A 72,089-nucleotide genomic window follows, 5' to 3' on the forward strand; every position below is an offset into this window, starting at 1 on the left:
CAATAAAAGTTTGTTCTTACAAGTCACCCAGTTTGTGGTATTTTGTTATGGCAACCCTAGGAAACTAAGACGGGGGGAAAGCGTATTTGGAGTACATTTAAATATGTTTGTTACTAACAAACTGAATAGATCTTCTAAATATAAAATAAGTAAAATTTAGAATATGCAGTTGGCCAGAAGTCCTCTTTCTTGACTTGGTAATGGTGAATGTATGTTGGAGGGAGAAATAGGTGAGTGAAGAAAATAGTATTTCCACTAGAAGAATTTTGAATTTAAACTGTCAGAACAGATTCTACTTCTTGTCGCTATCAGTTACGCTTCATACAGACAAGGAACGATTGTATGGAAGTACGTTTGTGCCGATGTTTGCCATCAAGTGGATTCTGACTCATACCAACTCTATATGACAGAGTAGGACTGTCCACTAGAGTTTCCTAGGCTATAATCTTTATGGGAGCAGATTGCCAGGTCTTTTCTCCTGCAGAGCCACTGATGGGTTCAAAACGCTGACCTTTCAGTTAGCAGCCAAGCACTTAACCACTATGCCACCAGGGCTCCTTAAGTCTAAACTAGATGTTTAAAATAGTTGAGTTTCGTTGATTGGAACAAAATGACAAAAACTGGAAGAAAACAACTCTCTCCCATCAAGTGCAAAATGGATTGAGGCAGCACTAAATTTAGTCCAAGTCTGAAACAAAGTCTGCTTCACAAACCTTTCTAGTAGACAGAGAGATGGCATTATCAAAAACTGTGTGGTTGGAAAGCCTACTTGGAAGTTTTGCCTTTAAATTTTTTCTTAACATGGGGAGGAAATAGGCTCTTCAGTGACTCTTTGCCCTGGAAGCATGAGGAAGGGTAGGGCACTGTGTCTCAGCTGGAGGAGCCAAGGGTTATCCAGTGCCTTTTATTTCAACATTAAAACACCATAGAGAAAAGGGTCTGACTTTCCACCTTTTAATATTGCTCAATCATTTCTTTTTACTTCTTGCTTCAGTGAGCACAGTATGTGGTTTTGCTAGGGAATCTATTAAAGAGAAAACCCTTCATTGTTTTAAGGATGAATTTTGGAGATCTGCAGTCAATGCATGTTTCTCAATTCCTTCAAACATGCTCTAATTCTAATTCTTGGGGAGGGCCTGCCAAAAAATTGGATCCTAATTTATAATTTAACAAGTGACAGAATATTTTGACATTAGCAAGTGAAGGGAAAATTTTCATATGGCTACAACCTTTATGTACACTTTGATCAGTTGTACATAGAGATTGTCACAATAAAAAATAGCAGGACTGTGAAACGTAGGCCTATCTTTTTTTTCATTGTACTTTAGATGAAGGGTTACAGAATAAATTAGCTTCACATTAAACAATTTGTACGCATATTGTTTTGTGACATTGGTTGCCAACCACAGAACATGTCAACATTCACCCCTTCTCGACCTTGGGTTCCCCATTACCAGTTTTTCTGTCCCATCTTTCCTTCTCGTCCTTGCCTTTGGGCTGGAGTGCCCATTTAGTCTTGTTTTGTTTTATGGGCCTGTTTACTCTTTGGCTGAGGGGTGAACCTCAACAGTGTCATAAGTCCTGAGTTAAAAGGGTGTTAGGGGACCATACTTTCGGGGTTTCTCCAGTCTCTGCCAGACCGGTAAGTCTGGTCTTTTTTTGTGAGTTAAAATTTTGCTCTGCATTTTTCTCCCGCTCTGTCTGGCACCCTCTATTGTGATCCCTGTCAGAACAGTTGGTGGTGGTTACTGGGCACCATCTAGTTGTGCTAGACTCAGTCTGGTGGAGGCTGTAGTGTGGTCAATTAGTCTTTTCGACTAATCTTCCTCTTGTGTTTTTGGTTTTCTTCATTCTCCCTTGCTCCAGGCGGGGTGGGACAAGTGGAGTGTCTTAGATGTTCGCTCACAAGCTTTTAAGAACCCAGATGCTTGCTACTCACTAAAGTAGGATGTAGAATATTTTCTTTATAACCTGTGTTATGCCAATTGAGCTAGATGTCCCCTGAGACCATGGTCCCCAACCCTCAGCCCAGTAATTTGATCCCTCAGGGAATTTGGATATGTCTATGGAGCTTCCATGATCTTGCCTATGTCAAGATGTGCTGACTACCCCAGTATTGTGTACTGTCTTACCCTTCACCAAAGTTACCACTTATCCATTAACTAGTTAGTGTTTTTCTGAAACCTATGCCTATCTTGTTGAATCTTTCTAGTGACTGAGACCATTTGAACATAGCCCATATTTACATTAGAGTGGTTATCTGGATTCTGTGTTAAGAATGCTCCCTGTCTTAATTAACTAGTGCTGCTGTAACACAAATACTACAAGTGGGTGATTTTAAAAAACAGAAATTAATTTTCTCAAGGTTCTGGAGGCTAAACGTCTAAATTAGGGTCTTGATCAATTAGATTCCATCTTTGTCAAGCCCCAGGCATGCCTTGGTTCTTGGCGATCCTCATATGGCATCTGCGTTCCCCAGTGTTATGGATTGAAAATGCATTTCAAATTGGTAGATCATGATTCCCAGTATTATGTGATTGTCCACCGTTTTGTCACCTGGTGTGATTTTCTTATGTGTTGTAAATCTTACCTCTATAATGTTAATGAGGCAAGATTAGAGGCAGTTATGTTGATGAGGCAGGACTCAATCTACAAAAGATTAGGTTATATTCGGAGTTAATCTCTTTTGAGATATAAAAGAGAGAGGAAAGCAGAGACAGGGGGACCTCATACCACCAAAAAACAAGAGCCAGGAGAATAACATGTGCTTTGGACCCAGGGTCCCTGTGTTGAGAAGCTCCTCGACCAGGGAAGACTGATGACAAGGGCCTTCTCCCAGAGCCAACACAGAGAGGAAGACTTCCCTGGAGCTGGCACCCTGAATTGGGACTTCTGGCCTCCTAGGCTGTGAAAGAATAAATTTCTTTTTGTTAAAGCCATCCACTTGTGGTGTTTCTGTTATGGTGGTACTAGATGACTAAGACATCCAGTATGTGCTTGAATCTTTGTGCCTATTCTGTTCTTTATGTAACTCAGTAGTATTAAGTTTAAGATCCACCCTATACTAGTATAACCTGAATTGACTGATTACATTAGGTTGCATTATGGAAAGTGATTACATTACATTTGATTAGATTACACCCACAGGTATAGGGGTTAGAATTCCAACACATATTTTCTGGGTACACAATTCAAACCATAACACCCTCTTTTTTGTCCAAAGTTACACAAACTTTTTTTGCATACTTTGTAGTCTATATTCATTTCTGGGTTTTAACTTCTTGCTTTCCTTTTCTTAAGGGCCACTCTTAGTATTTCAGCAACATCGCCTAAATCATAGTGAGTAAAGGAGGGCAGGAAACAAGTAAGAGAAGCAGTTGGATCGGGCCAAGGTCCAGCATAGAGAATACTGTCCTATGTGAAAGGCCACTTTCCTGCTGATTGCTTTTATCACCCACTGGATTCTCTCTCATACAGATTCTGATATAGGGAATATTGTGTCATCACTCAGCTAGCTTACAAAAGGATTGTTGTTTTTGTCGTGTGTGCCATCGAGTCAATTCCAACTCATAGCGATCCTATGTGGTAGTGTAGAACTGCCCCATAGGGTTTCCTAGCTATAATCTTTATGGGGAGCAGCCCAGAGCAGCTGTTGGGTTCGAAAAACTGACTTTCTGATTAGTAGCTGAGCCCTTAACCATTGTACCATCTTTGAGAAATCCTTGAAAATAAATTTATATTAATTCAAGTACTTCTCTAGATCAGAAACTTAAAATCATCCAAGAGGTACATGTAACAAACATAAACAAGCAAAGCATGGAGTGTATTGGAACTACTACTATTATTGCCTTTAAATCACCATGTTAGCATAAAATACACAAATAAGGCCTATTTACTGGCCGGGTATGAGTCTTGTTTTACACTCATTTTGTTTTCTTGCAGTATGAATGCTTAAGTGGATGATACGGCTCTCTCCCGCCTGGTCCCTGAGAAACCAACCCTTTAGCTGCAGGTCTCATTTTTAGCTAAGGACAAATCCCATCTTATTTAACCAATCTTTCAGTAAGTGGGCAAATTGAGGAAGTTATTGCTTTCTGTGGTCCTGGTAGCCTAAGAGAAAGTCATCTAACCTAAATCCTAGGATCCCTGTGGGAAAATCCCAGTTGGTTATGTGCTTGCAGACTAGCTAAAGTGCCGAACGCCAGTCTCCTCCTCAGAAGCAGAACTAGTTTTATGAAGCTCTTCACTCACACTACCTCAATTAAACTTGAAATTATCCTGTTTGTTTATAGCAAGAAAGGCAACTCAATTCTCCTATTTCTAAATATTATTAGAAGGCGTTTGCTCTTGCATACAATTTAATTCCTCGATAGGACTGTTGCTAAGAGATCTGACTGAATATGTTCTAAACATATACTGACCTAAGCATATATTGTGAAAACACGATTTATTTGCAAAAGAAGTTCTGAGATTCCGCGGTATCACTCATGTATTTTTTCTTTCATAAAATTAAAAATCTGTAAATTATTCTTCTTGCCAATCTAATCAAATATTTAAGAGGACTGCACAATAACTATCCTCTTTAAGCACAGGATTTAATATATAACTGCATGTTCAGCAAAATTAAGTAATTGGCGGCTTCTTCAATTCAGGCATGGACAGTTGTCCAAGGGACCTGCAAAGGCTCCATGTTTGCAAAATTATTTAAGTACATAATGATTATACCTTTCACTTGTGTAGGAGATTTTACAGACAACCTACAATTAGTAGGCATTTAAGGCAATTATATGTACACCCTGCTTTTATAGTTATAAATAACCCTCCCCATTTCCCACATAAGAGCTTATTATTATCCACTCTTTGTGGAAAAGTAAATGGAGGCAAAGATTGAGCATTACTCATAATTCTGTTGCCTACCTGAGCTGATTAGTACGTGGTTAAGAGATTAATATCTATCTAAGAGATTAAAGTCACAATTTTTATATTTATGACTAATCTGCAATAATGCTGAATTCTTTACCATATCAGCAAAATGGAATTGTATTTGCAGTCAAAAGATACCCTCTCTGGTGGCTTTAAAATATGGTGAACCAATTATCTGATATTCCTTTATTAAGAAGTGGAAGCTTTTCCCTGTTTCTTTGAATTAGGTATCTGTGACTGCTCAACCAATAGAATATGGTGGAAGTGACCCTGTGCTGGTTTCTGGTTCAGGCTTAAGAAGCTGATAGCTTCTACTTCCCGTTTATTGCAATGCTAGCTTTTGGAACTCCACCACCTTGCCATGAGGAAGCCTAAGTAGCCACTGCAGTGACCCTCATGGAGGCATTTAGCATCCAGGTCTAGCTGAACTTCCAAATGATAGCCACCTTCAACTTGCCAGCCATATGAACGAGCTATCTTGAAAGCGGGTTCTCTTACAACTAAGTTGCCCTACATAATACTGGGTGGTGCACAGATAGCTATCCCTGTTGATCGCTGCTCGAACTGCAGATTCATAAGCACAGTAAATGATAATTGCTGTTTTTAAGCCACTAAGTTTTGGGGTGGTTTGTTTTCAGCAATAAATAACTGGAACATGCATTAAGGAAATGAGACTGTTTCCAGCTTCCTTCTCTTCAGTGCAGCAAAAGCTAGGTGCTACTCTAAAACTCAACCTTTGATGCTGCCAGTGTGGAAAGAAAAAAAAGCGAACACTGGTTTTCCAGGGAGGCTCCCAGCTGTCACTATGCATTGGTGAACTGTACTCACTCTAGGATGAAGCTTCACAATCTAACCTATTTATTGATTATCTCCTAGGTGCAGAGCACAATTGCAGCTTTAATGGAGGCGGCTTTGCTGTTTTTAGTGCTGCCTGAGCTTCTAACTCACCATGTGATACGTGACAAATTATTCTGCTAATGAATCCCTTTTCCTTGTCTTTGAAATGAGAGGGCTTGAATAAATGTTCTCTCAGGTACTTCAAGCTTTAACACTGTATTATTTGTGACTCTAAAATTTAGCTGCTCCATTTGAAAATCTAAAATTTCATTGCCCAGAGAAAGGACTCCTCCCTTCATTATCTGAAAGTTCTTCCCTTAGTAGAGAGTATTTTATTCCTAAGAAGGGTTGAAAGTAAAGTTGATCTGGTTTTAATCTAATGCTTTCCAAATGACAATTCCCCAACCTTAATTTAAAAACACAACTAAAAAGCCCAAGAAGCTGGGTTGAGGAAACTCTGATGGGGAAGTCAAAATGGAGGCACTAGGATTTATTTCACAGGATTGTTAAGGATTTTAAGACAAGGTCATAAAAGACATTGTGGCTTCCTCCTTTGTCTGTCTTGGATCACTCATTCTATAGTAAGTCAGGAAGGCACCATGTCATGAAGACACTGAAGCAAAGTGGAGAAAGGAACTGAGATTTCCTGATAGCAGCCAGCACCAACTTGTCAGCCATGAGTGAGCCAATGGAAGCAAATCTCCTAGCCCCAATCAAGCCTCAAGATGACTGCAGCCTGGGCCGGCACCTTGACTGCAACCTCAGGAGAGACCCCAACCTAGAAATATCCAACTAAAACCCACAACCAAACCCATTGTCAAATCAATTCTGACTAATAGTGACATCCAATTAAGCCACACCCAAATTTCTGGCCCAAAGAAACTCAGTGAGATCATAAGTATTTACTATTGTTTTAAACACTTAGCAGGCACTCAACGAATGTTCTTTTTTTTGTTTTGTTTTTGAGAAACAACCTAGACTAATTGTTTGAACCATAAAATTTTGGTCATGAAGTGACATAAAATATTTTCTTGATTCTACACCAGTTTCTGTAGTCTTAAATGATTAAAAGACACTAAAAATTTGTTGTTTAATATATTGTACCTCTTTTGACTACCTTTTTTGAAAATATTGGCTGCCTCGTTTCTGATTTGCCTAAATTTGACTTTTTTTTTTTTAAATATGAATTTGTTCTCAAAAAGTGCAAGACAGGGTATATGTGATGGATAATTCTAGTCTAAGAAAATACCTGAAGATATGAACTGTGACCTGACATTTTATAAAATTTATAAAATGAATTTGCAGTCTTCTTTTATTAGACAAATCTTTGTAAGAATATACTGTGGTTCCTTCGGTGTATTAGTTAACCTATTACTGTGTAACGAGTTATCCCAAATTTAGTGTTTAAAACAACAATAAATATTTATTATCTCACTTAGTTTCTTTGGGCCAGAAATTTGGGTGTGGCTTAATTGGATGTCACTATTAGTCAGAATTGATTTGACAACTGGTTTGGTTGTGGGTTTTAGTTGGATATTTCTAGGTTGGGGTCTCTTCTGAGATTTCAGTCAAGGTGCCGGCCCAGGCTGCAGTCATCTTGAGGCTTGATTGGGGCTAGGAGATTTGCTTCCATTGGCTCACTCATGGCTGACAAGTTGGTGCTGGCTGCTATCAGGAAATCTCAGTTCCTTTCTCCACTTTGCTTCAGTGTCTTCATGACATGGTGCCTTCCTGACTTACTATAGAATGAGTGATCCAAGACAGACCAAAGAGGAAGCCACAATGTCTTTTATGACCTGGTCTTAGAAGTCATACTCTACAATATCTTATTAGTTATACAGATCAGCCCTATTCACTATGGGAGGGGCCTACTCAAGGGCTTGAATACCAGGAAGTCAGAATCACTGTGGCCCATCTTGGTTGATGGCTGCCGTGTCAGGTTTCTGGCTAAGGCTCTTTTATCACTGTACTCATTATCCACAAACAAACCTATCTGTGTCCATGAATTCACATACCATCTTTATGCCTATTACTCCTAAATATTTTAATCAGCCCATTATTTTCAGATCTTTCTCATCTGTTCTTTGGACTCTACTGCATAATACCTACTGGACATTTATTTTATCCATTAGCCCAACTGGTATTTACTGAGTAGCCAATAGGAACTATACATTAAACTAGTTCTGAATAAACAAGAGAGTTTAGTGCTCTGCTGGAGATTATGGTTTAGTGAAGCAGGAAGAGAGTAAGGACGTAAATTAAGAAACAAAACTTGTAATAAGTAGAATCTCACACCCACAACTTAAATCGTCTTTCCACCAAAATAGCTTGAAGTTTAGTCTGGATTGCCGCTAGTTTAGTCTTCTTGCAAGACAGCAAATTGAAGGTCTAGGAGGGAAAGAATTCAGAAGCTAGATTGGAAAATGGAAGTTGGCCTTTCACGGCAACCCTAGGGAAAATTGTGAAATAGAGGAAGCTTGTTTTTGATCCACATCTTTCTGGACTTCTTTTCCCATTGTGTGGATTCCCTTGTTTTTCTCCACTTTGCACCCTGAACTTACTTTTTTTTTTAGTTCTCAGTTAAAATCTGCTTTTAGGAAAAGATTTGATTTCAATTGCTTGTATCTTAGTTGAGAATGTAATTTAATGTGCCGTCATTCGTAAGCGTATGTACACTTAAGCATTATCACTACCTGTGGGTTGAAAGGGTTCTTTTTCTCTGGTGTGGAAGGAATTTTAAGCTTCAAAGACCAGGTGAGAGAGATTTTGGAGTGCTGGACAAGGGATTTATGTTGGTTTGCCTAAAATCATACAAATATTTTGGCTACCTGTTTTCTCACAAATTCCCCTTAGCATTCTATTTCCCTAAATAAACAAATTCTGTAATTCATCCTACCTAAGGATACTTCTCAAACTTTACAGTGTAGCCCTGATATCAAAAGAGTGAATGCATACAGTCCTGGGATCTGAGGGTGTGATTTTGAGAGTAGTGTTCAGGGTGAGCCTGATTTCCTTGGGAAATTTTTTTTTTGCTTTCTCTTGTAGACTAAAGATCAATTTAATCCTAAAGACCAATGAAAATGGAAAATCACTGGGAAAGTCTTATCCATACAGGGCAGTAATGATAGCATAGCACTAATGTAAAGAATTACTAATCTCTTTTGATGAATGACAAGCAACAAATGCGTTCCAAACAGACCTTCTCATGCACCACATGCTTATCTTCTGTTGTTTCAGGGTCACTTCAATACTGAAGCATTTTATAAATGAGACTGTCCTGTACAATATAGACTCTCATGGAAAGAGGGACAGTCACTCTAAATTCATCATCAAAATCAACCAAAGAGAATATCCTTCTGAACTAGGCATTCTGTGAATACACCAGTTAATATTTCATTTTGATATACAGTCAGGGACAGAGATGAACATAATTTCTATAAAGTCACCTTCATGTAAACTGCAATTTTGGATAACAGTGGGAACGCCTATTTCTTAATCATAGTTTCTTCATTTTTCGTTGTAGTCCTAGTAGTTTTGACACAAGATGTTGGTAGTAAAAAATAATATTGGGTGATAATAAATAAGTTCGTGTGAAGTATGATTTCCTTTGCAACTGCTTTTCTAGCTTTTTGTAGTTGTGACTGCAAAGCTACCCCTAAAGCTATTTCAGTCTGTATCTTCTATGCATATAGGTTGGTACGATGCTGTTTTATTGAACCTACCCAAGTTATGACAACTTTTTAAAAGGTTTTAACTGTTATGAAAGTACATCTTAATAATATAATGTACAAGTAATTGCTGGAGAGACGAGTGCCTTCAATCTTTTACTAATACTTTTATATTGAGAATCTACATTGGGCAGCTTACTTAAACACTTAGTAATCACTTTAACGTGAAACTTTAAAAAATACAATTGAAAGTCCAGGTGATTAAATGTGTGCCTACATTAAAAGTGCCCAAATGAAAATATCTTATATTTGCGAACTAAAACCTGCGTTAGCGTTTCCATGACCTGTATGATGAGGATTACCAACCATTTAATGAATCAGCAACTTGTTAGCAAATACCTACAATCTGCAAGGTAACGTAGAAATGCAGATTTGGAGAGGTACTGGTGGCTGGAATCAACATTTGGAAAGTTAGATATATTATTTTCATTTCACAGATAAACTAAAGTGTCAAAGGGATTAAGCAATTTTCCTGTAGTCACACTACTAGGAAGTGGCAGATCTAACCCCAAAGGTCAAAATATTTATACTGCACCACACTTTTCAGGGTAGAATTATGGGATAATGGCAAGAGCCCTTCCCGAATAACAAGAAACCAAGACTCTACTAGTCTTAGGGAAAGCACCAAGTCCTTTACTTTAGGAGGGGCATGTAGACTAAAGTCTCTGTTGGGGTCATAATTCCCTCTTCAGGTCTCCTGTTTCTCTGATTAGTAGGCTGTGCATGCAGTTTACATTTACTGAGTATTACTCTGAGCAAGATTGTCCACAGTAAACGTTAGCTGAGGGCCCCTAATTTCTTTCAGAAGCAGTGCTATTACTTTCTAATATAATGGGAATGTAAAGAAACCATTGACTCTCAATTCTCAAAAGATGTATATAATTTTGGAGTCATAGACTATGAGTAATCAGATGTTCAGAAACGCTTAAAGAAGCTTCAGGGATAACGTCAGCTTCTATTCTATATTAAAAAAAAAAGAGGTAGCTAGTGTTCTCTCCCCCGCAGAACAAGATGAGCAGTGAGTGAGCTTTTCTGGGTAATTTAGGCAGAAATTGTGGGCTTTTTAAATATGCCTGAATTTCATGGATCATTACACAAACTCCATTTCACTTGAGACTTATAGAACAACCCCATAGTCATAGACTAACTATGACTAACAAACTTTTAGAAGAATGAATCCATCCATATAAATGAGGACATGGTGTAAATAAAGTTTCCTTTGAGTCATGATTTACCTTTTCTGTCTTCCTCTATTATTTGTATAATTTTTGTTTTATGACGCATCATATAATCACAGCAAGGAATGTATTACAAAATCACCAGTGCCCGCAAGTCTTATTTTTGATACACTACAACCAGGCCGTTTCGTGGGCCTCAGTTTTGCCTATCATTTCCTACAAAGACAAGTAGCAGGTTTTTTCAGGTAATATCTCTCTTCTACACAAGAGTAGAAAGACCTCTATATGTTGCCAAGAAAATCTTGATGCCTTAGAATTGTGTCTGAAAAACTTTCTTTGGCTTCCTTTAAGTTTTGGTGTGACAAATCAGAAGACTTTATTTCTTAGCTGAAAACTCCCTTTTTTTCCCTTTAAATTTCTCATATGCTGTGCAAAATTGGTATTTAAGTACTAGCAAAAGGGTTAATCATGCAAATTTTTAAAGAAAACATCTACCTGTGCAATAAGATTCCTGAGATTTAAATTTTATATTTACCCTTTGCTCACTAGAAATTCTATTCTCTTTCTTTTGTGTTTAATGTATGGTCTCTCTAAGCATTTCCTTTCAGTTTGTGGTTAGAGAAATGGTAACACATTAAACTGCCACTAGCTTTGACGTTCATTGGGAATTAACTTATCAGATGATTTTCAGTCATGCTGTTTCCACTTTGAGGAAATCCCCATTCTGGAAACAAGGAGAAAAACACTTACCTCGCATCCACTGTAAGCCAGGAACTGTGGTAGGTGTCTTGAATATATTATCACTTCTTAATGCCATAGCAGTTTAGATGCCAAGGCTTGGCCAGTATGTGATTTTCCCGTATTCATAGGGTGCTAAAATTTATACCTACCTTGCCTGACTCCAAAGTCTATGCTCATCCTACAGCACCATGCTAGTAGGAGATGTTCTAAAGGAAAGCACAGTGTTTCCAAGCTAATTCCATGGCTGAGGAGCAATGAATCTCTGAGGACTTGAAGGCCAAGAAGGGGAGAGTGGAGAAAAGGAACCAAGGTGGGGATGATGAATGGGCAGGGGAATAAGTGTGGTGGGAGGAGATGATAAAGTCATGAAGATTTTTATTTTTATTTTTGGCTGTACTGTAATTTTTCCCAGGACAAGTCTTAACTATAAGAAAAAATTTAACAGCAACTTTCAACTTTATAATATATTTGTTTGTATGGTGAGAGTTTTTGTTTATGATTACGAGGTATATTTTTAAGGAAATACTCTTATAAAACTTAAGCCATAGGTATCTCAATAGTCTTTGATATTCTACAATTTTTCCTTTGGAATCTCCCCTTTCCTTGCACTGGCAATTTCCACTCCTGCTCTCCAAGAGGAAACATGCTCCACTGAACCAAAAGGTTGGAGATTTGAGTCCGCCCAGAGATGCCTCAAAAGAAAGCCTTGGCCATCTACTTCTGAAAAATCAGCGACTGAATACCCTGTGGAGCACAGTTCTACTCTGACACAGTGGCTTTTGGTGGCTATGAGTTGGAGTTGACTGGATAGCAAGTGGTTACCCTCCAAGAAATGTCACCAACCTTGTTGAGCATCTACCATGACAACAGCACTTTTGGCCTTGGGCTCCCTGGGTTGCCCTTCCCATGACTCTCCTCTTTGTTGATAAGTGTCTGTGGTTTCAGACTTTCCATTTATTGACTTTCCATCAAAATTTACCAGTCAGATGTTCCATTTCCTTAGGGCCCTAAAGAAATCCATACCAATATTCTGCTTGTGTTAGTGGTTAATGTTTTATTCTGTGTGGATAACAGCTGTGCTTGGCCAGGAGCCTTCTAGGTAAAATTTCTTTGAGTTTAATGAAAATAACTGATGACCTACTGGAGTTATAGCATTTTAGTGCTGAAAGCAAACTTAGAAGAGTTCCTGGTACAATTTCATCAGTTTTCAAATGGTAAAATGAGGCCAAGAGGAATTCTTAGAGTTTAATTCTCAAATCACACTTTGAAGATAGTGAGATGACAATTATTGCTTCAGAAATGGGAAACAGAGGTAGAGGGGGAAATGATTTGGCTGAAGTTATATAAAGGATGAAAAGCACAACTGGAGTGGATCTCCTCTCATCCATCTTCTTTCTGATTTTGAAAGTGGTGTTTATAATGTTCATGAGATCCTTTTACCCAAAGATAACAAAATTTCAGTTGCAGCATTTCTTAATTTATTTATAAAACTTTTCTATGCCTTTTCAAACCTTGTTAAACTAATTTCAAAACTAGCAGTGATTGACCAGAAGGGTGAGTAGAGCTAGAGAGAACTCACTCTTAGATTTTAGTTGCCCTTCTTTAGAAGTCACTCTTTCCTCTAAATAGGGTCACTCTGAGTTGAAATTGACTCGACTGCAGTGGGTGCCTTCCACTTTTTGGCATTATGCAGTGATGTGACTGGACTAATGAAAAGAAAATTAAGAACCAACTACTGACAGTGCTAAATTAGTCACTTTTGTAAATAAGACAAGCTTTTCAATCAGGAGCTTGACAGGTTGTCTGGATTTTATTGTTTGCTTAAACAAAAGTAAATATTAACTACTGTAGACCAATCAATTCTAAATTAGCTGTAGTAATAAAATATGTTACTCATAACGCATTTCATTTGCTAGCAGGATGAGATGTTTAAGCATATCTGATGTTTTTGCTTTTTCTATACTGACTAAAAACCTTGAGGTCTAAAAGAATTTGTGATCAATCATAGACAGCAGATAAAGGGATTCGTGTGAGTAGTGATCTGATGGGATTTAGATTGGGATTCAACCTTTATTCTTAAGCAAAAGTACATATTCTTACTATGACTTCAGTTGGTTGATTTTCTTTTCTTCTAGTCCAGCCCCAAGTACTATCTTTCACCAGTTGCTATAGATGAAATTCTACCATTCTTACTACTTGTAGTCTAGAGATATGAGTGTATTTTATGATGTACAATACAAAAGTGGTAACTGTGTCATAGGAATTTTTTATATTTATGGATCTCAAAGTTAAAAATTCACTACTTTATTACTTTTTTAAATAAAATAATTACAGCTGATGCGGAACATTTGCTATTTGCCAGGTGCTGTGCCCAAAGCCTTATATATGTGATTATCTATTTAATTTTCACACAAACCAAAAAGGTAGATGGTATCTAACTCCTAATTAAAGATGAGAAAACTGAGATTCTGAAGGGCTAGGTAACATGGTCACACAGCTATCAAGGAGGAGCTGAAACTCAAATCCAGGTTTGCCTGATTTCAAAGCCTGTGCTCTAATCCACTGTGCTACACTGTAAGAAAACTGATGGAGAAACTAGGTAAGGACTAATATATTAAAGTCAGGCAGAAAGGAAATTGGAAGTAACATCTAATTCTCGCTTTTATTATCAGTCCTAGCTCAAGAGAGGACCCTTTGCTTTGTTGCAAATATTCTTACTTGATAAAGAGTGGATAAACACACAATTGGTTGGAAGTAAAAGGAAAGATGTCTCTCATGGGTATTATTGACAAGTTCTGTTGATGCTTTCTCCTCAGCTTTTCTGAAATCCTTTCTTTTCTTTCATCATCACTGCCACTATCCTAGTTTAAAAGTTCCTCTTTAGGTCTACTGTAGTATCCTCTTACTAATATCTTTGCTTGCCCACTCTCCCTACCCATTCTACAACATTCTTTCAGAAGGAAGGGTTAACTAGACACAATTTGTCACTAAGGAGCTTATGGACTTGCCTGAGAGACAGACATGTAAATAAGCAATTTCAAAACGTGTGGCAAATCCTCGATCTCTTTGATGCTGTAGGAGCATAGAGAGGTCAAGATTTCAGGGAAAGCCAAGGCAAAAGGTAACATTTAATGGAAGTGTGCTTTACTTATATTGGAAAAAAGAAAATAAAACATTCTGTCAATGTTTTACTACTTCTTATTGCTATTGGGAGCCCCAGTGTCGCAGTGTCAGCTGCTAACCAAAAGGTCAGCAGTTTGTATCCACCAGCTGCTCCTTGGAAACCCTGTGGGGCAGTTCTGCTCTGCCCTCTAGAGTCTCTATGAGTTGAAATGGACTCAGTGGCAATGGGTTTGTTTTTTAAATTGTTATTGAGCTATTCCTTTGTGCCAGGTGCTGTTTTAAAGTCCTTTACAAACCCTGTTTCATTTAATCCTTAGAACAACACTCTTTAGTAGGCACTATTATTTTTCCCTCTTTACATGGAGGAAACCAAGGCTTAGAGAGTTTAACCTACATAAGGTTATATAGCTAGGAAGGGTGGAACTAGGATTTTAACCAAGACAGTCTGAATTTTCTTTAGGGGGAAGGAGGGCTGGGTTTTATACATATTACATTTGAGGAATCAGAGTTGTTCCAACGGCAGGGGTAGCCAGATCTCAGGTTTAGGAGACACAAAGTTGGGAATCATTAGCCTATAGACGGTCTTTACAAGTGAGGATGGTGAGACTTCATCTCACATACTTTGGACTTGTTATCAGAAGGGATCAGTCTCTGGAGAAGGACATCATGTTTGGTAAAGTAGAGGGTCAGTGAAAAATAGGAAGACCTTCAATGAGATGGATTGACACAGTGGCTGCAACAGTGGGCCTCAAACATAGCAACGATTCTGAAGATGGCATAGGACGAGGCAGTGTTTCATTCTGTTGTACATAGGGTTGCATTGAGTCAGAACTGACTCGACAGCATCTAACAACAACAGCCTATAGAAGTTATTGGAAGCTAAGAATGTTGATGAAAATGTACCTGAAGAATGCGAGTTAGAAGAGAGGAGGTCCAAGGATAGAACTTTGGAGGCTACCACTGTGTGAAGGAAATGTAAAGGTGAAAGCATTAGCAAAAAACATATTAAAGGACTAAAAATGAGGACCTCAGTTTGAAAGAAGACACAGCTTCACTGGTTTGGGACACAGGAGTTAAAAAATTATTGTCCCAAAGATTCTGCCTTACCTGTTTTTTTTGTGCAGAGAAGCTTACTTTTCCTTTTAAGTCTGCATCACAGCTATTGGCTAGCGTCCTCCATAACTCAGCTTCTGTCACCATCTGGAGCAGCGTTGGCAAACTTTTTCTGCAAAGGGCCAGATAGTATTTTTAGCTTTTTGGGCCATATGGTCCCTGTTGCAATGACTCAACTCTGCCGTCTGTTGTACTGTGAAAGCAGCCATAAACAATACATAAACAAGTGGACTTGGCTGTGCTTCAATAAAACTTTATTTGCAAAAACAGAGGATGGGTTGGATTTAACCCATGGGCTGTAGTTTATTGACACTTGAACTGGAGTTACCACTCTGGGTTTGGTGTCCTTTCAAAACTCTTTCCCAGCTCTAATCTTTTCTTCATTAAATACTTAGTTCCACACATTTGGATGCTCTTGTACATCTTTATTCTCCTCTTTACGGTACATTCTCTGGTAAAATTATCTGGACAAGGAGCTCCATCAAAAACAAACAAACAAACCTGTTGCCACTGTCGATTCTGACTCATATCAACCCTATAGGATGGAATAGAACAGCCCCATAGGGTTTCCAAGGACTGCCTGGTGGATTCAAATTTTTGGCCTTTAACGGTTAGCAGCCATATCTCTTAACCACTATGCCACCAGAGTTTCCAGGAGCTCTATAAGAAGGCTAAAGTGGAAGCTAGCAGTTAATTAAAATACATCTGTGAAATCCATAGTGTTTTGGCGTCTGTGATCCATTACTACTCTAATTTCTTAAATGGCAACCCTCCTAAAAAAATCAAAATGATTTATTACAAAGTGAGCTTGATCTGTATTTTAAACTATGGTGGACTTGCACTTAATAATATGACAAATTAGGCTTCATTTGGGAAGCAAGGAGTAATTTTGATGCCTATGCAGCAGAACTCTTTTGGTGTGTTTTGCTTCTTTGGGCGCTTGGTAATTTTGTGAAATATAAAAGGATGCCTAGCATTTCTTAGATGGAATCCCTGTGGGAGGACACACACAGCAATTGCAAGATTACCCTGAGAATTTGGGAAATTCAGCTTACCACTGAACGTTTTAAGTAGAAAATGAAAGCATCCATTGTATCTCAGTAGAACTGAAAATTGGAAAATGAGTACTAAAACAGCTTGCTTCCTGGAAAAGCAAGGTTTAGAAAATATCGGAAATCTGCCAACGCATCATTTTCCTCTGCAGTCCTTATCTTTGGATTCTTGCTATTGATTATGAAGTATATTCAAATCTTTTTTTGAATAGAAAAATCCTTATTTATGTACATCGATCTTTACTCATGCAAGGCTGATAGAGTAAGCTTGACTTTTCAATCTTCCTAATCTTAATTGAGTTGTTTATCCAGCATTTCAAGTCTACTATCAATTAAGCATCCACTGTGTGATGTGTGAGTTGGGAGGTGAAATGCAGCGATTTTTGTGTCAACTCCATTTGTGGTAAGAAATCAACGCATAAACAGCAGTGCCAAGGAAAACACTGAAATCTTTTTATGGTTTTCTCAGGCAGGTGGGGTAGGTATGTGCTGCTCAGATCCCCCTTCACTGAAGACCTTGCTGCACAGCTGGGGGAGTGCAGTCAGCAGACACTCCAAAGCTGTCAGCTTCTTCAGATTTGCCTCAGTTGAGGCCATGCCTTTCCAGAACAGCCCACAACTGGTGAGTGTATGAGGGTATAAATGTTGGGCCACTTCAGCCTGACGCAGTTCACTCTGTTGTTCAGTACTTGCTCCAAAGCACCCAGGTGACTTTGCCAAGACTTTGTTGCAATTTGACTTCTCCTTTTGTCCAATTTTGCTTCCTTCCCTTCTTTTCACAGGTGTTTATTGTTCATAAACATCTTGCATTCAAAACTCCATCTTAGCATCTGCTTCCTGACACCCTGGCCTGCAGTAGTGGGTGATTGGCCAGCAATCCTCTGGGTTACCAATAAATGGGCTGAAACTATCTGGAGAGCTTTGCAGTGTAATGGCGATGGGTTATCTCAAGTCATGCACAGTCTCTCAGTCTTCCCCGAGGAATGGGCTGAGGGGTAACACAAAGGAGGGCAATTTAGAAGCAATTTTTGCGAAGCAAACAATAGAAACTGCCAGGAACTTGTTGTTTTTGTAAAAAAAATTGTTTAGGGTCCTTCTGGCATATGGTCTTAGTGGAAAATTTATTTCTTCCATTTTTCCAAATGGCTCTTTTACTTGCACCCTCTTTTTCATTTCTCTAGTTCTTCCTATATAGTCAGTCCACCTGCTGCCAGCTCGGTCATCAAGGCCAAAGCTTTTGTGGCACAGCCTGGGTATAGGGTATGGTACAGGAAAGAAGAGGAAGTTGGTGTTGGACCAGGTGCCAGGAGAGCTCACCCTGTGTGGGTCTGGGCGCTGATGGAGAGAGCAATGGTCCAAATTACAGTTTCCAAGAAATTGGTGGGTTGGGTTCAACCTGGGCTCCTGTTGATATGTGGAAGGAAGCTGTTTACTAAGGACTTATATGCCCTACCTAGCCTTTGCACAAATGTATGAGGTAGATATTTTAGAGATGAGGAAATTGAAGGTCAGAGAGATTTAAATGACTTGCCCAAGGTCATTTAATATCTTCGATCAGGCAGAGGTGGTGATGAGGAGTGAGTGCTGTGGCAGATATCACTAGTTTTCTAATAAATGTCTATTTTCCTTTCTTCGTTAGTAAAAGAATCCCAATTTTTAGCCAGGTTTGTTGTTGCCTCAAATAATAACTACTGTATTTTTATGCAAATAATGTGCGCCTCCTATTTTTTTTTTGCCAACTGCTCCCTCCCTCAATGAGTTTATTTGCATAAGCGTCGCAATGCCAATTTTTTCCCCCATGTTTCTGTAGGGAAAATTGGCAAACAAATGTAGAAGGTGCACATTATTTGTGTAAAGCACGGTATATAGCTCTGTTTCCAGTGCAGCTAGGTGTGGCCGTGTAACCAAGTTCTCATTAATGAGGTGTACATGGAGGATGTACATGGAAGTATGTAGAATTTCTTGGCAGTCTCTTTAAAAAAGGAGGTGAAGAGCTTTTCTTCTTTGTTTCCTCATTCCTGTTGTCTGAAATGTGGATGTAATGGCTGGAACTCCAGCAGCCACCAGGGAACCTATGACAGTTTTGAAAATGAAAACTATGAGCCAAGATTGGGGAAGAAAGATGACAGCTTGAGCATCAGATGATGCCGTGGCTGATCATACCAACCCTGGACTGCCTAATTCCAGTTTCCTTACATGTAAGAGATATAAACTTCTTTTTCTCTTCTAAGAATTTAAGCCATGTTGAATTTTTCTGTTACATAAAGCTGAATCCAGTCTTAAGTGACACAAATATTAACTCTTTTTGGCAGGAAAATTTATTTCCTACTTGGAGTAGCAGCTTAAAAGGGATTTCCCCATTGCACATGAACATGAATGTAATGTAGTTATTTTTCAAGAGCCCATTAATCTCCACACCCTTCTTCTAGCAGTGGTACTTAGTGGCTCAGGGCCTTTGGGATTAGCCACTTAATTCATACATATGCACACATTTAACTGATATTCCTTTCATTGACATGTTTTAAACCCATAGCATTCAGAGTTACTATCAAGGATGCAAATCTTTAGTTTCTAGTTCTCCACATCACTCACCCTTGTTTTGCCATTTTTTTTTTAGGGAAAATGAGAAGTTTATTCTCTGAGAGGAAGCTTTTAATTCCCTGAGAGGAGGAATGACTTACTCTCTAACCCTTGGCAGTTTTGTTCTGAAGACACCTTGCAACCAAAATGAATACTGCAGTAGAGCAAATAGAGATCCGAGCCAGGGTGTCATTGGAATGAATGTTTGCATCTGACTCTGATTACAATAAGCAATGTGGCCTAGCGGGGGAATGCTGTATTTTCACAACTGACAGACCAAGCAGCCTGCAGCAATCAGCAAAGGGCGGCTTATTTTGAGCAAAAACATCCATCACACTGTGATGAGAAAAGCAGGGCTGCAATCAGTAGTGGGCTCTTCAAAGAACTGTTGATGAAAAATGGACTTTACATGTATCAAGTAGAGAAGAAACCGCTGTTTATGATTTTTTTAACCTCACGTACATGCATGTACAACACTAGGGACATTTTTGAACATGAGAAAGACTGATACAGTAATTCTATCATGAGTGGGACTCTTCTGCTCTTATCTTAAAATAATAGTACACTCGATCCTTGGCAGGACAATGCTAGGTTTATAAAGGCAAGATAATAAACTATTTCAAATAAAGATCTAACACTTCACCCCAAATATCTTATGCAGATTTATTATTTTCATTGGTATTCTGATGAAAGAATTGATTATTGATGTAGTGAATAGAATGGAAATTTATGGCTTTATTCCGTAATTCTGTTTTTCATATTCCAACTGAAAAATCAGACTTAATTTTGTGAATTCTTGCACCGAATCATATATCATGAAAGATCTCTCGGTTCAGCCAACATTTGTGATCTGAAGTGAAAGAAAAGCTGTTCTAATAGGAATTTTCAACTTTCTTTTTTAGACAGCATCTCCTGTTGTGGTTATAAGATTTTTGCTTTTGGTATGTGCTAGAATATTTGGAAGTTTTTCCTAAAGTGGCTGAAAGAAATGCTAAAGATACAAAATTATCTCAGGTTTTCACCACTAAATTTCTCTCTCCTTCAGGCATGAACCATGCAAAGAGACATTTAGAATTCGGTCTGGTCTTGGGCCATTGAAACTGCTCTATTTGGCTTTATTCTGCCTCCTGCAGGGTAGCTGTAGTAAGAAGACAAGATAATATATTGGTTTGGGTTTGTAGCATCCACAGTCTCTATTCGAAAGCATGGGCTTTCTCACCTATCTTCCTCTTCAATCTGGTAGTTATTTGATTAAAAACTCAAACCCATTGCCGACGAGTAGATTCTGATTCATAGTGACCCTAAAATGACAGAGTAGAACTGCCCCATAGGGTTTCCAAGGAACTCCTGGTGGACTCGAACTGCCGACCTTTTGGTTTACAGCCGAACTCTTAACGACAATGTCACCAGGGTATAGGTCTTGGCTTCTGTATTTGATCAGTTTCCTCTATTTCAGTCCACGTGGATTGATTGTTTCTCTATGATTTTGCTGTAAGGTAAAATAAGCAACCCCTACTGCTTGTCTCTTCAAATAAGAGAGAAATTATTACTTCAACCTAAAATGATGCTAATTACAAAAAAAATTCTATGCACATCAAGGAAAGATAAGGTCCCAGAAGCCTTAGGCATGATAGACTATCAGTTTCTTCTTTTCTGTCTTGTGCAGTTGCTGGGGATCTAATACATGAACTCTGGTGCTCAGAAAAAAAAGCTATACAGAGGTTGCCATTTCAAAGGTGAGGTTACTTTCCTGTCCTTAATTGTTCTTACAGGAGACTGGGTGGCGCAAGCTATTTGTGGTTAAGAGCTACAGCTGCTAACCAAAAGGTCAGCAGTTTGAATCCACAAGGTGCTCCTTGGAAAACCTATGGGGCAGTTCTACTCTGTCCTATAGGGTTGCTGTGAGTTGGAATCGACTCAATGGCAATGGGTTTTTTGGTTTACTAACTGAAAGGTTGACGGTTTGAACCTACCTAGTGGCTTCACAAAAGAAAGTCCTGGTAATCTGCTTCCCTAAAGATTGTTGTTGTTAATTGCTATCGAGTCAATTCCAACTCATGGAAACCTAATGTGTACAGAGTAGAATTTCTCCATAGGGTCTTCAAGGCCAAGAAAACCTTATGGAGCAGTTCTACTCTAACATACACAGGATTGCCAGGAGTTGGCATCAACTCCGTAGCAGCTAACAACAACAACAATTATTCCTACTAGGTTTTGTTCAAATCTTATACATATTTAAAGACACTATGCAAAATGCCCCAGCCACTCACTTATTGGCCAATGCAAGCATTTTATCGAACTGCTCTTTCAACTGGCAACCAAAGGATGGAGTGCTGTGGTCAACTATTGGCTAAACTGTTAGCAGTTTCAGTTTCAGAGGAATTTTCTGAGGCATTCTGGGACTGGTTGCTGATACATCATTCAAAGAATAGAAGTGTCTAGAGAAAATACATCCATTTATCTTTCTATCTGGAGTCTTGGTGGTGCGGTGGTTAAGAGCTTGGCTGCTAATCAAAAGGTTGGCACTGTGAAGCTACCTCAGAAACCCTATGGGGCAGGTTTACTCTGTCCTATAGGTCACTATGAGTCGGAATTCACTTGAAGGCAATGGGTAGTTATCTCTGTCTGTCTGTCAATCATCTCTCTCTCTCTCTATCTATCATCTACCTACCTACCTACCTACCTACCTACCTACCTACCTATCATCTATCTATCTATCTATCTATCTATCTATCTATCTATCTATCTATCTATCTATCTATCTATCTATCTATCTATCTATCTATCTATCATCTATCTATCATCTCTCTCTCTATCCATCTAATCTATCTAATCTACCTACCTACCTACCTATCTATGTATGTATCGATCTATCATCAATCTATATATCAATCTATCTGTCTGTCTATCTAATCTATCTATCTATCATCTTATCATTTTATCTATGCTGAATTAGCTCCCCAGTATCTCTTTGGCTGAGCATCAGCACTTTTGCTCTGGCTATTAAAACCAACTCAGTGGAGCAGGCTGTCACCCTGTCGAACTGTGGTGGGTTGCATGTTGCTGTGATGCTGGAAGCTATGCCATCAGTATTTCAAATACCAGGAAGGTCACCCACAGTGGACAGATTCCAGCTGCGCTTCTATACTAAGACAGACTGGGAAGAAGGACATGGTGGTCTACCTCTGAAAAAAATTAGCCATCGAAAGACTTAGGAACAGCAGTGTAACATCGTCTATATAGTGCCGGAAAATGAGTCCCTCAGTTTGGAAGGCACTCAAAATACGACTGGGGAAGATCTGCCTCCTCAAAGTAGTGTCGACCTTAATGACGTGGATGGAGTTAAGCTTTCAGGACCTTCATTTGCTAATGTGGCATGACTCAAAACGAGAAGAAAGGGCTGCAAACATCCATTGATAATAGAAATGTGGAATGTATGAAGTATGAATCTGGGAAAATTGGAAATAGTAAAAAATGAAATGGAACGCATCAACATTGATATCCTACACATTACTCAACTGAAATGGACTTGTATTGGTCATTTTGAATCAGAAAATCATATGGTACACTATGCCAGAACTGACAAATTGAAGAGGAATGGTGTTGCATTCATCATCAAAAGGAACATTTTAAGATCTATCTTAAAGTACAAAGCTGTCAGTAACAGGATAATATCCATATGCCTTCGAGGAAGACCAGTTAATATGACTATTTTTCAAAATTTATGCACCAACCACTAAGGGCACAGATGAGCAAATTGAAGATTTTTACCAACATCTGCAGTCTGAAATTTATTAAACATGTCATCAAGATGCATTGATAATTACTGGGGATTGAAATGTGAAAGTTGGAAACAAGAAGAAACAGTAGTTGGAAAGTATGGCCTTGGTGATAGAAACAATGTTGGATTTGCATGATAGAATTTTGTGAGACCAATGACTTCTTCACTGGAAATACCTTTTTTCAGCTACATAAACTGTGACTATAAATGTGGACCTCGCTGGATGGAATACACAGGAATCAAATCGAATATATCTGTGGAAAGAGGCAATGGAAAAGCTCAATATCATCTTTTGGAACAAGGCCAGTGGCCGACTGTGGAACACAGCATCAATTGCTCACATGCAAGTTTAAGTTGAAGCTGAAGAAAATGAAAATAAGTCCACTACAGCCAAAGCATGACCTTGAGTATACCCTACCTGAACTTAGAGACCATCTCAAGAATAGATTTGACACATTGAATGCTAATGACCAAAGACCAGGCAAGTTGTAGAATGACATCAAGGACATCATACATGAAGAAAGCAAGAGGTCATTGGAAAGACAGGAAAGAAAGACCAAAATGGATGTCAGAAGAGACTCTGAAACTTGTTGTTGTACATAGAATAGCTAAAGTGAAAGGAAGAAATGATGAAGTAAAAGAACTTAACAGAATACTTCAAAAGTTGGCTTGAGAAGAAAAAGTATTATAATGACATGTGCAAAGACCTGCAGTTAGAAAACCAAAAGGGAAGAACATGCTTGGCATTTCTCAAGCTGAAAGAATTGAAGAAAAAACTCAAGCCTCGTGTTGCAATATTGAAGAATTCTTTGGGGGGAAATATTAAACAATGTCGGAAGTATCAAAAGAAGAAGGAAGGAATACACAAAATCACTGTACCGAAAAGAACTGGTGGACATTGAACCATTTCAGGAGGTAGCATATGATCAAGAACCAACGGTAATGAAGGAAGAAGTCCAAGGTGCTCTGAAGGCATTGGCAAAAAAAAACAAGGCTCCAGGAATTGACGGAATACCAACTGAGATGTTTCAACAAATGAATGCAGTGCTGGAAGTGCTCACTTGTCTATGCCAAGAAATTTGGAAGACAGCACCTGCCAGTCAACTGGAAGAGATCCATATTTGCACCCATTCCAAAGAAAGGTGATTCAACACAATGGGTAAATTATTGAGCAATTAATATCACAAGCAGGTAAAATTTTGCAGAAGATCATTCAAAAGCGGTTGCAGCAGCACATCAACAGGGAGCTGTCAGAAATTCAAGCTGGATTCAGAAGAGGACATAGAACCAGGGATATCATTGTTGATGTCAGATAGATTTTGGCTGAAAGCAGAGAATACTAGAAAGATGTTTACCTGTGTTTTTATTGACTATGCAAAGGCATTCAGCTGTGTGGATCAGAAAAAATTATGGATAATGTTGTGAGGAATGGGAATTCCAGACCACTTAATTGTGCTCACGCAGAATCTGTACATAGACCAAGAGGCAGTCTTTGGAACAGAACAATGGGATACTGCATGGATGAAAGTCAGGAAAGGTGTGTGTCAGAGTCGTATCCTTTCACCAAACTTATTCAATCTGTCTGCTGAGCAAATAATCTGAGAAGCCGGACTATCTGAAGAAGAATGTAACATCAGGATTGGAGGAAGATTCATTCATAATTTGGATTATGCAGATGACACAACCTTGTTTGCTGAAAGTGAAGAGGGCTTGAAGCAGTTACTGATGAAGATCAAACATCACAGCCTTCAGCATGGATTATACCTCTGCATAAAGAAAATAAAAATGCTCACAATTGGACCAATAAGCAATGTCATGATAAACAGAGAAAATATTGAAGTTGTCAAGGATTTCATTTTACTTGGATCTACAATCAACACCCATGGATGCCGCAGTCAAGAAATGAAAAGATGCATAGCACTGGACTAATCTGCTGTAAAAGGCCTCTTCAAAGTGTTAAAAAGCAAAGATGTCACTTTGACAACTACAGTGCACTTGACCCAAGCTATGCTGTTTTCAGTTGTCTCATATGCATGTGAAAGCTGGACAATGAATAAGAATTGATGCCTTTGAATTATGGTGTTGCCAAAGAATATTGAGTATACCATGAACTGCCAGAATGAACAAATCTGTCTTGGAAGAAGTATAGCCAGAATGCTCCTTAGAAGCAAGGACCGCAAGACTTCAATTCACATAATTTAGACATGTTATCAGGAGGGACCAGTCCCTGGAGAAGGACATCATGCTTGGTAAAGTAGACTGTCAGGGAAAAAGAAGAAGACCCTCAACGAGATAGGTTGACACAGTTGGTGCTACAATGGGCTCAAGCATAACAATGATTGTGAGAATGGTGCAGGACTGGCCAATGTTTTGTTTGTTGTATATGTGGTTGCTATGAGTTGGAACCAACTTGAAGGCACCTATTAACAACAACAGTAGAGCAGAGGGCATAGTAGACATGCCAACCCAAGCAAATAAAATGGTAAATACCAGACTTTAAAATATGTGGACAGATATCTTTCTGTTTTAAAAAATGCGTCGCCACAAGGAAAGAGTAGTGATCTGAATATTCTCTTCTGATTTTCCTTTCTGGGGCTTATTTTGAAGTTGTAGAGCATTTTCCATCAGTGACATCACCCCTGTATCTTTTTGCAGTGGTAGTAACAAGCCTATAGAACTTATGGTCCCTGGTGTTTGCCTCAGTTCTCTAGGTGGCATATTGTGTGATAGCATGAGAAAAATATGCCAACAAATCAAACAGAAAGACATCTAGAAGATTCACTTCGCAGTCTTTATTCTCTGATGTGTATTGAATGACAATACACAGTGAAACCTCAAACTTCATTTGGGTAAGGGTGGACATTGTGCACTTGAATAAGACTATTCCTTTTATTAAATCTCCTGTTATTTCCACTTACATAGTACCTCCTTTCTAAGGCTCTCGTAGCAATTTCATCCTTACAATACATGTATGAATTGGATAAGAAATACACTCCATTTTGAGATTGAGATAAAAAACATGAATAGTCAATGACTGTCCTCAACAGAATGGAGCATGGTGAGTGCCCAGTTTTCCCCTGGTTTTTCCTGGAAGTATCAGTAAGAAGGAACCCTCAAGAGAAAGTCATAAAAGAAGTTCCAATCCTGGGGTCCATGCACCCTAAAGAAAGCGTCCATTGATAGGTTTCAGGGCTTCTGTGATTTCTCTAAGAGAATGAACAAAATGTAGTCCTCAGTGCATTTTCTTGGGCTGAGGGTTTGCAGTTTTAATCAGATTCTCACAGGTGTTAAACAGCATTGCTTGGAGCAGTGCTACTGACATCTCTGGGTGTATCAGAATTGATTGGGATGTTTGTCAAAAATGCAGACTGCCTGGCCACATATCTAGAAATTCCAAGTCAGTAGGTATGGGGTGGAGCCTTGGAAGCTGAATTTTGACAGCAAGTGATTCCGATTTTCCTGAACCAAGAGACACACTTAGAGAAACATTGCATAGAATGCAAGCCAGTTCATCATGTGTCTTAAAACCAGAACTGTATTTCAAGAGAAGTTAGGTTTCCAAGAGTAACTGATTTAAAACGGAAAGTAAAGCACCTTAGACAAGAATGATTAGAAAGGTGCAGGTGCATAACATTAGTACATACAATACTGGTTTTAGACTTTTCTTATCTATTTTACGTGGTCCTCATATCAGAAAATAAGAGCTACTGACTGGCAGGAAACAAATAATCGAGTCATTAAGTATCCAAAAAAAAAAACCACCAAACCCAGAGCCATCGAGTTGATTCTGACTCATAGCGACCCTATAGGACAGAGTAGAACTGCTCTGTAGGGTTTCCAAGGAGCGCCTGGCAGATTTGAACTGCTGACCCTTGGGCTAGCAGCTGTAGCACTTAACCACTACGACACCAGGGTTTCCCATTAAGTATCAGATAGCTGGAAATTGAAATCCTAATATTAATTAGAACTCAAGGAAGAAACTAACATGAAGAAAACCAAGCAAATTTTTTGCATTGCTGGGAGAAATGACCACAAGTTCTCTTTTAAGGAAACACCATGTTTTGGGATTTTCCCTCTTTATAAAATTGTGGAAATATAAGGAGAGGAATTCTCTTTTGTCGTAGGGAGAACTTCTGTGTTCGTCCTACAAAGACAGTGTACTTGACAAGAAGTTCCATGAACCATTATTCTAAATACAATCGGAGCTGAACTGGGAGACCATCTAGATTTAGTACAAGCTGATGAGTTGGACAACAGTAGGAATACAATTTGTCCCACGCCCAGCAGACCCTTACTGTTTCCTCATGGAACGACCCTTGTCAAGGCCTGAAAGAGGCCCTTGTTACTCTGTCATCATCCATGCTGCCAGATACACCTTGATGTGTGTGGCACCACCCTTAAGGAAAATTGCCTCATGAACTTTTATTTAAAGCTGTAATAATGTTAGCTCTATGCCTTCTTGCCTTGTTACTTTGTCATTTACTTCGTTGTAAGAATATGATGCGGGTGGTGAGTCAATCGCTCTGAAACCTCACTGCAATCTGTAAAGCACTATATTCGTCAAGTACCTTTTGGGAATTACATAGTGTCTTTCTGAAGAGATTCTTTTCAAATTTAACAGAGAGTTTTCCTGTAAATGTATTGACACACACTTAGAGTCAGAGTGCAGGAGTCTGGCAAGATCTTTTGAGAATACACGTGCGTGGCTTGTGAAACACCACAATTTATTTGGAAAACTTTTTAGGAAATTAAATTGCATTAAAAGAGAACTGAGCTTTCTTATGCAAGTGTAATGTACCCTAATGTGAAGTTATAGCAAATTATCCTGAAGAGAGACTTTCAGGAAAGCAAAGATCCCTGGCTGAAGGGATCTCCATCTTTCAGGTTGGTCTGAGAAAACTGAAAGCAGTCTTCCAGTGGTCCTTACCTGCTCCAGTTCTTCTGTAATTCTGCTTCCTCCTTCCCCTCCCCACCACCCACACATGAAGTCTTATTCATTGTTCTGTGCCCAGCAACTTGAAAATGAAACACAGCCTGAATAGATATTTGTTAAATGAATTGAGGAATGCATGAAAACCTCCAGTGGATTTCCATCAACCTCAGAATAAAAGGGAAAATTTTTACTATGACCTGTAAAGCCTGAGCTGATCTGGCTCCTGTTACTGTTCTGACTTAATCTCTTAATATTATTCCCCTCTGTCACTCTGCGTCTGCTGCAGTGTCCTGCTTATAGTTCCTCAAATAAGCCAGGCCCACTACCACCTCAGGGCCTTTGCACTTGCTGTTCCCTCCACCTGGAATACTCTCTCCCTGTTTATCTGCATAGCTTCTTTCTTACTTCCTGAAGATCTTCTTCTTAGTGAAGTTTTCCTTAAAAATTGATGCCCACTACTCTTTATCCCCGGTTTCAGATGTTTATCCGTTATTGCATAATAAACCATCCTAAAAGTTAGCGGCTTAAACAGCAACGATTTGTTATTTACAATGATTTTGCAGGTGGAGTGTGCGCTTATTTTCCATCTGGAGCAGCTGCATTCAGCTGGGAGCTCAACTAGGACATCTTGGTTCTCTTCCACATGGTTTCTCTCTCCACATGATATCTCATCCTACAGGGCTTTCTCTGTGTCCTCTATCTCCAACTTAATAGCCAGGCCTTGCTTAAATCATGCAGGCTGGCTTCCAAGTGAGAGTCTTCCAACAGAACAGGATGCAGGTGACAGGCTTATGAAGCCTCTGTTTTCAGCTCACCTGAATGTCCCATTGGCCAAAGTCAGTCACATGGTCAAGGCTAGAGTCACTGGAGAAGGAGATTACACAAGAATGTGAACACCAGGATGTTTGGTTCATTGGAGGCTACCAACCTAGCGGTCTACCCAAGTCTGCCCTCTGGCCCCAAGTGAGTCACATCTGTCCAACCTGCAAAATACACTCCCCCAGCTCAATATCCCCAAAGTCTCACCATTAAAGCCTCAGGCTTATCCTTGAGGTGCAGGACTGCACCATTTAAATCAGGTTCAGCTGTGGCAGGTGCAGTTCCTCAGGTGCCACTCCTCAGATGTGGCTCTCCAGGTGAAGAGGTCTGTAACTCAGTCAGCAAGATCATTCGTTGCTTCTCAGGCCTAGTTTAGAAATGTAGCATAGGCCTCCCTTTCCAGTGGTTTATAGAGATTTACTATGTGTACCTTAAAGATTTCTCTCCTTACTCAGTGTAAATATTGCCTTTTTGCTCTATCCTCAGAGAAGACATAGAAAATTGTTACACCACAATTCTTCACATTTACAATTACCAGTTTTCTCATACTTTTTTCCCTAGATGTTTGTTATTGCATTTTTCGCAAATAATGCATGCCTTATACTTTTTTTGCCAACCACACAACCTCTCCCCACCCCGCCGGTAATTTTCCTAAGTGTGTTATGCCAATTTTTTTTTTTACTTTTGGTGAACTTCAGTTGGTACTAAGGAGAGTAATTAAACTATGAAATAAGCAGACCTAGCATAACCTAATGGTTTTACTTAAGATGATCTAATAAGTTTCTCACATTTAACTGTTGCGCTAATGTGCTATAATAAACTTAAATTAAGGGAAACAAATGCACAGTTCCGAATGTTTGTTTTCTGATTACCAGGGACTATTAACTTGATCCATAACTTCTTGACCATGGCTTATACCTTCATTATAAATTATGACAAAAAGTAATATTTTTGGACTATTTTTATACACATAAGCAGGAGATTAAAGAAAATGAAGAGAACAAAAGAAAATGGAGAGAACAATATGATTTACCTGTAATATGGGAAGACGGGTGAATGATGCTAAAGTTCTCTTGTGGAAATGTCAGGGAGCATGAGCAGTATATGCATGGGTGAGCTACGCCAGAACTGTTTTACCTGATACCATCACGTTATATGCGTTGGCACGTTATTTACGTGGGCACGTGTCGGGGGACAGCCCCAGCAAGGAAAGACCCTCATTGTGCGTCCTGGCACATAATCCAAAGAACTGACACGTAGCCCTTTCCAGATTCATGCGTTCAGAGAAACTTACTGACACGGGCAAGCAGCTGCTCTCCAGTGTCCGCCGGCTGGAGTATTTTCCACAACCACCTAGCAAGGGACCCAAGCTTATATGCCATTCCAGTTGGGACCAAGGGTCATTGTTTTTCTCCCACATCCTTGGGCAGTCAGTGTTCCCAGGGACTTCACGTCCAGGCCCAGATGTTTTCCTTCTTGTTGCTAAGGCATTCTTCAGCCTTGGCCACTGGCCGAGTCATGCCATTCCCAGCCTTGTACCTTAGCCCCAGTCTACCCTGAATTCATCCCCAGCATGCTTCAGGGAAGAGCAAAGCTGATTCCATTAGGGAGCGGATGTATATAGCTGAATAGCATTACTCTCCAGCATGTTATTTGCGAAAAATATGGTATCTGTTACAGTATTAAGAAGCCACCCCCAAATTTAATGACTTAAAACAAATGTGGCTTATTATTACTCACAATTCTCTGGGTTTTCTGGGCATTTATCCTTCTCCATGTGGTGTCAGCAGGGGTCTTGCATGTGGCTGCATGCAGGTGGGACCTTGGAGGGGGTGTGCCTCAGGTCTCCTCCCTATTGCCATCCTCTCCACGTTGGTCCTATCATCAAGGGGCTCTTCATGCAGCCTCTCCCGCCAGAAGCAGAGTCTGGACTTCTTTATAGCATAGTCTGATTCCAAGAGACCCAAAACAGAAGCTGCCAGGCCTCTTAAGAGCTAACCCTAGAGCTGACACTTTCATTTGTTCTATTAGAAGTAGAAGGTCATAAGGCAAGTCCAGATTCAAGGAGAGGGAAACTAGATTCCATCTCTTAAGGGGAGAAGTGGCATGTGTATACAGGTAGAGGAGAAATTGTTGGTGGCCATCTTTGGGGACTACCCATCATCGTTGCTTCATTTTCTCCTAAGTGCTTATTGCTGTGAATTTATCTCATTCATTATCTATCTTCCACACTGCATGTGTACTTTATATAAAATCAGGGATTTTTTTGTCCATTTTATTCACTGCTGTATTCCCTAGAATAATGCCTGCCACATAGTAGGTGCTCGTATATATTTTGAATGAAAATCTAGCTCCTTAGCTGCTGGGATACTTCTTACTTTTCCCGGTCTCTCTAAACCAAAAAAACCTATTGCCATCGGATTGATTCTGACTCATAGCAACTGCATAGGACAGGGTAGAACTGCCCCATAGGGTTTCCAAGGCTGTAATTTTTACAAAAGCAAACTGCCACATCTTTCTCCTGTGGAGTGGCTGGTGGGTTCGAACCGCCAACCTTTCAGTTAGCAACTGAGGGCTTTAACCACTGTACCACCAAGGCTTCTTGTCCTGGCCTCTCTACCTGGACATTTATCATCTACATGGTTTCTCACGATGGTTTGAATGCAGGGTGCCAGTATATGTTTATATACTCAACTTCTGCCATATCTCAGCCCACCTGGTCTTTGGAAGTCAACTCTGAACCTAGTCTGACTCTTCTGATGTGGAATAACACAGAATTTGATGTCCACTTGGCTGGTTGGACCTGTGCCCACTTGGACCCCTTTAGGTCTGCCCTTCCTCATATATTCTTGGATGGCCAGTAAGAAGACTCGTCATCCCAGAGAGTCAGTATACTGGAAAATTTACATTTCCTCCTATATGCTAGGTAAATCTTTTTTTTTTTTTTTTTTAATTTTCTTTATTTACTTTTTAGACAGGAAAAGGAAAATAATTACCAGGAATAAAAGACAGAATGTATTAGAGCTAACATCAGGATAAAGCGTATAAACACCCCAATCTCTGGGGTTCTAAAGAACTAGAAGGGCAGGCATCCAATAATATTTGTCAAATGAAGAAGAGATATTAAAAATTTTCAAGTATTTTTAGGGTATTAGAAAATCAGAGGCTCACGTAAAACTATTTATCTTTATTGATCTGTGCTGTTTCTTTCTTTACGCCATCCCATTTTAACTTCTTCTCAAACCTTTTCTTTTTATTCATGCCTTTCCTCCATGTTACAAAAGTTTTTTTTTTTTAATTGAAAATGCAAAGCTACTTTCTTTCAATTTCTAAATCTCAGCTTTCCAGTGATACTTGATTTGGAAACATAATTATTTTAACTCTGATTTTTCTTTATGGTACTTTAGGTGAAAGTTTACAGTTCAAGTTAATTTCTCATTAAAAAATTTATGCACATACTGTTTTGTGACAGTGGTTGCAATCCTCTTAACTGATTTTATTTGGCCTAAATCTGCCTAGTAAACTCTTTTCAGGAGATTTCCTGTTGCTTTTATGTAACATTGTGCTAAAGAGAATTAGACATATGATATGCCTATAGCATAAAGCCACTGATTCCAGAAACCACGCACAAATCAGTTTTTTTTTTTTAAATAGTCACACCTCATGTAGTAAATGAAAACTATTAGAGTGATATATGAAAATCATATTAATGAATGGTTTCATCTAGTGTCTGTAGCTGGAAATTGCACATGAATTCCCACTGCTATGTGACTAGTTGCATAGAACAGAAACAGCTATTATTTGCTTACATGGTTTTTGTCTAGGCCAATGAAATGCCACACCCATGGGATAATTGCTGGTAGGATTTTCTTGATGAACTTTAAAATAAATAGGGAGGAGGAGGAAGGTGAAATATTTTTAAGACAAAGAAGATGGAAGAGTCCTGAAATGTATCACGAGCCCTTTCTAAATTATTAAAGAAGTCAAACCCCCAAATTATCATTTTTTCTGTCAAAGATAATAAAATAGTAGTATAAATTGAGAGCATCTATAAACATATAGAGTTTAGTGGAGATGGAATATCATCATAAAGTTGATTGCTTTTCTGAAATATAGTTAGTGGATATAGGCAGTTCAGGAGATAACAGTATTTCATCGCATTTTCTTTGCTAAATGTTCATGTCTCTGCCTGTTTGTTTCTAGAAAGAAATTTGCAAACCTAGCCTAAAAATTGAAGGAAGAGGAATCACTAAATGTCCTCTACCAGGGCAATTTCCAAAATTGTTCTTTCTCACCTACCAAGCCTGATCTAAGGAATCCAACCACAGGACAAGAAGGCTGGAGTTTTTACTGCACTTTTAGTTCTCTTAAATTTTATGTGTTGAAAACTAGCACCTCCAATAAGGAGTTTTGTCAAAATGGAAATTATAAAGAAGAAACTCAATTTACCTTACCTGAAAATGTAAGTTATGCAATTTTAAGGTTCTTTCAGTCTGTGGAAGGAGAAACTCTTCTCTTTCTAGTGGTGAAAGTGGTCTTTTTGTATGTGGGCCTTTCTTTTTGCCTAGACATGCCTCATACCTGGTGGCAAAGACCCAAAGTGGAGGCTCAGTTACGTGTCCTCTCTAGGAGACAATTTCAATTTGAGCAATTTTTGATTATGGTAAAGGGTGAGTCCGAATTTGAGAAAATCGGGAGGAAAAGGATACAGTGCTCTAAGAGCGCACAGTGCAGGGAAAAAGTCTTACCTATCAAGGAGAATTCTGAAAGAAAGGGAAATCATCACCCAGAATCATCTGCTAATTTTAACTATATCCTTATGACATACTTGAGGCACTCCTAGAGAAGGGGAACTCCCCCTCCCAAACTGAGAAATGACAGAGATGGGTTATGCCAGTTTTCCTGAGAAAGATAGACTTAAATAGATTTTGTAGAAATAAAATTCTTTGTTGGCAAAAATGAATGATGCTTTTTTCATTCTAGAGGTAATTCATTTTTTTCCATAGAAATACTGATTTAAGATAAAGGCTTATTTTCAAATTATGACTAGACCTAATTCTTGTCCTCAGTCATCCATAGAAAGAAAGAAATAACAATCACATTTAAATCCTAAATCTAGAGATAGCAGCTATTAAGATTTTAGTACATTTTCTTCCAATACTTTTGAGTATGGAGCCCTGGTGGCACAGTGGTTAAGCATTAAGGCTGCTAACCAAAAGTTTAGCAGTTTGAATCTACCAACCACTCTTTGGAAACCCTATGGGGCAGTTTTACTCTGTCCTACAGAATCACTATGAGTTGGAAAAGAATCGGCAGCAGTGGGATTTTTTTTTTTTTGGTACACCAATATAGTTGAGATCACACTATTTACATATTTCTACATCTTCTGTTGTTTTTAGCCACCTTTTTTAAATTTTTATTTTGTATTATTGATACCTTTTCCCATCTTTAAATACCATCTGTAAGCATCATTTATAAAGGATGAGTAATGTTTCATCATAAGATTTATCATAACTTACTTAACATCTCATTGTTGGACATTATATTAAATTTTTACAAGTAATGGTATAATAAAATTTTGTTCATAAATATTCATGTGTACTTTTTTATCATTTTCTTAGAATTTATTTTTAGAAGTGGAAATATTGGTCATAAAGAGTAAATATTTTCAAAGTTCGTGATATCTATTGTTGAATTGCCAAGATTGTACCAATATATATTAACCAGTACTACTGAGTATTCATCTTATTACATTATTGTCAACAGAGAATATCATCATTAATGGCTGAAAAAACTTGTGTTTTAATACTTTTCATTGAACGTTCTTTAATGTTTATAAGCCACTTATATATCTGCTTTGTGAAAGGTTTATTTCTGTTCCATTTTTTCCTCTGTTTATGAAGAATTTGCTTTTTTATTTTCATTAAAATGTTAATTATTAAAGGTGAACCAATCAGAAAATATTAGCTCATGCACACACTAAATTTAATTTTACAGAACAGTTGCTAGGGATGCACTTTGTCTGTCAGTGAGTGAAATAGCTTGAACAATCTTTACCATCTTTACAAATATTATGATGGAAAAGTACAGGTTGCAATGATCATGTCACTTGCCTGTCAAAAGTCTTTAATAGCTCTCTAGCACTCAGAATAAAATTTAAAGCTCCCCAAAATATAAACTCAATGTGCCTTTTCATCTTTTCTCTCAGTGCATTTTCTCTTTCTGTTAGTATTCTTCACCCCTCCTGGACCTCCATTACCCGCATTACGTTAAATGGAACTTAAATCAAAAAGACTGTTTCCTGTATTTTATGTCCTTCAGATTGCTGCATGCAGATTCTCTGTGTGCTATTAAATCTGTATTTTAAATCTGTCTTAACCTTGCCTGTCTATATATTTTAAGACTTGCTTATGTTCCACTTCTTCATCTAGGTCTTCTCAGATGTCCCCCAACGGAAGTAGTCTATTTCCCCTGTTATCTCATTGTGCTTGGTATATCTATTAGAACACTTTGCATTAGGGTGGCATGTTGTCCCCGAGTGGTGCAAATGGTTAAGTGCTTGACTTCTAACCAAAAGGTTGGTGGTTTGAATGCACCCAGAATTGCCTCAGAAGAAAGGCCTGGTGATGTGCTTCCAAAAGGTCACAGGCTTGAAAACTGTAAGGAGTGCAATTCTGCTCTGCACACATGGAATCGTCAGGTAACTGGCTTTTTGTTGTTGTTGTTCTTTTTCTTCCTGAACTATGGAGAGCCGATGTCAGGTATCAAGCTCTCTTGAAATGCTTGATAGTTCTATGTTCTGTTTCCCAGCCCCTCTTTTCTTCTTCGCTCTCCCTATCCCTTTGGATTCAAAGGGCAGTGATTCTAGTCTCATGACCACATCGATTCCTCTTTTCCATTGCCTTTCTATTGACCAGGCAAAATTCCAATCCTGATGAGTCCAATTATCTTCCTTAACTGTGTACTGAGATCTTACCATCAATAGTATGGTATGGTTACCCTTGACCTCAGTAGGGCCTCAAAATGTCCTACTTTTTTCAATGATTATTTCACAGTTTTTTTTCACTTTTCTCAAATCTTTCCCCTTACTACCTCCCTACTTGCTCTTGGAAAATCACATTATTTTCTGCTCTATGTAGAAAATAGAAGCTTAGACAAGAACTGCCTCAAATTCTCATCACCAAACCTCAAACTTACCTTTATCTATCAATCCCCTTTCTTCCCTTTCCCACTCCTTTTATAGCCTCCTGTATTCGGATAGCCCTCCACCTGTACTCTCCCAGTCCTTCTCTCCTGTAGTGCGGTCTTGCCCTAGAGCAGTAGTTCTGAAGCTCAAGAGTTCATCAGAATCGCTGGGAGGACTGTTAAAACCCAGATTGCTGGGCTCCACCTCCAGTGTTTCTGATTCTGTTGATCTGGGGTGGGGCCTTGGAATTTGTATTTCTAACTAATTTCCAGGTGAGGCTGATGTTACTGGTCCAGAGACTGCACTTTGAGAATCACTGCCTTGTAGATGATTTCTCATTCTACCATATTCTTTGTCCTTGGCCGTCTATTGTATCTTTCCATTCACAAATTAAAGAAGTCCAAGCTCTTCCTTTTATGTAAAAAACAACCAAACAACCCCAAAACTGCTTGTTTTAAACTCATATTACCTTTTAGCTATCATCCTACATCTCTCCTTCCTTTCACACCTCCTCTGAAGTTTTTTTTTATTATTGTACTTTAGATGAAGTTTTACAGAACGAACTAGCTTCTCACTAAACAATTAGTACACATATTGTTTTGCGACATTGTCAACGACATGTCAACACTCTCCCTTCTCGACCTCGTATTCTCTATTACCAGCTCTTCTGTCCCCTCCTGCCTTTTGTCCTTGCTCCTGGGCTGGTGTGCCCCTTTAGTCTCATTTTGTTTTATGGGCCTGTCTAATCTTTGGCTAAAGGGTAAATCTCAGGCGTGACTTCATTACTGAGCTAAAAGCATGTCTGGGGGCCATACTCTTGGGGTTTCTCCAGTCTCTGATAGAGCAGTAAGTCTGATCTTTTTTTTGTGAGTTAGAATTTTGTTCTACATTTTTCTCCAGCTCCTTCTGGGGCCCTCTGTTGTGATCCTTGTCAGAGCAGTTGATGGTGGTAGCCGGGTGCCATCTAGTTGTGCTGGACTCAGTCTGGTGGAGGCCGTGGTAGTTGTGGTACATTAGTCCTTTGGACTAATCTTTCCTTTGTGTCTTTGGTTTTCTTCATTCTTCTTTGCTCCCAATGGGGTCACACCTCAGAATTTTGAAAAGAGGTTATCTATTATTGTTGTTTATGTATTCTCATCTCTTCCTCACTGCTGAATTCATGACAATGCACTCCAATCTCTGCATCCCCAACTGCAACCAAAATGGATTTCACAAAGATTTTCTATGTTATTAAATGCGATGGAAAAACATCAGTCATAATTTTGTTTATCTAGGATGACATTCCCCCACGTGTCTGTCAGTTTGTCATACTGTGGGGGCTTGCGTGTTGCTGTGATGCTGGAAGCTATGCCACCGGTATTCAGATACCAGCAGAGTCACCCATGGAGGACAGGTTTCAGCTGAGCTTCCAGACTAAGACAGTCTAGGAAAAAAGACCTGGCAGTCTACTTCTGAAAAGCATTAGCCAGTGAAGACCTTATGAATAGCAGCAGAACATTGTCTGATATAGTGCCAGAAGATGAGGCCCCCAGGTTGGAAGGCACTCAAAAGATGACTGGGAAAGAGCTGCCTCCTCAAAGTAGAAAAATAGAGTCGACCTTAATGACGTGGATGGAGTAAAGCTTTAGGGACCTTCATTTGCTGATGTGGCACGACTCAAAATGAGAATAAACAGCTGCAAACATCCATTAATAATCAGAACCTGGAATGTACAAAGTATGAATCTAGGAAAATTGGAAATCATCAAAAATGAAATGCATAAATATTGATATCCTAGGTATTAGTGAGCTGGAATGGACTGGTATTGGCCATTTTGAATTGGACAATCATATAGTCTGCTATGCTGGGAATGACAACTCAGAGAAGAATGGTGTTGGATTCATTGTCGAAAAGAATGTTTCAAGATGTATCCTGAAGTACAATGCTGTCAGTGATAGGATAATATCCATACGCCTACAAGGAAGACCAGTTAATATGACCATTATTCAAATTTACGCACCAACCACTAGGGCCAAAGATGAAGAAATAGAAGATTTTTATCAGCTGCTGCAGTATGAAATTGATTGAACATGCAATCAAGATGCATTGACAATTACTGGCGATTGGAATGCGAAAGTTGGAAACAAAGAAGAAGGATCAGTTGTTGGAAAATATAGCCTTGGTGATAGAAACAATGCTGGAGATCGAATGATAGAAATTTTGCAAGACCGACGACTTCTTCATTGCAAATACCTTCTTTCACCAATATTAATGGTGACTATAAAACAAAAATTTTGTTTTTGTTTTTTATACACATGGAAAAAAAATTTTTTTTATTTTTATTTTTTATACACATGGACCTCACCTGATGGAACACACAGAAATTAAATTGACTACATCTATGGAAAGAGACAATAGAAAAGCTCAATATCATCAGTCAGAACAAGGCCAGGGGCCAACTATGGAACAGACTATCAATTGCTCATATGCAATTTCAAGCTGAAACTGAAGAAAATCAGAGCAAGTCCAGAAGAGCTAAAATATGACCTTGAGTATATCCCACCTGAATTTAAAGACCATCTGAAGAATAGATTTGACACATTGAACACTAGTGACCAAAGACCAGACGAGTTGTGGAATGACATCATCCATGAAGAAAGCAAGAGGTCATTGCAAATACAGGAAAGAAAGAAAAGACCAAGATGGATGTCAGAGGAGACTCTGAAACTTGTTCTTGAACATCAAGCAGCTAAAGCAAAAGGAAGAATTGATGAAGTAAAAGAACTGAACAGAAGATTTCAAAGGGCAGCTCAAGAAGACAAAGTAAAGTATTATAATGACATGTGCAAAGAGCTGGAAATGGAAAGCCAAAAGGGAAGAACATGCTCGGCATTTCTCAAGCTGAAAGATCTGAAGAAAAAATTTAAGCCTCGAGTTGCAATAGTGAAGGATACCATGGGGAAAATATTAAACGACACAGGAAGCATCAAAAGAAGATGGAAGGAATACACAGAGTCATTATACCAAAAAGAATTAGCCAATGTTCAAACATTTCAAGAGGTGGCCTATGATCAGGAACCGATGGTACTGAAGGAAGAAGTCCAAGCTGTTCTGAAGGCATTGGCAAAAAACTAGGCTCCAGGAGTTGATGGAATATCAATTGAGATGTTTCAACAAACCGATGCAGTGCTGGAGGTGCTCACTCATCTATGCCAAGAAATACAGAAAACAGCTTCCTGGCCAACTGACTGGAAGAGACCCATATTTATACCTATTCTCAAGAAAGGTGATCCAACCGAATGTGGAAATTATAGAACAATGTCATTAATATCACACGCAAGCAAAATTTTGCTGAAGATCATTCAAAAATGGCTGCAGCAGTATATCGACAGGGAACTGCCAGAAATTCAGGCTGGCTTCAGAAGAGGACGTGGAACCAGGGACATCATTGCTGATGTCAGATGGATCCTGGCTGGAAGCAGAGAATCCCAGAAGGATGTTTACTTGTGTTTTATTGACTATGCAAAGGCATTCGACTGTGTGGATCATAACAAACTGTGGATAACATTGTGAAGAATGGGAATTCCAGAACATTTAATTGTGTTCATGAGGAACCTTTACATAGATCAAGAGGCAGTTGTTCAGACAGAACAAGGGGATACTGATTGGTTTAAAGTCAAGAAAGGTGTGTGTCAAGGTTGCATTCTTTCACCATATCTATTCAATCTGTATGCTGAGCAAATAATACGAGAAGCTGGACTATATGAAGAAGAACGGGGCATCAGGATTGGAGGAAAACTCATTAACAACCTGCAGTATGCAGATGACACAACTTTTCTTGCTGAAAGCGAAGAGGACTTGAAGCATGTACTAATGAAGATCAAAGACCACAGCCTTCAGTATGGATTGCACCTCAACATAAAGAAAACAACAATTCTCACAACTGGACCAATGAGCAACATCATGATAAATGGAGAAAAGATTGAAATTGTCAAGGATTTCATTTTATTTGGATCCACAATCAACAGCCATGGAAGCAGCAGTCAAGAAATCAAAAGACACATTGCATTGGGTAAATCTGCTGCAAAGGACCTCTTTAAAGTGTTGACGAACAAAGATGTTACCCTGAAGACTAAGGTGCACCTGTCAATCACATCATATGCATGTGAAAGCTGGACAATGAATAAGAAAAACCAAAGAAGAGTTGACGCCTTTGAATTGTGGTGTTGGTGAAGAATATTGAATATACCATGGACTGCCAAAAGAATGAACAGATCTGTCTTAGAAGAAGTAGTACAGGCAGAATGCTCCTTAGAGCCAAGGATGGCGAGACTGGGTATTACATACTTTGGACATGTTGTCAGGAAGGATCAGTCCCTAGAGAAGGACATCATGCTTGGCAGAGTACAGAGTGAGCGGAAAAGAGGAAGACCCTCAATGTGGTGGATTGACCCAGTGGCTGCAACAGTGAGCTCAAGCATAACAATGACTGTAGGGGTGGCTCAGGTCCGGGCAGTGTTTTGTTCTGTTGTGCATAGGGTCGCTATGAGTCAGAACTGACTCAAGGGCACCTAACAACAACAACAACAACAACAACATTTGCTTTGTTAATCAAATCCTTCCTTCTGAAACACTCCCTTCCTTTGGCTTCTGGTACAACAATGCACTGATTTTCCTCCCTATTCACCACTGTATTTATTAGATCTTTTTCACTCCTTAACCCTTGAGTTTTAGTGCTCTTTCGGGCTGTCTCCTAGGCTCTCTGATGTTTTTACACTACACAGGTTCTCAAGAAATCTTATTTACTTCCACTACTTCAATGGCCTCAAATGTATACCTTGGTTGAGCTTCATATCTATACACCCAAGTGCCTTCTTGACATGTCTGCTTATGTACTTTTTGTCAGGATTCTCAACATCAACACGTCCATAACTGAACTCAGATCCTAAGTACTCTACAACTTTCTAGAAGGAGTGAGCCTAGGATTGGCTTAGATTTCTGAAATGTATGGCAATTCATTATCACTGACTAAGGCCTTTTTTGGGGCTGTTCAAATGTATTTTCTGAGCCAAAAGCACATTGGAGAAATTTGGTAAAAGATGGTTTTGTTTCACATCATCTAAAAATAGGCAAATGCATAGCTTTCAGGCAGATGATGCAACTGTGCAATGTAAACAACTATCATTTGAGATTTATAATTGGATTCAAGTAACACATACATGCATGCTTCATCATGAGAGGCCTGCATTTTAAGAAATATATGTAAAATATTACTTTATTGGCCAGATATAGGAAAAGGCAAGACTTTAATTATAAAAATTACTACTTGTGTAAGTATTTAGTTTTAGGTAAAATAGTGCAGAATGCCATTCACATATATGACTCAAATCCCATAGCTGCTAAACAGAATTCTCCGAATGCAAGAAGCCTTGAGATTTTCCATAGGCTATAATAAAGCAGCAAATTGAAAAGTAAAAAATCTCAGTAAAATATAGTATTAGTCATATAGTAGGACAAAAAATAGATGGACTAAATTTACCTTTAAACAGCTTGATTTTCTTAACTGACTTGTGCAGGTGGGCATAGGTATGGGGGAGTGTCATGTAAAAAAGAAAAAAAAACCTGAAAAGTACCTAAGAACTCTAAAACTTTCTGGAAAGAACGAGCCTAGGATTCCTCTTGCAAGACTGTGAAAACAGTGACATAGGGGACTTACATAAGTTAAAGAAGTAACTCAAATTGCAAAGGAGAAAAATTTCTTAAGCCACAAGAGTTAAGCAATTATAGACAGGTCATGTGGGTCTACCATTGCATGGTAATTTGACACTCACATCTCTATGCTACATCTCAATGCTCCCCTTTTAGATGAGTATATTACCTTCTGCTTTATACAGATATGTGAGCAGACATGCTTCTCATCTCCTAATGAGCACCAGATTCTCCCGGCTCGTAAATTAAGCTCTTTTTGAATCCACTATCAGGCCACAAGGGTATCATTCAGTGCATTGAAGTAGTAATTTACTAAATGGGACCCTCATGGCCCCAAAGAGTTCATACAGCTTCCCAAATGCCTACCTTAACCAGGCAATGGTTTATGGTCTGGAGAACCTAATGAGTGTTCAATTATACTATTACATTTAGGAAAGGAGACTCATGTTTTCCCAGAAGTTGAAGCTCTGCTTTCTGCTTTCGCTCAGTGAAAGTCAAGTAATTTTTGCTTTCTTATTCCCACCAGATTTCCCCCCTCTTATGTTTTATATTTTGCTTCTGTTAGGTTGTTTATTTGTACTCCCTTCCTCCTCCCCAGTTAATGATTCTATTGGATTTTAGTTACCGTAATTGTTTTCCTAATTGGCTTCATTTGAAAGAATGTTAGGAAAGGTGAGCAAACCAAAACCAAACCCATTGCCAACAAGTCGGTTCTGACTCATAGCAATCCTATAGGACAGAGTAGAACTGCCCCAGAGGGTTTCCAAGGCTGTAATCTTTACGGAAATAGACGGCTACATTTTTCTCCCTTGGAGTGCTGGTGGGTTCGAACTTCCTACCTTTCGGTTAGCAGCCAAGTGCTTAACCACTGTCCCACCAGGGCTCCTTAGGAATGGTCGTAAACATTGAAAACTCTGCCACTTCGTCTCATTCATTATTCTTCTAATGTATTTTCAATACTAAAATTTCTTTTTGGGAATTAAAACAAAACACTTTTAAATTTTGGCTGAGGCATGATTGCGGTGTTGATAGTATGGTATCTTCTGTGTAGGTATCCTGCTATTGTGGAGGAATGACCACTTTAGAACTATTTTGAACTTTTTAAGGGTAGTCTCTGCTGATTTATTCTCTCCAAAAGTTTTAAAAGCACAACTAAGAAAATTAAATTTAACATTTGACGAGTAATTAGCTAATTTTCTAAATATGACATTAGAATTTATTTCACATTGCTCTTGAGACTTTGAATTTGCCCTGTCTTTAGTTATTTTATTTTATTTTTTTTAGTTATTAGGATAATACCACTTATGCAATAACTTTGGAAGGCTAAGATGCTGCTATTTCTATATTCTCTAGGTGGCAGCTTAGCTCTACCTTTAAAATCTCCCTGTTAGTGTTTTTTTCACTGACATTTCATTTAAAAACTGGTAACATAATGCACAACAACATGTAAAATGAATACAACCAAACATGATCTGCCTGCCTTTAATGTCTTGACAAGGTTTTTCATGTAGCTTTGCCACATTGGAGATTTTAATGGAAGACCTTGGATTTTGCTATACTCCAAAAATGCTCTTGTTCACCATTTTCTTCACATGAAGGTCAATAACTGAATCTTTTATGATTAAGCTTTAGTAATAAAGCATCAACATTGTTCTAGATTTTGTACTTTCCTGCATGTGTTGTTGAGCCAATTGTAATGCTATTTAGTCACCTCTGAGATGTATTTACTTCCTTCTCTCTTCCTATTACAGCTACATGAACAGCTAGGTCTGAATGTCACAATGTCCTCATTCTGTTTGGTTAAATAGAGCCTGGGTACCATTCTGATGATTTTGAAGATTGTAGCCTAACCTCAGAATAAGAAATCACATTATCCTGTAGAGCAGTAGTTCTCAACTGGGAGTGATTTTGCCCCTCAGGGGATATTTGGCAATGTCTGGAGACATACTTGATTGTTGTAACTAGAGAAAGGGCAATGCTGTTAGCTTCTAGTGGGTTGAAGCCAGGGATGCTGCTAAATATCTTACAAGGCACAGGACAGTCCCCTGTGACAAGGATTTGGCTGGCCCAAAATGTCAATAGTGCTATAAATGTTGAGAAATCCTGTGGTAGAGAAACAAAGCCATAGTGATATCAAAACCAGTGCAACGTTTTTTAAATCAACATCAAGAATTAATGTAATAGTTTTTCTAGTTTACTGAAGGTCATAAACACGCTTTGGGGGGTAAAATGTTTTTGGTTAATTTAGTAACAAGTTTCTTGTGCATGGTGTTCCTTTTTCCTATTGCCTCACCTATCTTTCTCAAATGATTAAAATATAAGCTGTGCTCTTGTAGTAAATTTTTTAAAATTCAAAATCATTCCCCAAGTCTTATCTAAAACTCAGGAAATCTCTTTATAAAATCTGTTTTTACTGAAAACATAAAGAGTTATTCTTCACAGCTGTCAAAATCTATATGCAATTTTCTTTCCTTTCCATTTTGCAAGTTAGTCTTATTAAAACAGGTTTGAGAAGTCTCAAGTTTATCAAACCTATTGACTGTGGAACATATTAATTAAAACAATCGAAAATCAACGTTTGAGTACACCGAGTTTCCTGAAGGATTAGTATAAAAGAAGCTACTTAATTTATCATTGCCAAGAGGCTATGAAACAATGACAAACTTGTTTAGCATCTCGAAACTGTCCTACAGGCACAATCTATCATCATATTTTGCCTGAAAATCTATTCTCTGGCATAATTAAGAATACATACCACATGTGGATTCATCAAGTATTCTGCCACCTAGTAAAATAACACGGTGAGATATTTTAGGTATCCCATATTCTCCTTAGGTCAGTGAGTTTTCACATGACATCTTCTTCTAAATTCTCATATATAAAATGATTAAATTTGAGCTACTTTTGTTGTAAAGATGGAGGCGTATCTTAACAGCCCAAAGGCACCACCCCAGAAACTCTGACTTCTGTTGAAAACAGTTTGAAAACCACTGGCTTAGAGCAAAGGTATGTTACCAAAAAACAAACCTGTTGCTGTCAAGTCAACTCCGACACATAGCGGCCCTGTAGGACAGAGTAGAACTGTCCCATAGGGTTTCCAAGGAGAGCCTGGTAGATTCGAACTGCTGACCTTATGGTTAGCAGCCGTAGCTCTTAACTTCTACACCACCAGGGTTTCCTAAAGGTATGTTAGGCTTGATTTATTCCCTGAATTTTAGTTTTTATGGCACATAAATGTCCCCTTTAAGGGGAAAAAAAGAAAAAATTCTCTTGACTCACATCTCTAGCTACTATCGCCTTTTGCTCCCTTTTCCGAAAAAACTTCTGAACATATCTTCTAAATACCTTGCATCCACTTTCTGCCCTTTGATCCAGTCTTAAATGTACTTCCATCTGCTTCTAGTTCCACTATTCTACTGATACTGCTTTTGCCAAGATCACCCACTGTCTCCCTGGCGCTACACGTGATGGTCACTTTATTGACCACTTGTTCCACTTCTCAAAATTCATTGCTGCAGCTGACTCCTCCTTCTTGAAACTCTCTCCTTGTTCTCCGTTTTTCATCACTGACTTCTTAGTCTTTTCCTACTCTAAATGTTCGAGTTCTTCAGGGTTAGGTCTTAAACTCTCCTATCCATCTCTAACCTCTCTCCCTAGGTTATTTTATCCATTTTTATGACTTTAAATACCATCCATATGCTGGTAACCCAGAAACCCAATGCCGTTGAATCGATTCCGACTCGTAGCGACCCTGTAGGTGATAACATCTATATTTTACATCTTTAGGCTAGTCCTCTCCTCTGAGCTCCATTTGCCTCTTGAATGTCTCATGTTCTCATCTGGTTTGTCCCATCTCAGTAAACAGTGCTACCACACAGGGAGTTGTTCCGACAAAAAAATCCAGGAGTGGTCCTTTGTTTCCCACTTTCCTTCACTGTCTACACGTAACCCATCAGAAATTCCTGTCTTTTCTTTCTCCAAAAATATGTTTCTAATCTTTCTACACCTCTCAATCTTTTCTGCTGCCATTTTTAAGCTAAGTCACCGTCATTATTCACTTCAAGAGCATCCTGAGTCATCTTGCTATTTCTACTCTTTCCCTACCTTTGTCCAGTCTCCACAAGACCACCAGTGTGGGCATTTTAAAGGGCAATTTGATTATGTATCTTTCCTGGTTAAATTTTTTGCATGGATTCCTATTGCACTTAGAATAAGATCCAAACTCCATATCATGGTCTGGACCCTGTCTGCTTCTCCAGCTTCAGTTTCTGCCACTTCATCTTCTCTTCCACTAAGCTCAAGATTCACTGACCTGGTGAATCCAGAAAAGGCCAAGTTCTTTTTCACTGTAGAGCCTTTACATTTGCTGCCCTAGAGTTCTCCTCCCTGGCTCTTCGCATGTCTGGTTCTTTTTGTCCTTCAAGTCTTAGCTTAAAAATCATCTCCCTAACCTATATGTATGATTTTTTTTTTTTTTTTACTCTTTTTAATCTTATTTATTTGTTGTTCATTTGTTCATTGTCTGACTCATTGGAATTTAGGCTTCATGAGGACAGGGGCTAGTCTCTCTTCCTTGCCTGGAATCTGGCAGGCAACTCAGTAAATATTCCAACAGAAAGTTTTAGCAAATAATCCACAGAATATATAGAAGTGGCCAGGACAATAGATAAATGTATACGTATGCTTGTCTTATACCTCTTGGCTTTATACAGGGGTCAATGGTCAAGTAGGGTGATATGATAGTTGATACCTAGTATTTGATCCTGGGTAGGAGTTAAACTTGGAATGAATTGGAATTATTCCAATTAGAAAATTGTAATAAATTTGAAATGGAATAGTAGGTTCTTGGGAGATGGCAAGCTCTGCTTCACCAAAGATGTTTCAAGCAGAGGATGGATGACAACCTGTCCAGCATGTGGCCATAGGATTTTCTGCTTGAGATTGCAACTTGGTCCAGTAACTTCTAGGAGCCCTTCACTCTCTGAGAGCCTGAGATTTTGTGACTTCAGGAGAGTTCTTATCAGTTTCTCTTGAAATTAATCTGTTAATGTGACTTTTATGGGTGGTTCTCTTTAAAGTCACATCTCATTGTATGTCTTTTAAAACTCCAGGGTTTCTTAGTAACAATGCAAGAAGTAAAGAAACTATTTTGGGACGGGGAAAAAAAAAATTAACCAATAAAGCAGAATCGGATATAAAACATCTTCTTGATGGCTTAATCTTTAAACAAACTTATAAAAAAACAAATCAATGTGTGCTTCAGGCATTAATTTCAAAACCTTTTCATAAACTTATGTAAAACAGAACAGAAAGGAACACAACTGCATCTATTTCATGTCCTTAAAAGTTACCGTCATGATGAGCTGGGGATTGGAAGTCAACTCCAAAACGACTCCACATATTACATTTTGTACTTCATTTTTTAACAGCACCATAAACCTGTCATCATATCTTTTAATATTTCCTCTGAAATTTCTTATTTCTCTTCAGTCATCAGCTAATGTATTTGATGTAAGAAATAAAGAAAAATAATGGCCCAGAATTCTCCAAACATTAATTGACTGACTTCTGGAGATCATAAAACATCTTAGGCCAGGTTTTTTCATTGAACATAGCACTAGCAGAGGTTCAAAAGTCCATATCCAGTCAAAGAAAAGTCATCCCCAAAAGTGGTTTATATTTTTTCATCAAAAACAATTCACACAAAGTTTTTCATTATGTTATGAAATGGTAGGTGACTCTGCAGAGACAAAGTACATTGAAGTCCTTTTCAGAAGATACAGATATATCTCTTCTGTAGAATAAAGTAGAACCTACATGCTGGCTTGGTTATTATGGACGCGGTTTGCCCATTTTTTTTTTCCTCTTATTGTGGTAAAAAAATAACTAAAAAAAGTTTGCCATTATAGCCATTTTTAAGTGTACAATTCAGTGACTTTAATTACAATTGATCATGTTGTGCTGCCATCAATATTATCTATTTTCAAAAGTTTTACATCACCCCAAAGAGAAACCCAGTATGCTTTCACCAATAAGTCCCATTCTCTCCTTCCCTAAGATCCCGGTAACCACTAATAAATTTATGTCTCTATTTTTTTTTTTCTATGCATTCATCAGTGTAGATATTTCATGTAAGTGGGATCATACAGTGTTTGTCCTTTTGTGTATGACTTATTTCATTCAGCATAATGTTTTTAAGGTTCATCCATATTGCAGCATGTATCAGAACTTCATTTCTCTTTATAACTGAATAATATTGCATTGTTCGTATATAGTACATTTTGTTTATCCATTCATCTGTTGATGGATACTTGGGTTGTATCCACTCTTTGGCTATTGTGAATAATGCTGCAATAAGTAGTGTACAAGTATCTGTCTGAGTCCCTGTTTTTAAGTCTTTTGGTATATACCTAGAAGTAGAATGACTGGGTCATATGATAATTCTATGTTTAACTTTTTGAAGAACCACCAAACTGTTTCCTAGAGCAGCTGCACCATTTTACATTCTCAACAGCAATGCATAAGTGTTCTAATTTCTCCACATTTTCATCAACACTTGTTAGTTTGCTTTTCTGATAATAGCTGTCCTAGTGGATGTGAAGTGATATCTCATTGTGGTTTTGACTGCATTTCCCTAATGACTAATGTGAGCATATTTTCACGCGCTTATTGGCCATTCATGTGTCTTTAAAGAAATATCTACGCAAGTCCTTTGCCCATTTTTAAATTAGGTTGCTTGTCTTTTTGTTGTTGAGTTGTAGGAGTTCTTTATATATTCTGGATATTAAACACTTATCAGATATATGTTTCCTAAATATTTTCTCTCATTCCATAGGTTGTCTCTTTACTTTTTTGATAAAGTGCTTTGATGCACTAAAATTTTCATTTTGATGAAGTTCAATTTATTTTTTCTTTTGTAGCTTTTGCTTTTGGTGTCACATCTAAGAATTGATTGCCAAAAACGAGGTCTTGAAGTTTCATTCCTATGTTTTCTTCTAAGAGTTTTATGGTTTTAATTCTCATCTTTAAACCATTGATCCATTTTTAGTTAATTTCTATATACGGTATAAGGTAATTGCCCAACTTTATTTTGTTGCACGTGGTAATCCTGTTGTCCAAGGCTCATACTTTTAATGTTAGTCCAACTGTTAAAAACAAAATCTGGCTAAATCTAGACTTCGTCCAATACCCCAATGTCCAAGATATTTTCCTTTTCTTTTGCCTTGTGATTTTTTTGTTATTAATTTCTTTCTCTTTTTACTTTTTGCTTTCCTTTGCACATTAGTTGACCAAGAATGATGTATCAGTAAACACTTGTTGAAGGCTGCCATGTGGAGGACATTGTACTGTATCTGCCATTTTCCTTCTTTACTCTGCAGGACTTGCCGTAACATTGTAGTCTATCCTCCTTTTAATTGTTATTATTTCAACCGTAGGTGAAAGTTTGTTTTGTTGATCTTCATAAATTATTTTGCTTTTGCCTTCTTCCTATTGTTTTCTAACTTTTTTGTCTTCATTTTCTTTGCTTTCTACTTTGGGATTTTGAATTTATCTCTCTTTACCTTTTGGGGACCCTTCCCATTCGTAGTTTCTACTGTTAAGCATTGTATTAGTTTTCTATTGTTGCTGTAACAAATTACCACATACTTAAGTGGTACAGGACAACACGTATTTATTATATTGCAGCTTTGGAGGTCAAATCAGAAGTCCAAAATGGGTCATATTGAGCTAAAATCAAGATACAAGCAAGGCTGAGTTCCTTTCTGGAGTCTCTAGCAGGAGAATTTCATTTCTTTGCCTTTTCCAGCTTCTATAAACAACCTACCTTCCTTGGATCTTGGCCAATTAAATGCAGTTTGAGTCTTTCCTACATCCAATCACTCGGACCTGACTCCTCTTATGCCTTGGTCTTCAACGCTTAAGGAGGCTTATGATTACATCAGGTCCACCCAGGTAATCCATGATAATCTCCCTATTTTAAGATCAACTGATTACCAACTTCAATTCCATCTGCAACCTTAATTCTTCTTTGTCATATAACCTAACATATTCACAGAGTCTTGGGATTAGGACTTGGACACCTTAGGGGTGGAGGGATTATTCTATTCTGGCTACCACTAGTACTTACTTATCTTTCTTTTATGCTTGTGATGTCTCCTGGCTAGTTCCAGCAACCAAGCCTTTCCCCACTCAATAGGAAGAGGATCCCCTATTCCACTTGGGTTGCTCCTGTGGCCTCCATGTTTTTCTCCTCTAATTTCTGCTGACTCCACATACTTATATAAAATATAACTGTCTTTGCTTTTTGCATTAAAAACACATGTAAACCAAAGTTGAATTCTTTTGCTATCTAAGTAATTTAGGAAAATAATGGATAAAGATTGTTGACCACCTTTTCTCCTTTTATTTAAATTACTTATGTTGGATCTGTTTTCTCTCCTTTTCCTTTTTGTAATATATAACCTTTTTTGACGGCACTAGAAACCTACGGAGCAATATGGAAACCAGAACCACTATGAGAAAAAGTTTTATTTATTAATAATTTTATGTTTATTCACCACACTTTTTATTTATTTATTTATTTTTACCATTTTTATGATTTACTATCAGTGGTACAAATGATTCATACTTGCCCCCTTTTCATTTTAGTTTTGATATGAACTTATATAATTTTACTTCTTGCATAGTGTTTCTGTATTTTAGAGTATGTTCTTCATATTTTTTTCATATTATATACAAATGAGGTACTTAATGCTAGCAATACCTTTTTGAGAAAAAAAGCTTTGGTCTGAAAACATGCTGACGGTCTTCAGTAATTAAGACAATATAGTTGTCAAATTCTCTATTTTCCAGAATGTAAGGCATTTCTAGGTGATAAACTTGTTACTTATATGGTACTTTTTAATGCTTACCTGATTGCCTTTGGACACAAAGGAGACAAATGACATGGACAACATAACCATGTCTGTATTTTGATATTTGGGATGTTATGTTGTTCTTTCTTAACATAAGAGGGTTAGTACCTTTTCTGAGTCCTCTGAAATAAATCAAGACCAAACCAACAAGGGATTTTGAACAATGATCAGGAGCAGGAATCTTGGAAATTCTTGGAAAGGAAGTAATTTTTTCACAATTTGAATTTATTTCCCACTGGAGGAAATATATTCATGTGTTTCTGGACTATTTCAATTCATTGAGCTCTACCTGCTTAGGATAAAGCGATCCTTTCATACAATCGATAAAGCCAAACAGAGCACTACAGTCTCTGAGTCCAGAATATAAATTATTTCCCCATTATAAGGGATCTCTATCATTGAGAAATAGCTTTTTTTATTCACAGCAATGATGAAGACATGGCATTCTTCTATTTTCTGTTAGATAAATACATTTTCTTTAAGACCCAGATTGTTAATATTGTTGATTTTTTGGGCTGACCTCCTGAAATAGGGTCAAATTAAGGAAATAAAATGCAAATATGCAAACTCAGAGTAAACTGAGACAACTAACTAGTGAGGTCATTTCTCCATTCTAGTACAAAGCACAGGTTTAGGTCTCTCCATTAATCTCTTTTTAACAAATGGATATCTAAGTTGTTCTGAATAGATTTTATGTACCCAACTACAAAAATGGAAAATAATTTCTTAAGCATAACTTCTGAGTGATAATATTATACAAGTATCACTGTAAAGAAAGGAAAAAATTCAATACAATGGACACTAGGAGCTTTACCTGGAACTGTCAAAAATACACCATTAGTAATTTGCAACTCATTCATTTGCCAAACATTGTAGAAATTAGAGTCTAGACGAAATGTGAACAACAGAATCTCTATTTTTAGTTCCTGATACTTTTATGGCAGGCAGACCAGCATTCATAGTTCAGGCATTTATCTTGAAATAATGAGAGAAGTTTTTCCTTTCTGAATTAGTTAGAAAGTTGGTACTAAAACTGCCCCAAGGCATGGACTGTGAATCCAAGTGTATCCACACCAAGCCATCTTTCATTTAAGTCTGTTTAATAAATCATCTTCCTAACTGGAGCTAGGGGTATAAAAGTTCGTGCCTCTGGCACAGAAGAAAAGAAGAAAAAGATCAGGAGCGTGGAGGTTTTAAGAAATGTAATTTTATTTTCAGCTTAGGTTTTCTGACATACAAGTAGAATGCTATTTTAAAAATTTTCCTACTTGGATAAAAGCAGCTGCTCCAGGAAGGTTCAAAATAACATTTTGGAAACTGGAAATGGCCTAGCTTTTGTCCAGGGTTCAGTGAACTTCATGGAGCACATACTAGACTGAAGTTTTACAAGGGAAGGACTAGGTGGCCACTGATTGTTGAATGAATTGATAAAAGAATGAACATTTCAGTTTATTTTGACTCCTTCAGCTTCAGGTAAATTATTTTAATATGGACAGTGAGATAGATTTTGACACCTTTGTTAGCAATATTGTGCATGGCATTCTTTCCATCAAGCTTGTGAGTTTTCTTTGGCTGACAATTTCATTGGAACATGTTGGAAACTCTATATTTGGTCACCAAACAGGTTAATAAGCTGTTCATAGATGTAATGTGATTTGTTTTTAGAGCAAAGGAAGGCCTGGTAGTTTCACTTATTCATTCAGTATTATGGATTAAATTATATGCCCCCAAAAAGTACGTCAACTTGGCTAGACCATGATTCCCCAGTATTGTGTGATTGTCCACCATTTTGTCATCTGATTTGATTTTCCAATGTGTTGTAAACCCTACCTTTGTGATATTAATGAGGCAGGATTAGAGGCAGTTATATTAATGAGGCAGAACTACATCTATAAAATTAGGTTGTATGTTGAGTCAATCTCTTTTGAGATATAAAAGGGAGACATGAGCAGAGAGACAGGAGGACCTCATGCCACCAAGAACCAAGAGCCAGGAGAATAGTGTATCCTTTGGACCCGGGGTTCCTGTGCTGAGAAGCTCCTTGACTGGGGAAGATTGATGACAAGGACCTTCCCCCAGAGAGAGAAAACCGTCCTTGGGAGCTGGCACCCTGAATTTGGATTTCTAGCCTCCTAAACTGTGACAGAATAAACTCCTATTTGTTAAAGCCATCCGTTTGTATTATTTCTGTTATAGCAGCACTAGATAACTAAGACAGTAATCAAGTAAATGAATAATAAATTAAAAAAGAATGATGGGAAGATACTGAAAGCTTTTAGGAAATGGAGCTACATAATCAGACTTGTGTTTTAGAACACTTTTATTTGTTGAAGTGTAAAAAACAGATGAAGGGGTCTCAAGACTGGAGACAGGCATTTTGTGGCAGTCTAGATGAGAAGCAACCATAATCTGAAGAACGGAGGTGGTATGGGGCTTGGGTGGTATGGGCAGATTTAGGAGATAGTTATGAGAAAGAATGTCCAGATCTTGGTGAATGGATATAAAGGACAAAAAAGACCAAGCAATTCAGGGTGCCTCCCAGGTTTCAGTCTTGATGGACTGACCGTATGGAAGGAGGAGCAGGATTAGATAAAAAGTTCAGTTCAGCTTCAGTTATGCTGAGTTTTAAGTACCTGTGATCCAGGTAATCAAGAATGCTGTCTAAGATATAGCCGAATATGCAAGACTAAAGCTAAGGAAAAAGATGCCTGTTTGAGAATCATAGCCTAACCATGGAAATAGAAACCATGGAAATCGCTCCAGTTACCCGTGTTAAACACATAGTCTTATAGCATCATCTTTAGATACACTTATTTTTAATGCATGGGCAAAGGAAGAGGAATTGGCCAGGGAGACTGAGAATGGGCTACCAAATAAGTAAGAGGACTATAGAGAGTATAGTTCAAGGAAGCTGAGGGAACAAATGTTTCAAAAAAGATATGCTTACCAGACGCCAGGCTGTAGAGAGTTGAAGAAGGGACTTAGCATTAAGGTGATTATTAGTAACCTTGGAGAAAGCAGCTTCCTTAGAGTGGTGGGGAGCAGAAACCAGGTTGTTAAGAAGCAAGGAGTCAATGGGTGGCAAGCATGAGGCAAAGGAGGGCAAGTTTGAGTGTTAGGACATGAGAGGAATGAGAGTGCCAGTAGGTAAGGGATCCAGGTAAAGAAGTGTGTGTATGTTTTCTGTGCCTTTTCTTTCTCTTAAATGAGTGAGGCCAGAGTATGTTCAAATGCATATGGCAAATTTGAAGATGAAGTAAGGAGGAGGGAAGCAGATAATTGAAAGAAAGAATATTCCTGAGAAGGGTAGAACAGCCATACTGGTTGGGAACTGGAGCTGAATTTAGGTGAGAGGAAGCACATTGGCTGGCTGACAGTGATGGGTGAAAGAGTGGGAGCTGGAGGTTTGAGGAGGTTGAAAAATGTTTGAGATAGCAGATGTGGGAAATAGAGGAAAGCTAAAAAACAAAACAAAGAATTGTCAACCAGCATTGTGGACCACAGTACAAATGGAACACTATGAAATTATAGTGGTTTCAAGCTGATCACGTGATTTTGTTCCTCTAGCAGTGTTCAAGACCTAAGTTTAGGCAAGGAGATAACAGAGACAGTGGGCATTTTCAGGTGGGTGAGAGTGAAATGCAATGTGACGAACTGGGGAAATTTATAAGCAAGTTGCTGAAGTACGGACTAGGCAATTTTATCCAAAATTTTTCCTCACATCCTCCAAAAAATTTCTTAACCTCTCATACATTTTAAAGCTGATCTCTAAAAAAATTCTTGAAAATTAAGAAAAGCATTTTATTGTGTCTTAGGTGAAAATTTACACAGAAAATTAGATTTCCAATTAACAATTTTCATAGTGATTTTTCCATGACATTGTTTACAATTTTCACAATGTGCCAGCATTCTGGAAACCCTGGTGGCGTAGTGGTTAAGTGCTACGGCTGCTAACCAAAGGGTCAGCAGTTCGAATCTGCCAGGCGCTCCTTGGAAACTCTATGGGGCGGTTCTACTCAGTCCTATAGGGTCGCTATGAGTCTGAATCGACTTGATGGCACTGGGTTTGGTTTTTTTGGTTTGGCCAGCATTCTTATTATTTCCATTTTGTTTGTCCTGTTTCAGTTGATTTAGCTTCACTTCCCTCCTTTGCCTTCTCATATTTGCTTTTGGGTAAATGCTGACCGTTTGGTCCTGTATAGTTCACTGTTACTCATGAATGATTGTCTTAGTTATCTAGTGCTGCTATAATAGAAATACCACAAGTGGATGGCTTTAATAAAGAGAAATTTATTTCTTCACAGTAAAGTAGACTAAAAGTCTAAATTCAGGGTGTCAGCTCCAGAGGGAGGTTTTCTCTCTCTGTTGCCCTTCTCATCAATCTTCCCTTGGACTAGGAGCTTCTTCGCAAAGGAACCCCGGGTTCAAAGGATGTGCTCTGCTTCTGGAACTGCTTTCTTGGTGGTATGAGGTCCCCAACACTCTGCTGCTTCCCTTTCTTTTTATCTCTTGTAAGGTAAGAGTTAGTGCAGGCCACACCCCAGGGAAACTCCCTTTATATAGGATAAGGGATGTGACCTTAGTAAGGGTGTTACAATCCCACCCTTACTACATACAATTACAATCACAAAATGGAGGACAGCCACACAATATTGGGAATCATGGCCTAGTCAAATTGATACACACATTTTTTGGGGGACATAATTCAATCTATGACAGTGATACTGTTTATTTTATAAGCCAAACTACTATTTGGCTGAAAAGGTAACTTTCAGGAGTAGCTTCAGTGCCAAGTTCAAATGGTATATGAGAGGGATAGTCTTGCAGGTTTCTCTAGTCTATCAGTCCTACAGGTCTGGCCTTTTTTAGGAATTGGAATTTTGTTCTACATTTTTCTCCCATTCTGTCTAGGACCTTCTATTGTATCCGCGGTCAGAACAGTTGGTGGTAGTAGCCAGGCACCATATAGTTCTTCTGGTCTCAGGTTAGGAGTTGCCATGGTTTGTGTGGGCTATTAATCCTGTGGATTAGTTTCCTCTTTGAGTCTTTGGATTCTTTCATTCTCTGTTGCTCTAGATGAGTAGAGACCGATACTTGTATCTTAGATGCCACTCCTAAGTTTTTAAGACCCCAGACACTACCCAACAAACTAGGGCATAGAACATTATCTATGAACTGTGTTATGTTAGTTGACTAGTTGTCCCATGAGACTATGGGATCCACATTACTAATTAGCTCTGGGAGGTGACTCAGTGTTGATCTCTGGGTACTATAAAAAAGTTTGTCTTGGGCTTTTCCCAGATCCTGGCAGATAGTAGATTTTCAATGTTTTTTTTTTTTTTTTTTTTACCATTTAAAAAAATTGTACTTTAGATGAAGGTTTACAGAACAAACCAGCTTCTCATTAAACAGTTAGTACACATATTATTTTATAACATTGGTTAACAACCCCACAGCATGTCAACACTCTCCCTTCTCAACCTGTGTTTCTTATTACCAGCTTTCCTGTCCCCTCCTGCCTTCTAGTCCTTGCCCCAGGCCAGTGTGCCCTTTTAGTCTCATTTTGTTTTATGGGCCTGTCTAATCTTTGGATGAACGGTGAACCTCAGGAGTGACTTCATTACTGAGCTAAAAGTGTGCCCGGGGACCATACTCTCGGGGTTTCTCCAGTCTCTGTCAGGCCGGTAAGCCTGGTCTTTTTTTGTGAGTTAGAATTTCATTCTACATTTTTCTCCAGCTCTGTCTGGGACCTTCTATTTTGATCCCTGTCAGAGCAGTCAGTGGTGATAGCCGGGCACCAGCTAGTTGTGCTGGGCTCAGTCTGGTGGAGGCCGTGGTGATTGTGGTCCATTAGTCCTTTGGACTAGCTTTTCTCTTGTGTGTTTGGTATTCTTCATTCTCCCTTGCTCCCGTAGGGGTGAGACCAGTGGAGTGTCTTAGATGGCCGCCCACAGGCTTTTAAGACCCCAGATGCTACTCACCAAAGCAGAATGTAGAACATTTTCTTTATAAACTATGTTATGCCAATTGAGCTAGATGTTTCCCAAGACCATGATCCCCACAGCCCTCAGCCCAGCAATTCGGTCCCTCAGGGAGTTTGGGTGTGTCTATGGAGCTTCCATGACCTTGTTTTGTACACGTTGTGCTGGCTTCCCCAGTATTGTATACTGTCTTACCCTTCAAAAATCTAAAAATTTTAATGCCAGTTTAAATACTACAAATTTAAATATTTGCAAAAGATGTATTTTTGCAGCTTATTTTGTAGAGCATACATACTTTAAATGTATTTTTATCCAAAACTTGGAACTGTGGATTTAGCTTATTCAACTTATAGAACATGTCCTTCAGATAATCAAGCCTCATTGTTAAAATAATCAGTCAAATCAGGCTTACTTTCCATCAGAAAAGGTATGATTTCTTTTTAAAATTCATATAGTCATGAATGATTGAATTGTGTCCCTCCCAAATATGTGTCAACCTGGCTAGCCCATGATTCCCGGTATTGTGTTGTTGTCCTCCATTTTGTGATTTGATGTAATTTTTCTCCGTGCTGTAAATCCTAATCTCTGCCTGTAGTTAATGAGGCAAGATTTAGTTATGTTAAACAGGATTAGGGTGGGATGCAACACCCTTACTCAAGTCACATCCCTGATGCAAAGGGAGTGTCCCTGGGGTGTGGCCTGCATCACCTTTTATCTTACAATAGATAAAAAGAAAGGGAAGGGAGCAGAGCTATGGGGACCTCATACCACTACGAAAGAAGTACTGGGAGCATAGTACGTCCTTTGGACTCAGAGTTCCTGAGCTGAGAAGCTCCTAGGCCAGGGGAAGGTTGATGACAAGGGCCTTCCACCAGAACTGACAAAGGGAGCACTTTCTCCTGGAGTTGGCAACCTGAATTCAGACTTCTAGCCTCCTAAACTGTGAGAGAATAAATTTCTGTTTGTTAAAGCCATCCACTTGGGGTATTTCTGTTATAGTAGCACTAGATAACTAAGATGCCATCTAAACCCATAAAAAAAGCCCATAATCCCCCCAAAATCTTTGTGCCCACACCCTTGTTTGAAGGTCATTAGACTAGTGGGTCTTAGCTAGCTAGGGATAAAGAATGAAGGTGTGAGGATGTGAACTAGAAAGTAGAGTGGTCAAGGAGGCTGAGATCTTCTAGTTCCAATGCCTATATTTTTCAAAAATTAAAAAAATTGGGGGGCATTGCTATACTTTTAATATATTTTAAGTATTATCTTTTGCTTTGATCTTCAGAGACCCTATCTCTCCTTTCATATGAAAATGGAAATGTTAGAGCACATTTGGGGCTTGTACTTTAGTCTGGGAAACCCTGGTGGCATAGTGTTTAAGTGATACAGCTGCTAACCAAAGGGTTGGCAGTTCAAATCCGCCAGGCATTACTCGGAAACTCTATGGGGCAGTTCTACTCTGGCCTATAGGGTCGCTATGAGTCAGAATCGACTTTACGGCATTGGCTTGGGTACTTTAGTCTGGTGCAGTGGAAAGAGACTGGACTTTGGAACCAAAAATACTTGGATTTGAATCCTTACTCTACTACTCATTCACTGTGGCTGCAGGAAAGCTGGTTATCGTTTCTGTGTTTCAGTTTTCTCATCTGAAAAATTGGAATAATAGTATCTACCATTCAGGTTGTTGTAAGAGTTAGAAATAACTGGTTCTTTTATTCAAAAAAGATTTATTGAATGCCTACTATGTGCCAGGCACTCTTCTAGGAGAATAGCACAAAATGCCAAGCACAGTATTTGGAACATAAGAATAAACCAATCAGTGAGCAGTAATCTGAGATACAACTATTGGTCTCTACTTGTCTGGAGCAAAAGACAATGAAGGAAACCAAAGACTCAAAGAAGAAATGCACAGAACTAATAGCCCACATGAACTACAGCCTCTTCTAACCTGAGTCCAGAAGAACTAGATGGTGCATGGCTACCATCACCTACTGTTCTGACTAGGGGCACAATAGACAGTCCTGGATAGAATGGAAGAAAAATGTAGAACAAAACTCAAATTCGTAAAAAAAAGACCAGACCTACTGGGCTGATGGAGTCTAGTAGAATCCCCAAAACCACTGCTCTAAGATACCCTTTGAACTTGGCACTGAAGCTACTCCTGGAGGGCACCTTTCAGCAAAATAAACTTATAAAATAAATTGTATCACCTGTGAGTAACGTGTTTCTTAAACAACCAACTATAGGAGACCAAACAGTCAAAACTTACCCAAAAGCAAAGACAAAAAGGCAAAGAGGGAAAGGGAAGCTAGATCAGTGGAAACAGAACAAACAGAATGAAAACAATGAGAATGCTGGCACATTGTGAAGATTGTAACCAATGTCATAGAACAATTTGTACAAAAATTGTTAAATGAGAACCTAATTTGCTGTGTAAACTTTTACCTAAAACCCAATAAAAATTTTTTTTTTTTTAAAAAGAATAAACCAATCAATGACAACTAAAAAGAGATGTGATGGGGTGAGATACTGTTGTATTTTTCTGGGATTCAAGGACAATAAGTATTGGGTCAAAAATGAAGAAGCTTTACAGATGTTCACTGCTTATATTTCTTGAAGCTCGTAAGCAGGTCTTTGAACTGGTCTGAACTGGTTAAGTTATGGCTGACAAAGCAAAACCGGAACAGATGCAAATTTTTAAAATTTTAAAGTTTTAAAACAGGAAAAATTATGAGTCAAAGTCCTGGAATGGGAGACTCGGAAGAGGCGTAGTGAGCCCTTTCAAAAGCCTGGTGCATGAGACTGGATTGTTGCCATGAGTGAGGACAGCAGGACACATTTAAAGCTGCATGGTCAGCCGCCATCTTTGAGTGGGGCACTGCCATTTCTGACTTTGTACAAAATCAGATGGGCAAGAGATTTGGTTGCTATGCAACACAAACATTGCCCTTGTTTTCTAGGAAGAAGATTAAGTTTTAGGAGGGCTTCGACCCATGATGTTTCTTGTTCTGGTTATGGTTCCAGTTGGCCCAAATTAAAAAAATTTGAGTCTGTTCCTGGTGTCGCTTCCTTGGCCATGACTGAACTGGGAAAAACTGGTTTGAAGCCCTGGTCATAAGGCTCTCAGGCTTAAGCTTACTTCTGTCCCTCTCACTTTTATCAAACAATTTTCAACAAGTTAAAAACATGACTGTCACACAAATGTGAATGGACACCTGTCAGAGATTTTATCCAACTCATTAATTTAGTGAGAACTGGTATGAGGGTAAAATTGGTTCCAAGAACATTTGAAGAACAAGGTCATATATAGTCCATTGGGAAATACATTAAAAATTAAAAGAATATTAGAGTAAGAAAGCTACGTTAGATATAAAATTGGTTAGTGAATGAGGGGGAAAATATGAAACCCTTACTTCTTACTTTTTTGCCATTTTTGTTCTGACACCAGCTGCATATGCGTACTTCTTCCACTGATTGATTGAATCATGTTCTACCTCCTGTCTGAAGTAGGCTGATAGCACAAGGTAGTCACCAGCCCCCACCTGAGTCACCTCATTAGCATAAACCCTCAGGTATGGCCTGGAAAAAAAAAAAAGGAGGCCTCATCAAAGACACTTCAATCACTGGAGATACTCCAAAGTTTTGAGGTTATCTCTCAGGAACCAAGGACAAAGACCAAATTCTTTGGATAAAGTTACTATAAACCACACAGTGACTCACCAGGACAATGAAACAGCAGTTTTTAGGGTTATCTTTTCTACTCAATAGGAATCTACACCTTAACAGATAAGTTCAAAATTCTAGGCTGTAATCAAACAGGGATATGGGTAATTAGATAAATAATCTTTGGATGAGTTTTTTAAAAACAATATATCAGTAAGACATCAAAAGGGCTTGTTGTATGCCTTTGCTCTTATTTTCATGTTTTGAATACAAATTTTGAGTATGTATATATATTTTAACACTGGCATTACTCAGTTATTTCATTTCGTGTAGCAGAAATTATTTTTTTAAACAAATTCTAACATTCCTAAAATGTGTAGGTAAACTTGTGTCTTATCATATACTCAAATAGCAATCCTAAATTTAGACAAGCTTATTGTACTGCCACTTTTCTAAAAGTAATACATATCTTAAGAAAAATAGACTTTTTTTGCTAAGAAAATACCATGAAAGGATGAAAAAAGGGAGTTTATTATGATGTATTTGGGACAATCCTATTAATCTCAGAAACTACTTCCCTATAACCAATTACATGTGTTGTGCATTATATCCTAATGCATAAAATGGAATGATAGTAAATAAACAGATATTGTCATTTTTGTAACATATTTGCTCAGAGATAGCCATGCTTATTATCTCAACAACCTTGTAGTCAGAACAGACACATTATGGTCTCATTTTAAGCCTAAAGAACGTGAATCAGGAAGTGATTCGGCAACAAGGCCAAGACTGTAAATCAATGCTGCTATCTTTGTCCTAATCTATTTGACCTGACAGACTGGGGGTGGTTATAAAAGCACTCACCAATTTCTAGATGAGTTAAGTTCCTAAGGATCATTTGTAGGTCGGTTGTTTTGAACTTGACACATTTTTCCATAAAAATAGTGTGACGAATAAAGCTTATGTCTCCAGTCCAGCCTGCCAAAGCCTTTAACCCATGATGTGTCCACACTTCAGCAATACAGAGGCTTGTCACCATTTACTTCCACTGAAGAATTAGCTTAGGGCTCTGATTTGGAATGTAAGGAACACATTTTCCTGCCTCCTGCCTCCTGCTTCCTTTAGCAACAGAATTGAGGGTGAAACACTTTTCTAACTGTAAACAGCAGGTAGTAGCTCTGGTGGTGCCTAAGTGGAGAGAGACTTTCATCATGGGCAGCAGCTGAGGGCATCTGATGCTGAATACCTGGAGAGAACCCTGACATAGGTGCCTGCACAGGACAAAGCTTGGAATATTAGGGGAGAGAGTGTGAGGAGTGCTGAAAGACTTGGTTGCAGTCTCTGTTGATAATGGTCAAAATAACCAAAAACCAGTTGCCGTCCCGTTGATTCTGAATCACGGAGACTCCATTTGTTGCAGAGTACAGCTGAACTCCAGAGGATTTTCAAGGCTGTGACCTTTCAGAAGCAGACATCCAGGCCTTTCTTCTGAGGCACCTCTGTGTGTGTTCAAACCTCCTATGTTTCAGTTAGTAGTCTAGCACTTAACCAATTGTGCCACCCAGGGACTCCATTGATAATGGTAGGCAGTTCTTAAACAGGTAGACTCCTGGCGGTGGGAGGGCAGTCCCTACCTTTTACCTTGTGTACAGCGGTGAAAAAGAACAAAGTTGCTTTTTCCCTATTGAGTTCAGCTATTCAATAAACTGGTTCTATTTGTGTAAATCTTCTGGTTGATTTTATAAACTGTATTGTCACTGAAACGGAAAAATAAGCACTATTGAAAAGTAGAAAGAAAAATTTAAAAATCACACAAATTCCTTTATTTAAAGATAAGCATTATTAGCTTATAGGTTTCAATCAGAATTGGCAAAACTTTTGGAAGCAACTCTAGAAACTATTCTAGAAATTTCTCAATCAGGGAGCCTGGAGTTCGAGCCTTAATGGTTAATAATTTTAATGATTCTTCCCTATTGTTTTCCCAGATTAGGTAATCATACAGATGTTTTAAATCTTCATTTCCTCTAATAAATTTGATTCATATAGTTATTTCTTGGGCTTTGTTGTTGTCTTGTCACCTGTCCTCAAATTGATGTGTAAGAACTATAAAGAAATGGAGGGAGATTCAAGGTAAAAAATTCTGAGCTAAATGTCATAATGTTCTGAACAGTGAATGAGGGCATGCACTTATTTATCCATGTTCTTAACTGTACTAAGATTCATCAATTTTTTCAATATTGACCTATCTGAGAGGGGAAAATGTTTCTCATTATTTCTATTTGAATTTCTTATTAAGGCTGAACACTTTTTTCCCATGTATTTAAAGGACACACGCGTGGGTCACGGACATGAACTAGAACTGATATTTGAAGCCAGGACATTCAGGGTGTTTTGGGTGTTTAGGTAGATGTGGGTGCCCTACGTATTAACGAGGGCTCGTTTCATGCTGGGCAGCACTGACAGTGGTGTGTGTGTGTGTGTGTGTGTGTGTGTGAGCATATACCCTGTGAAGGAGGGCAGTTCCATGTAATCAGCATAAATGTAGAGTTCCTGCAGTAACGGAGAAATCCCATGAAGTAGCTGGACACCTGGGGTCGTAGCTGCATACCCACACCCCATCCAATAGTGATGAGTCCCTGTGAAAGTGGACAGGCAGGGTTTTAATGAAAAAAAAAAATCACTATTTCCTAATTGCATTTGCCATAGATCTTTAGTTAAACTCAGTTTACTCATATGCAAAATGGGGTTAATGAAAGTATTCATTAGGGGCTTGCGAAGATTGAGATAATATATGTGAAATTATTATCTAGGTGCCTGGAATATGGTAAACTCTTAATAAATATTAGCTATTGTTATTAATTGTTTGAGTGTAAAGCAAGGAAATGAACTAGGTGATCTCTAAGTCCTCTCTGAGAGCCACAGATCTAGATGCATGACACTGAAAATGTATAGTTGTCCTTATTTGATTCATAATTAAAAAAAAAAATTGAGGACAGAAAATTTAGCAAAAATGAGAGGGGTAATTGCTTTCTATTTAAGCAATATCTACAGGAAAACAAATCAGGGATACTGTAAAATATATATAACATAACCTGTAAGAAGTGATCCTTGCATAGTCAAAGACATAATCAAGCCACCAGAATATAGCTGACATCGCTGAAGACCACCTTTTAGCTTAGCTTATATTTTTGCTGAGGAAGATGGAGAAATAGCTCAAAACCTTGCAAATAAATTCCATAGGATGTGAAGAACAGTTATCAACTGTTGTTCATCTCAGCCTGTACTGAAAATCAACAACTCTTATGTAGAAGTCAAATATAAATATTTGCAGCAATGTTTGGGAAAAAAAATATAAAACATCAAACTTATTAATCAGAGTTGGAGCTGTTGACCTGTCAATATTTAGCTCTTTTCCAAGCTAAGTCTTTGTAAACTCAGCTCAGTACATTCAAATATCGAGCATAGTGACTTTTCTGCTTTTGAGGAATTCCGGTACAACAGAGTTATTTATTTAACCCTAGGAAGCCAAATCCCCAGTCTTAAAGAGACTCTCTGGTATAAATCGAGAACCATAGAATCTTAGAATTTAAAGGGGCTTAGAGATCAAGAGATCAAATCTTTTCTAGAATATGCCTAATGATAATTTAGTCTCTGCTTAAATCCTGCTGAGATTTATGGTAGATGTTACAACCTTCTGATATCTCTCTCCTTCCAGAAACATGGGAGCATTACATGCCCCTATTTCAGAGACGATTACCCAATATGCAAGGTAAGCATGGGCTTACTTATATATCTGTAGCAAACAATTCACATGGATTTCACCTCACATGAATTTTATTGTATCTTTGACGTGGTGAAAAATATGTGAAATTGTTCACTACAGATTAGTAAGTAAACACAACTAAATCCATGCTTACCTTGCTTACTTGGTAATCTGTCCCCGTCATGGACTGTAAATTTCGAAAGAGACTTTGAGTCTGTAGAAAGGTGCTGTGGGGTTGGGAAAGAGACAGATGCCAGTATACCTAGAGGCAGAATCTTTGATGTGGTGAAAAAAATGTGAAATTGTTGACTACAGCTCATCTGGTAAGCACAGTAAGCACTGTGCTTACCTTGCCTATTAGATGATCCATCTCTGCCCCATTTAAGTGAAATTAGACGGGACCATGAGACTTATTTTGGCCAGTGAAATTTATGTGGAAATGATGTGAACCACTTAGAGGCAGAAGCATCTAAGAGCTAATTTGTGATTCAGCTCCATTTCTTTGCAATTAAAACCCCTGGAGACTTGTGTTTAGATGGCAATGACACAGGATGGTGGAACCTCTGTTGTCTTGGGTAGCTGAGTGCTACAATGAGCAGAGTCTCCTTGGTGACCTGTGTTGGGAGGTAGTATAAACAGGAAAGAAACTTTTGTGTGATATGACACTGATATTTGGGAATTCTTTGTTGCTGCAGTGAACTAATGTGAGAGATACTTTATAACACTTTGCCTTTACCAAGCTACTTTTAAAGCTGGATAGGAAAATTATTTTGATGTTATATCTCATATTGAGCAGAGATTTGACTCCGTATAAGAGTAAGTATTTAACCTATTTCTGCCCTCTGAGGTAGAAGAGAATTGTCACTTTTGTCCTTCCATGTGACAATCCTTCAGATATTAGAACATATATATTATGTTTCCCCATAAGTTCTCTCTCGGTAAAGTAATGCTATTTTTCTATTGACACATGATTTCTTGACTTTTCACTATCCTGTTTACCCTCTTTGTAATAAATGAACTTTATTTTGCTAATATAGGACTTGCCAATATAGCATCATGTCTAGAACTGAATACAATTCTCACAAAGTTAGCTACTACAGGGAAAGCTTATTACTTGGATTTTCCGAGATTTATGATGATGGTGAATTATGGTTATTTGTTAGAAGTATATTATTTAGAACATGTCTGGTGCTGGCATTTTTAGGTGGCCCCAACATTGGGTTGGGCTCAGAAGGGTTTGGTTCCCCTCAGTCCCCATTGAAAGAAAGATGGTAACTTTTAGAGACCAATAACATTGGGAACATATCTGAGGTTCAGCTCTGGACAGAATGGGATTGAAAATATACTTCATGGCTCATGGAGCTTAGACGATTTTCTGATTAACTGTGTCAGACCTGATGTTATGTAGGTGACATAAGCACTGGGGTTAGAAGACTCTGGAATTAAGAGAGTTTAATTGAATTTCACCTCTTTGTATTAGAATTCTACTGAAAAGGAATTGTTAAAATGCCAAGGGATTTATGTGTGTGAGAGGAGAAAAAACCTCAACAGAATCAAAGCTGTGGAAGAATGAAACAACAGAGAATGTTCAGGAAATTTTTATTATACAATATTCCTGGAGCCCAAGACATAAGCTTTGGGGGCATATTTATTTAGACACAGTCTGCAACCAGATTTCAGAATACCCTTGTATATCATAAGGAGAATGGATTTTGTCAAGTCACTCTCTCCTCAGCCAGAAGACTGCAATGTATCCTGCAGTGATTTCCTACACTGTCTTCTGCATACTATAACCAGCCAAGAAAATTTTATTAAAGTATAGTGAATATGATATTTTGAATTTCACGTGCCCTTCTGGGCATCAGGGCATCGGTGCCCCTTTTCTACCTCTGGCTGAAATCCTCTTTTAAGTGATAGGGAGCCACTGAAGATTGTCTGCAAGAAAGTGATAAAGACACATCTGCATTACAGAAAAATAGCTCTGGGGAAAAAAAAAAGGAATAATCACTAGGTGACACATACTTGGGAAAGGGTGAGACTACAAATGGGGAGCACAGGCTTGCCTACATCTTGATTTCAGATCACACCAGGCCTTCAGAACTGTGAGCCAATGAATGTCTCTTGTATTAAGTTATGAAGTTTGTGGTAATTTGCCACAGCAACCACAGGAAACCAAGGTAGTGGTCACTGTATTTGATATTCTGATCAAATATTGGAGACATAAATGGACAAATTGAAAGGACAGGAGGTTAATATCTGAGGACAAGATTTCTAAAGTAGCAATTTGAGAAGGAGTAGTTTCTAGTGATGACAAGGTCCACATTAAGGTGGTAAGAATTGGTGAATGAGGCAGATTGAAACAGAGTTCAGTGAAGAGAGATTATGCTCAGAAATCAGAAATAGGGGTGTGGAAAGGATCACCCTTTTCAACTCCTCTGTAAAATTGCAAGCCTTGGGGTTGTCATGGATTGAATTGTGTCCCCAAAAATATGTGTATCAATTTGGCTAGGCCATGATTTCCATTGTTGTGTGATTGTCTACCATTTTGTCATCTGATGTGACTTTTCTATGTGTTGTAAATCCTATCTCTATGATGTTGATGAGATGGGATTAGTGGCAGTTATGTTAATGAGGCAGAACTCAATCTACAAGATTAGATTGTGTCTTGAGCCAATCTCTTTTGAGATATAAAACAGAAACAAGCAGAGAGACATGGGGAGCTCATACCACCAACAAACAAGATCCAGGAGAATAGTGTGTACTTTGGACCTGGTGTCCCTGTACTGAGAAACTCCTTGACCAGGGGATGATTGATGACAAAGACCTTCCTCCAGAGTCAACAGAAAAAGACTTCCCCTGGAGCTGGTGCCCTGAATTTGGACTCGTAGCCTACTAGATTGTGAGAGAATAAATTTGTCTTTGTTAAAGTCATCCACTTGTGGTATTTCTGTTATAGCAGAACTAGACGGGGTAGTACTGCTATAAGACAGGGGTAGAAAGATTCAGGTGTCAAGTCATCAATGAATAAAGAGCATTAACCAGGAGGTCAGGATGATTCTGTTTGAATGTACCAAGAAGCCAATCTCAGTTTAAAAAGCAAATGTAAAAGCCCGCAAGTAGAGTTGCCTCACTTTGATGTTACCTTGCTGACTAAGGTGCGCTTGACCCAAACCATGGTCTTTTCAATCACCACATATGCATGCAAAAGTGGATAATGAAAAAAGAAGACGGGAAAGGAATTGATGCATTTGAATTGTGGTGTTGACAAAGAATATTGAATGTACAGTGGACTGTCAGAAGAACGAAAAATCAATCTTAGAGGAAATAAAACTGGAATGTTCCTTAGAAGTGAGGATGGTGAAGCTGTCTTGCTTACTTTGGACATGTCATCAGAAAAGACCAGTCACTAGAAAAGGACACCATATTTGGTAGAGGGTTAGCAAAAAGGAAGGAAACCCTCAGAGATGGATTGACACAATGGCCACAACAATGGGCTCAAACGTATCAAAGTTCATTAAGATGGCGTATGTCTGGGCAACATTTCATTCTGTTATACATAAGGTTACCAGGACTTAGAGCCCACTTGATGATAACCAGCAACAACAGGGTGGCTTCAGGAATTGTTTGATCAAGGCCTGGTTTTGCTTTTTTCTATTTCTTTGACTCTTCTATCCTTTATATATGTTAGTTTTTTTCTTTAGTCTGACTTTCTTCATAATAGCAAAATGGCTACTAGCACCAATGAAGAATCCACAATTTCTAGTCCGTGTCTAGGGGGAGGAAAAGAGCCATTTCCTACAACTGCTGAACAAAATTTCTGAGCTTTGTTCTGATAGAATTACTATTGAATCAATCATTGTGGGCAGGTAAATGCACGTGGTAATTCTGGTGGTGGAAATGATGTCAGTTTTTCCAAAAGCATGTGGGATAAGTGGGGGATGGGTGGCTGTTTGAACAAAAGTTGGGATAGAGTTAGCATGGGAGAGGAGGGAATAAATGCTGTGTAATCATTTGCATACTTACATATGGGAAGAACTAGTCCCTGAGGTGGAATCTGCTGCCTCTTGCTCTCTGGCCATAAGAACACCTGCTCTTTCTCAACCCCTCTCTGTACATTGGGGACCTTAGTTCTTTCTTTTAACTCAGTTGAGAAGTAACATTAGGTTTGGGTCTGAAAACCCACCTCCTCGAAGCTGGACACCCAGCTTTAGTTGGCTTCTTCTCAGTGACTGTCTTCTCCCAGACACTCCTTCTTCCCTATTAGGCACCTTCGAGTTCATTAGTTAGGCACATCTTTTTACTAGGCTGGGGATACTGCCCTTCCTCATTCCATATGCCTATGAAATGTTTATTGTTCTCCTCTGCTTGGTCTTCCCTCCATATTCTGATTCACAACATTGTTGACACATTTCTCCTCAGGCTTTAGGTAGATTTTCACAACATACTTTCTTTCATTCTCATTCTTAAAAAAAAAAAAAAAAAATCTTAGATTAGGTAAATTCACTTATTTTAATTATTGTGTCCGAATATTTCATTAAGTGATATTCTAAATTTTCTGACTCTAAACTCCTATGATAAGTTTTGTTCTTTTAGCATTTGTGGAGTGAAGAATTACTTTACCTAAAGTATTTGGTCTGTGTCCCAGGTTCCTGGAATGTAACCTCTAAAGCCTTGGTATTTCCCAAGTAATTGGATTGTCTTTGTTATTCCTTAGGGCTCTAGACCATACTGAAGAGTTTATGATAATGAGATGACTTATGTTGGGATGAGGCTGGCCAAGTTCAAAAGACTCATCATGTGATATCAGCCTAATCTCCAGGGAGAGAAGAGTGGCTAGAGATTGAATTCTATGATGTGGCCAATGATTCAATCATTTATGCCTACATAATGAAACCCTAAATAAAAACCCTAATAAAAACCCTAGACACTGAAGCTTGGATGAGCTTCCTGGTGGATCACAGACAGATATTGATGCAGTAGGAAGGTAATATGTCCTTAGAGACATGCATCTCTTCTTTATTCTAGTCTTGATTTTCATTCTTTGTAATAAAACTCTAATCATACGTATCATGCTTTCCCAAGTTCTCTGAGTCATTCTAGTGAATCATCAACCTGGAGTAGGTAGTGGGAAACACTGAGGTTGTAGCCAACAGGTCAGAATTGCTGGTGTCCTGGGGGGCCCCAAATTCATGGATGGTGTCCTGAGGTGGTAGTGGGAGCTCCTGAATTTGTATCCAGGGGTGGCCAGGGAACCTGCAAATTTCTGGCTAGTGTCTGAAGTCTTGGGGCAAACTTGACAGTCTAGAGCACTGTGTCCTTTAACCTATGAGATCTGAACTAACTCTAAATGGTTAGGGTCTGAAGAATTCAAGAATAGGTAGTGCAGTTAGTGTCGGAACAGAATGGAGTTGAATGGATTTTAGGGCATTTAACAGTTTCTGTGCTATGTGGCTGTGTATTTGTCTTATCTGAGTCCATTCATATAATAGTCGTATCACAGTGTCTGTCATATCTTCAGAACACAACAAATGTTAGTTTCCTTTCTATACTTGAGCACAAGATTGATTCTTCTACACTATATTCTGTACAGTACTAGCACAGTGCCTTGGAAAATTTGCACTCAAATAATAGATGAAATAAATGTATTTGTGGACAAATGCATATCTAAGTATATTGTCTGTAATAGGATGGGGATAATAAAATTAACTTACCTTTTAAAAAGTTTTTATTGTGCTTTAAGTGAAAGTTTACAAATCAAGTCAGCCTCTCATACAAAAATTTATATACACCTTGTTATATACTCCTCATTGCTCTCCCCCTAATGAGACAGCACACTCCTTCCCACCACTCTCTCTTTTTGTGTCCATTAGGCCAGCTTCTGACTCCCTCTGCCCTTTCATCTCCCCTCCAGACAGGAGATGCCAACATAATCTCATATGTCTACTTGATTCAAGAAGCTCACTTTTCACCAGTATCATTTTCTATCCCATTGTCCAGTCCAATCCCTGTCTGGAGAGTTGGCTTTGGGAATGGTTCCTGTCTGGGGCTGACAGAAGGCCTGGGGACCATGGCCACCAGGATCCTTCAAGTCTCAGTCAGACCATTAAGCCTGGTCTTTTTATGAGAATTTGAGGCCTGCATCCCACTACTCTCCTGCTCCCTCAGGGGTTCTCTGTTGTTTCCCTGTCAGGGTAGTGATCGGTTGTAGCTGGACACCATCTATCTCTTCTGGTCTCGGGCTGATGCAGTCTCTGGTTTATGTGGCCCTTTCTGTCTCTTGGACTCATAATTACCTTGTGTCCTTGGTGTTCTTCATTCTTCTTTGCTCCAGGTGGTTTGAGACCAATTGAAGCATCTTAGATGGCTGCTTGCTAGTGTTTAAGACCCCAGACACCACTCTCCAAAGTGGGATGCAGAATGTTTTCTTAATAGATTTTATTATGTCAATCGACTTAGATGTCCCCTGTAACCATGGTCCCCAAGCCCCTGCCCCTGCTATGCTGGCCTTTGAAGCATCCAGTTTTTTAAGGAAACCTCTTTGCTTTTGGTTTAGTCCAGTTGTACTGACCTCGCCTGTATTGTGTATTGTCTTTCCCTTCACCTAGGCAGTTCTTATCTACTATCTAGTTAGTGAATACCCCTCTCCCTCCCTCCCTCCTTCCTCCTCTTGTAACCATCAAAGAATATTTTCTTCTCTGTTTAAACTATTTCTCAAGTCTTTATAATAGTGGTCTTATACAGTATTTGTCCTTTTGCAACTGACTAATTTCACTCAGCATAATGCCTTCCAGGTTCCTCCAAGTTATGAAGTGTTTCACGGATTCATCACTGTTCTCTATCGATGCCTAGTATTCCATTGTGTGAACAGACCCTAATTTATTTATCCATTCATTTGTTGGTGGACACCTTTGTTGCTTCCATCATTTTGCTATAGTAAACAGTGCTGCAATGAACATAGGTGTGCATGTATCTGTTCATGTAAAGGCTCTTATTTCTCTAGGATACATTCCAAGGAGTAGAATTGCTGGATCGTATGGTAGTTCTATTTCTAGCTTTAAAAAAAAAAAAAAAGCGCTAAATTGATTTCCAAAGTGGTTGTACCATTTTACATTCCCACCAGCAGTGTATAAGTGTTCCAATCTCTCCACAACCTCTCCAACATTTATTATTTTGTGTTTTTTGGTTTAATGCCAGCCTTGTTGGAGTGAGATGGAATCTCATTGTAGTTTTGATTTGCATTTCTCTAATGGCTAATGATTATATTTCCTCATATATCTGTTAGCTACCTGAATGTCTTCTTTAGTGAAGTGTCTGTTCATATCCTTTGCCCATTTTTTAATTGGGTTGTCTTTTTGTAGTTGAGTTTTTGCAGTATCACGTAGATTTTAGAGATCAGACACTGATTGGAAGTGTCATAGCTAAAAACTTTTTCCCAGTCTGTAGGTTATCTTTTTACTCTTTTGGTGAAGTCTTTGGATGAGCATAGGTATTTGACTTTTAGGAGCTCCCAGTTATCTGGTTTCTCATCTGCACTGTTAGTAATGTTTTGTATACTGTTTATGCCATGTATTAGGGCTCCTAGCACTGGTCGTATTTTTTCTTCCATGATCTTTATTGTTTTAGATTTTATATTTAGGTCTTTGATCCATTTTGAGTTAGTTTTTGTGCATGGTGTGAGGTATAGGTCTTGTTTCATTTTTTTTGCTGATGGATATCCAGTTATGCTAGCACCATTTGTTAAAGAGACTGTCTTTTCCCCATTTAACTGACTTTGGGCCTTTGTCAAATATCAGCCGCTCATATGTGGATGGATTTATGTCTGGAGTCTCAATTCTGTTCCATTGGTCTATGTATCTGTTGTTGTACCAGTACCAGGCTGCTTTGACTACTGTGGCAGTATAACAGGTTCTAAAATCAGGTAGAGTGAGGCCTCCCACTTTGTTCTTCTTTTTCAGTAATGCTTTACTTATGTGGGGCCTCTTTCCCTTCCTTATGAAGTTGGTGATTTGTTTCTCGATCTCATTAAAAAATGTCATCGGAATTTGGATCAGAATTGCATTCGATGTATAGGTTGCTTTTGGTAGAACA

This window comes from Elephas maximus, chromosome 10, assembly GCF_024166365.1.
Source record: "Elephas maximus indicus isolate mEleMax1 chromosome 10, mEleMax1 primary haplotype, whole genome shotgun sequence".
In the NCBI taxonomy this organism is placed as follows: domain Eukaryota; kingdom Metazoa; phylum Chordata; class Mammalia; order Proboscidea; family Elephantidae; genus Elephas; species Elephas maximus.